At 37.1% G+C, this 72,089-nt stretch overlaps 2 protein-coding genes and 1 pseudogene across 3 annotated transcripts; 2 read left to right on the top strand and 1 right to left on the bottom strand.

Moving 5' to 3' along the window:
- The first annotated feature begins 36,136 nt into the window (after positions 1–36,136).
- LOC132635949 (F-box protein At3g07870-like) lies at positions 36,137–37,730 on the top strand (annotated as a pseudogene).
- Positions 37,731–53,969: 16,239 nt separating this feature from the next.
- LOC132635947 ((S)-coclaurine N-methyltransferase-like) lies at positions 53,970–61,845 on the top strand. The gene is made up of 8 exons (XM_060352566.1): positions 53,970–54,262; positions 59,549–59,657; positions 59,776–60,000; positions 60,149–60,248; positions 60,342–60,452; positions 60,562–60,645; positions 61,214–61,272; positions 61,367–61,845. The coding sequence occupies exons 1-8, from the start codon at positions 54,076–54,078 to the stop codon at positions 61,557–61,559; spliced, it is 1,068 nt and encodes a 355-aa protein (XP_060208549.1). The 5' UTR covers positions 53,970–54,075; the 3' UTR covers positions 61,560–61,845.
- Positions 61,846–64,196: 2,351 nt separating this feature from the next.
- LOC132635948 (uncharacterized protein At4g33100) lies at positions 64,197–68,547 on the bottom strand. 2 transcript variants are annotated; one of them, XM_060352568.1, is made up of 3 exons: positions 68,274–68,547; positions 67,522–67,606; positions 64,197–64,637 (listed from the first exon to the last, which is right to left on the bottom strand). In XM_060352568.1, exons 1-3 carry the CDS (start codon positions 68,366–68,368, stop codon positions 64,581–64,583), a joined length of 237 nt encoding a protein of 78 aa, XP_060208551.1. In that variant the 5' UTR covers positions 68,369–68,547; the 3' UTR covers positions 64,197–64,580. The 2 variants fall into 2 exon arrangements, with proteins under 2 accessions (XP_060208551.1, XP_060208550.1); XM_060352567.1 differs by lacking the exon at positions 64,197–64,637 and adding an exon at positions 67,031–67,437 and having other exon boundaries at positions 68,274–68,531.
- Positions 68,548–72,089: the final 3,542 nt, after the last annotated feature.

Here is a 72,089-nt window from a genome sequence, read left to right as displayed (position 1 = left end):
GATTTAATGATAATTCCTGCAAAGTTCAGGGTAAAGGCGTTAAAGTTGGTAAAGTGAATGATAAAGTAGAGAGTAAGGTCATAGTGTAGCCGTTCAGCTTATGCATGTGAGTCCGTATAGCCGAGTGATGCCCCCGGTTGTCTTCGGAGACTTGATGATAATCCCTGCAAAGTTCAGGATAAATTCATTAAAGTTGGTAAACTAAAAGATAAAGTAATTGGTAGAGTATAGTGATAGTGTAGCCGTCTGGCTTATGATGTTGAGGCCGTATAGCCGAGTGATGCCCCCGGTTGTCTTCGGAGACTTGATGATAATCCCTCCAGTTGTCTTCGGAGATGCCTCCAGTTGTCTTCAGAGACTTAACATTGATTCCTGTAAAGTTCAGAGTAAAGTGGTTAAAGTTGGTAAAGTATATGATAAAGTAATTGATAAAGTATGGAGTAAAGTGATAGAATAGCCGTTTGGCTTATGATGTTGATAGTATCGTGACAGGCCGAACTAATGACATGTGATCCTGATTTAATTCGCCTTCAATTTCGTCAACCTACAAAAACAGGTATATAAAGTCATAAAGTTATTGTGATAGAAATAAAATAAAATTAAAGATAAAGTTGGAAATAAAGCCGTTTCGCTTTTAAGGCGAGGCCATAATGGCCAAGCGATGCTTTTAGCCGTGATCGATAGACTTGACTGTTGGTCTCGCGGCCTTTTGAATCCTGCACTCAAAGAAAAATTCTTAGTTTGGGAGGGGGCAAGTTGATTCGTGTTGACTCGAAGCTTGACATTGTTGGTGCTCCATTCGTCTTATTTGTTTGAATCTAGTGATCTCCGTTCAAGCCTCGGTAGATGACAGTAGTGAAACAATTGAAAGAAAGTGTTTCATTTGAAAGGTAGGTATGTAAGTATATGTATAAGGAAATGTAACTATATGTATATAAGTTGTGAAATATGTATATGTAAATGTAGATATATATGTAAATATATGTATGTAAGTTGTAAAATATTTCTGCTAACTTCCGATTGTGACATTTCTGAAAACCTTGAAAGGTCATTTGTCTATACTATTTCTTGTCTGGTAGCCTTAATATTATCGATGTCCAACTTTTCTCTTGTCTAAATCATTCAAAATATGCCCCAGTTTTAATTAAGAAGGGTGTACTAAACCTATGTTATGGTGTGACCGAACCTTATATAGGTTGCCTACGTATCTCTCCAAGGGAATCAGGTCAGAACGTAGTTCGTAAGTATATAAAATGGTCTGAAGTTTTCCAATAAAGGGACCGAACCCGATGTGGACTGCCTACGTATCCCACCAAGGGAATCAGGTCAGCGTAGTTCCATTATATAAATGGTAAAAGATTTGTAGGATTTTTATCTAAGTGTGACTGAACCGTATGTTGATATTCTACGAATCCCACCGAGGGAATCAGGCCATGTGTAATTTTATATAAGGATTTTGGATTTTCTGTTATCATGCAACCGAACCCTATGTGGGCTGCCTACGTATCCCCCCACGGGAATCAGGTCAGCGTAGTTCGTACGCATGCAAATGGGAAAAATTCTAACCTAGTATGACCGAGTCCCTATGTGGGCTGCCTACGTATCCACCGAGGAATCAGGTCAAGCGTAGTTCGTACGGTATTAAAGGAAAGGTTGCAAACTAGGTTGTCTAACCTAATGTCGTACTTTGATTTCTTCTTCAATTGCTAACTTTGAGGTTTATGCCATCACCTATCGGCTATTTCGTTTTCTTTCAAATGGAATCTTGTTTTATCCTCTAAATTCTTTGTTATTCTCTCGAGACGTATGTTATTCATTCGTTCATTTTATGTCACAATCGTAGAGTTGGCAGATTTGATAAGTAAAGTAGAAAATAACAATAATAGATGATTAAGGAAAATCAGAAATGCATTCATAGTTTTGCAATTTAGAAAATAACAATAATAGATGATTAAGGAAAATCAGAAATGCATTCATAGTTTTGCAATTTAAGCTTCAAAGCGATGAGGCAAAGCAACAAAAGTTTTAAGGCATGATTTAAGCTTCAATTTTAAAATCGTGCTATCACAAAAAGTTCACTACATGTCAATCTACCAGGACTCCCGGCGACTCAGGGACGGAGTACAAGTCCAATGCTTCAGAGTTTCTCCTGGTTCGGCACCCTGGATGGTCGGTGTCTCGGTGTTGTGAGTAGTTGTAGCAGCAATCTTCACTGGTACTTGTTTTGGATTGTCCCCACGGGCGCAACAAAAAGTTGATGACATGCCCCTCTCCATCTTTCCAATTGGGGCAATGGCCTCCTTCAGATTCTTAACTTCTTCGATAGTTATCATGTTCACGTTGGCGTTTTCGTGAGTAGGCAAAGGGATTGTTGTTGACACCCAATTTTGTCCCGCCTGTCCCCTCGAAATACCCATTTTTTTCGCTTCCAATATTTTGACGACTGCCAAAAAAATAATAATTATCTGCATATTTTTTTTTTACTATGATTATTAGCTTTTATTAATACCGGCATATCATTATCCTGTCTTTACCTTTGCTGACGTCACTACTACCGTTATTACCATTATTATTAATTATTATCATTATTATTAATATTAATTTATTATTATTATTAATATTATTATTAATTATTATTAAATATTATTATTCTTATTATTACCATTATCATCATTGTTATTATTTATCATTATTATTAGTAGTACTATTATTATTATTAGCATTATTATTACCGCTATTCGTTACTTTTATTTATTATTAGTATTATTATTTTACGTTTCAGCATTTTTACCAACTGTTGCATACGCATCGCCTTTATTTTTGCACAATTAAAGGATGGCGTTATTCGTTGTTTAAAATATTATTGCACGGCTATTACAATATCATATAATTTTATTACCTGAGCCCTAATAATTACATATTTTGTATTTTTGGTAATATTTTGTCGCACTCAATATATTGTTAATTAAAATGGGTCTTTTATTCAAATTTAGAAGCCAAACTATTTCTTTCGCTCAGTCCGTATTTTGATTTATCGGAACCCAAATCAGAGTCCAATCAACTCATAAATATTTTTTGACCAACCCATATTTTGATTCCAATTTTTAGGCCAGTCCATGTTCTAATTCACTAGCCCATTCTTTTAATACCCGGTCCAAAATTTGACCCAGTCCACAAAGGACCGGGTCCGACCCATCTTCGTTCAAAATAAGGGAAACCCTAGGGTTTCCCTTCATTTCTCTTTTCCCCCACTTCACGTTGTCCCCCCGCTCCTCTCTCTCCTCACACCCTTTCTCTTTAGCAAACCCTAGTCGTTCCTATAAATACTCGTTTCAAGTTTCACTGAAGGAGAGGAGAAAAAATAGAGGAATCATCGGGGAGGAACAAGCAGAAAAACCTAAAATTTCCTTCACACACACACAAAAAAAAAACGGATCTTGAACCCAAAATCCCCCCTAAAAAAAAGAAGTTTCTTTTAGCCATAGAATTTCTGTCGAGTCCGATCCTTTTGTGGATCTTCATTCTTTGTTTTGTTTTCGTTCGGTTTGAGTAAGTTTGTAGCCTTAGAAACGAAGATTCGACTTCATTATAGACGAATACCACATTAAAAGGGGATCCCAATACCTTGCGAATTCGAGCGTAGATCGGAAATTCAAAATCTCAGTTCGCTGCACCCGAAAAAAGGTCAGTAATTCTCCTCTTCTTGGTAGTTCATTTTCATTCTCCATTTAATGTTTATATGATTTATTTTCTGTAGTTAGTTAAGCTTAGTTTAATTTTGTTCAGTGTAGCTCTATGCTTGTTTAGTGCATTAATCATGTTATTTTGTGGTAGTTAGTTGAGATTGGGCATCAAACCTCCTTATATGATTGATTAAATATCCATACTTAGTGTTTATCTATATCCATATGCTTAGTTCGGTGATTAGCATGCTTTGCTGTTTAAAGTTTTGATTCAAATATGTTTGATTATGCACATCATATATTAACTAGTAATGATAGTCTTAAAATCATGTTACTAGCCTACATGTGATCTACATATGTGCTAAGAAGATTCTTAAATTCCTTATATGACAGCATGATTAGTATACATAACTCCCTTTTTGAATCATAATAGCATGTAAACTGATATGATATTTGAGACTTGTCTATATCCTATTAAAATGTTTAAGGTCACTTAGTGCCCCCTACCTTGAGATAACAGAGTATGTTCTCTCTGTAATTGTTTGCTTGAGTTCAATGTTGTATTCACAATATTCTGTTGATGATAAAAGGGAACCTCTATGTTATTAGATTTGAAAAAGATTGCATATTTAAAACTAAAAATGGCATTTGCCTGATTTGAAAAGTGAGTAAACCTTGCGTATGTTCTTTCATGACCTTATTTTCAAACTGAGCTTAGGTTTGTGACACACTATCTTGGATTGATAATTGACCATGACCTTCGTATGTCCCCCTAATTATTCTGTTTTAAAGTCTCTGCTATGACTAATTTAGTGTACTAAATCTCAGAGTGTGTAAAAGGATTTAAAGGACTTTTAATGTAACTTGTAGCCTGTGTGAACCCATTAAGTACCTTGGGAAGCTTGTGATATATGTTTGAGGTCCTATTTTGGTCAAAACATGATGGATGCATATTGTATGATCCTTAGCTGAACCTGTCTGCTCCCTCTTACCCAAAAAATATGTTATGAATCATATTAAGAGTATGACCTATGTGATGCATAACTATATTTGTAGCAGCTAGGGTACAATTAAGTCTTAATTGGACTAAGAGTAACCTTGAGGTCTCCTGTTTGTTTGTTTATGTTATCATCTATGACTCTTTGCATCTGGCTCTTTCTATTTATGTTTGTTTATCCAGAACTAATTGTAAAATGGGATCCCAGTATGGTGTATATTTAGCAGTCACCCTTTGTTTAGTTCCTGTGGTCATTGTTTGGCTAGTTTTAGTTATGTTTGTCTGCTGCTCCCTGTACAAAGCAATTGGGCTATAATGTTTCAATGATAGTTTGTTGGTTAACTGCAACTAATTTAAGGGATTAAGGGAATGTTCATTTTGAATATATAACATTATAGGATGAAACCTTATAAAAAAGTCCATGCCTTCCTTTTCTAGAACCTGCCTTAGCATGGAACATGAGTATTCCCTCTGGTTTTAGCATGAAGCATCAATCGGTGATTTGTGTCAGGCTAAAAGATGTCAATACATTGCTTTAGTTCAGTAGAATTACAAGCTACTGAATGCTCAGTAGTATTTTGTTTTGTTAACATGAAATAATGTTGAACTGAAAATGTACCTGATGTGTTTTTATACTGAAATCCTCTTGTGAAACCATCCTGTCGAAACTAACATAGTAAAGGGAAGATTGCCTGCAAATATTTGTCAGTGCTATTTGTGCAAAGCTAAGAATCGAAACTATCTCCAGAAACCTTCAAGGCATTCCAAGGATTTCTACCTGCTTCTTCTCTTTATGTTTAAACATGTCTGTCCCTGAATTGAATGTTGGTTTTGAATTCATCTAACTAACCATGTATGTTTGATAGTAGCTAAGCAATAATATCATCTTAATTAACTCAGTTTGGTTCCTTTCATTCTTTGTATGATCTGGCAGTTTGGTTAAGGGTTGAAAGTACTGAGTCCTGCTCTAGTTATTGGTGTTAGTTAGATGATATTTTTTGGGAATAAAAATCTAAAACTTGAGTGCTAATCTGAGAGATGTGACAAAGAAGTGCTAATTGAATTCTTGCTCGAACCTTTCTCTCATGATGTTTGTTGATACAATCATTTGAATGTTTTCATAGTGCCTTCAAGATTTATTTCTCTCCTGTATGCCTCCTATCTAAATCTTTGAGTTTGTCATATGTTAATTCTATACTAATCCTTTTCCTCTCATTTTTGCATGATCGCCGCATATGAGTCCGAGAGACTCATTCTTCTTCCATATTCGGTGTTGGGCTAAAAGCCCAACGAAATCTTCTCTGTCCAGCCCTCTGTCTACAGCAAAAAATGGAAACATAAATTTTGGGCCAAAGCCCAATAGGCATGACAACAGCAGCAATGTATAAGGGTGTTACTGGGTCGAAGCCCAATGGAAACCGGACCCGCAGCAGTGCATAAATCTTTGCTGGGCTGAGGCCCAACAGCATCCCAGATCCATAGCAATACAAAAAGAGCTGTTGGGCCGAAGCCCAACAGCGAATAGGCCCAACAGTCCCAAAACGGGCTGGGCCCATTTGATTTACTCTTTTTTATTTCATTTTCATTTGATCTGTATTATGTGACTAACATTTTACTCTGTTCTTCCTGATTTAGATGAACTTAGATGAACCTTAGCAAAATTAGTGGGTTTAGTTTAGTAATGGGTGGTTAATCCAAGGAAACTAACAATTAATTCCATAAGTTTTATTCTCTTCTTTTCATGTTAAAACTATTTATAATGTCTAATATTTATTTTATGCGGAATAATTGATTTACAAAATCGCATGACCATATATTTTGAGTTAAGGGAATCCTATTTCATACTTACTATCTTAAAACTTTCAAAACGTCACTAATATGCAAGTATAAATTCAAGTATATTTTATAAATAACTCATTCAAGTTGAAACAACATGCATATTTTTAGCTAAGCATAATTAATATAACATATTTGGAATCCTATTTATAAGTCTAGATTTTTCTATATTGCTACATTCATGTAACATAACTTATTCAAAGTTCAAAATTGCTAAATCTTTTCTCAAAAGCTGTTATTTATGGGCAAAATATCATAATTTCATGCAAGTCTTATCTTGAATAGCATTTATTATATTTTTCATATAAAGTCTTAGTAATATTTAAGCTTTATTTTAAATAGCATTTAAAATCCTCTTTTACGCAAGCTATTATATTTTCTACAAGTATTATTTTAAATAGTATTATTGTTGCTTCCATTTAAAAATCCAAGCAGCATTTATAAGTCTTATTTTAAAATAGCGTTTAAAGTCCTCTCTTGTGAAAAAATTATTTTATTTTTTTCATAAATCTTAACTAACATTACTTTTCCTTTAAAATCTAAGCAATATTTGTAAGTCATTTTTTTTTAAATTTAAACATTATATTGAGCCCTAATTAATTAACCTAAGTTTGGCCGGATAACCGTAAGTTAACGGATTATAAAGGATGCCTAACCCCTTCCCTTTAGGATAATATGGAACCCTTACCTAGAATCACATTGATTAAGCAGACTATTAACGGAGGTTCAGTTAAGCTTTACCTTAGTTAATAAATTAGGTGTCCTAATTCACCGTTAAATTAATTAGGTGGCGACTCCTTAAAACAAAGCAATTTATGAATCTCCAATATGTTGTACTCCACTTCAACCCGGTTAAAATGGGGTATAACAGCTTGGCGACTCCGCTGGGGATTATAGGTTCTAACCATAACAAACTTAGGTTAATAATTAATTTGTTGTATGTTTGGTTGTTTTTCATTATTTTTGCCTTTATTGTTGCTTTATTTGTTTCTCTTATGTTCTTTTAAGTAATTGTTTTATTATGTGAAATTTTCTATGTAATAATATGTTACTGCTTTCTTAAACTGGCATTCCGTTCATATTTCCTCCATTCCTGGAAAATTCACACAAATTCACACACTTAAAGCGGTTTCGCGGTTCGCGGCCGTGCACTACTAAATTACCCTTTAGTTGGATCGATCTTGTGGATTTAGTCGATCAGCGGTGCAGTCGACGGCCACGGACTTTCCACCCCCAAGTTGTCCGCTTGGGTGGAACCTTGTGTCATAGGAAGCCAACTCCTAGTCAGCCTAAGATAGAGCTAAACCAAAACCCTTTTAAGGACATGCACGAGCCTAGGAGGCTTAATACCCAAGGTGTATTAAGTCCATTAGTCAGCCTTGTCCAAATGTCCGAGTGGGTCTATGACCCCCAGCGACGGTCATCATGTTATGTGTATTGATTTGAAGGATAAACATGTGTGTTATATGGACCGTGTGCTATTTAGGTAGAACTAACCATCTGTGAACGCAGGTAGCCATGAGTCAACACAACATTTACCCGAGGTTTAGCATGGTTTTGAGCGTTCCTCCTCAACTAAAAGCATGGTGGATCGAATTAGGTGACTACGGACAGCGGGTAGTACGTGGAGCGTTGGGGAATTTACCGTCTTTGATGGATATCCCACCGTGTAGAGACATCATCGAGGCAGCAACTGTGTTTTGGGACGAGAAAAGGGTCGTGTTTCGGTTTGGCAATAACGAAATGGCTCCATTGTTAGAAGAAATAGGGGGCTATGTAGAAAATGCTGCTTTGTTACGTAAGAAGAAAAAATGGCAAAATTGTGGCATGATTATTCCAAAAGAGCCTTCACCAAAAGAATTGGTTGACAATTTCGGATTTAGGAAGGGTAAAGGCGTAGAATGCTTACAAGGGTGTGCAATACCCTTTGATTACTTGTATCATAGATTTGGCCATCAACGGAGTTTCACCCATCATCAAGATGAATTCTTCTCGCATGACTCTTGGGAACAAAAACGATGCTTTGCCTTCGCAGTATGTTTTTTGGGCACTATGGTATTCCCTAAAGGGACAACAAGAGATATTCACACCCGACTCATTACCGTAACTGAAGATCTATTTAGTGGCGTTGAAGGGAAGTACTACACAGTGGTCCCCATGGTCGTGGCAGATATCTACCAAACATTAGGACGTTGCAAGCACGGCTACAAGCATTTTGAGGGATGCAACTTGCTTTTACAGATTTGGTTGATGGAACATCTTCAAAAGGTTGACAGAAGTCTAGCACTTCGAAAGCCGACGGGTGAAAATCACATTCTGGGACATGTTCCAGGCGCAATTGTGACTAATAGGACATTCGAAAAGCCAAATTGTGTAGAAGGGTGGGTAAGATTTCTCAGCCATTTGAACGATGATTCAATTCAATGGATGTTCAGTTGGGTTCCATCTGAGGGTTTGGTATTTCGTGTGAAGATCGTGCCGTTTTTAGTTTTGATAGGACTTCGGGGCTTGCAACCTTACACCCCACTGAGAATTTTAAGGCAATCTGGAAGAAAGCAAAACATACCTTTAGTGGCAGACATGGATCGTTATCGAGCCGACTACAAGGAAGGAAAAATTCCTTTTGCAAAAGAGGTTATCAGCATGTGGAAATCAAGGGCAACTATGAAAGTAGATTCAATCGAGCCAAACAGATACCAAGCTGGATGCGAGGATAACTACCTGGAGTGGCTCAAGAGCAACGAAGGGCCTTCCTCATTTTAATTAGCTTATGAAAGTCAAGTAATAATTGTAATAATTTCTTTACATTGAGATTTCAAATTCTGTATGTTTTGGGGCCTTCAATTAATAGCACATTGGGATGACATATAATTGCATATTTTATCCTTCAAATCCGCGTTAGGCCCACCTCTGGCACAAAAGAGGTCCTTTGCATAATAGGTCGCCCTGTATCTTCTTTTATTATGTGATTTGTTTGCTATGCAGTATGTGTGTTTGTTTGCTATGCAATATGTGCTTCTTTCAACGTTGTTCGCTAAATATTCACGTTATTTTAAGCAGCAATCATTCGCACCATACTAACACAGTTTTATTCATTCTTTGAAGGTTTTTATTTTACTTTTATTATTCTCCCAAGGTTGATTCGTGTTGACTGCGAACTGGCAGACCACCCATACTTCACAAGATCAAAAGCACGAGCATCCGGCGATATGAATGATTCAGGGGCATCTGAACAAACTGGCTTAGGACTCGTCACCCTTCCAAGAGACAAACCTGAGGCTTCAGGAGGGGGAAATGATGAACTCATTGCCCAATTGTTGCAGCAAATGGACAATATGCAAACCAAAATTGAGCGACTGCGAAATCTCACCAACCTGTCCATCACCCTGAACGCTCCTCACCCGGAACACAGAACAAACACAACAATTCCACCGTCCTTTTCGCCCGTCGATTAACCCGCTCCTCAGCCCTCTCCCTCAAACCTTCCACTTTACACAGTCCATCCAAATACTACCAACCCCCAACCAACTAACCAGCAACAATCCACCTCGCAACAATCGAACCCACAACAAGCCATTCCACCTCAAATCCACTCGCAACCAACCATCCCGCAACAAACCATCCAGCAGCAAACCACCCCGCAGCAAACCAACATACAACAAACTATCTCACAGCCAAACGACCCGCAACAAGCCAATCTCCAGCAAACTAATTTCCAACAAACCAATTCACAACCTTTCACTACTCCTTACATTCCTCAACCTGCAGTTACCCAAAATAACCCACATACCCAAAATTACCAAGCAGCTCAACATACACCACTGGCGCATATTGCTAGCCATCACACGTAGTACGTACCAGAAGCTCAGCCTTTCACTACCCCGATACAGGCCTTGCAGCATCCAGAGGTTGACCCTTATGAAGAGTTGGAAAGGGAAGCCAGGGCGAGAGCGAACGAGGATGTGGCAAAAGAGCTTCGCAGTCTAAGGGAAGCAGTCAGAAATATCCAAACCAATAGGGGATGTGAAGGACTTGAATATGAGGATCTGTGCATTCATCCTGACATCGAGTTACCTGCTGGATATAAAGTACCGAAGTTTGACATGTTCGACGGGAAGGGAAACCCTCGAGCTCATTTGAGATCATATTGCGATAAGCTTGTCGGAGTGGGTAAAGATCAAGCTATCAGAATGAAACTATTTATAAGAAGTTTAACGGGAGAGGCACTCGATTGGTACACATACCAAGACCCGCAGAGATGGCACAGTTGGGGAGAGATGGCCCAGGAATTCATGGACAGATTCAGGTTCAACACCGAGGCTATTCCGGATCGGTTTTATTTGATGAAGCTGGAGAGAAAATCAACAGAAACTTTCCGGGAATACGCTATGCGCTGGAGAGCAGAAGCCGCAAAAGTCCAGCCCCCGATGGCAGAGAGTGAAATGACAATGCTCTTTGTACAATCTCTAAAAGACCCCACATACTATGAGAGAATGTTAAGCGTCATTGGACAGAAGTTTTCTGAAGTCATCAGGATGGGGGACTTCATTGAAGAAGGGATTAAAACAGGGAGGGTCACAAATCTGGCAGCTTTGCAGGCCACGAGTAAGGCTATTCAGGCGGATCCTTCTAAGAAGAAGAGAGACGGAGTAGCCCCGGTCATGGCCATCCAAGACCGAAGACCAACCCAAAAATCAACCCACCAATATCCTTCACCCCAGCCTTCGCACTACAACCAGTACACCCAAACACCTCAGCCTCATTACCAACCCCCATCTACCCCCCTTCCTGTTTACCATACTCAACCAGCATACTACTCACCTCGAACCCCTTCCTATCAAAACCCATCACAACACCGGCCAAATTACTCACCACAACCCCAGTACCAGTCACCAAACTTTCCACAAAACACACCCAGACCGCGCCCAAATATCGAAAGAAAACCGACCAAGACTTACACACCGTTAGCCGAACCCTTAGCCCAACTGTACGAGAGGTTGAAAGTGGCAGGGATACTCCCACCGATTCAGGGAAGAATTCCTAATCCCCTCCCTGGGTGGTATGACGGGACCAAACATTGTGCGTATCATTCGGGAGTTGCTGGGCATGATACCGGAAATTGCTTTGCTCTCAAGGACAGAGTTGAAGCATTGATCAAGGAAGGGGTCATACAGCTTAAGGAAGCTCCCCCGAACATAAACAACAATCCGCTGCCGAATCACGGCGACGCAAATGTGCACATGATCACCATCGACGAAGATTGCAATCTGGAGGGAACTATCGCGCCAGTTAAGAAAAGGGAGAAGATTGAATCGTCAGCTTGTGTTGCTCCAATAATCACAGTTCAAATGAGGGCCCCATTCGAAGTGCTCACTCCAAGGCCCAGGATCACAACCTTAGTTGCTCCAGCACCTTCTCATAACACCAAAGCAGTCCCTTGGAATTATCAGTCCGATGAAAGGGGCGAAGAGAAAGGAAGAGTGGTAGTGGAAACTGTTGCCGCCGGAATGACTAGGTCTGGACGGTGCTATGCCCCCGAAGAGGTAGCACGAGGGGCACCAAGCAAGGAAAATGGCTCGAAGAAGACTGTTACCGAGGCTGAAGTCGAAGAATTCTGGAGAAAAATGCCAACCAAGGAATACTCTGTTGTAGAACAATTGAAGAAAACGCCAGCTCAGATTTCCTTATTTGCATTGTTGATGAGTTCTGAGGCTCATAGGAGTGCTCTAGCGAAAATACTGAATGAAGCCTATGTTCCGCCCGAGACGTCCAACGAGAAACTATCAGCTATGGTGGGAGAAATCCTTGAAACCCATCGAGTTTCTTTTCATGATGACGAGTTGCCACCTGAAGGTCTGGAGCATAACAAAGCATTGAACATCACCATCAGATGCAGGGATAAGTTCATCTCCAAAGTATTGATTGACGGAGGTTCAACTGTGAATATATGTCCTGTCACTACTCTACGAGCCTTAGGGATTGATGTCGGGAAGCTTCGCGGCAGTTAGGTGAGAGTCAAAGGTTTTAACGGAGCCCAAAGAGGTGTCGTTGGAGAGATCGATTTAGCTTTGGAAGTTGGGCCTGTAGAGTTCGTGGTGGAGTTCCAGGTAATGGATATATCTACTAGTTACAACCTGCTGATAGGGAGACCATGGATCCACATGGCTGGCGCGGTTCCCTCCACTTTGCATCAGAGTCTAAAGTTTGTTTGGAATCATCAAGAAGTAGTGATCCATGGAGAAGGCAACAATTCCCTCTACCCGGAAAGCTCAGTTCCTCTTATTGAAAGGGTAGAAAAGCTAGACGGATCTGTTTTCCATATCAAGGAGAATGTGTGCGCTGCTCAAGCGGAAAAAAGGTGGAATTGCCACAGGTACTTATGATGGTGGCGTGGGAGATGCTGAAGAATGGCTTCCGACCCGGTCAAGGCCTCGGTTTGAACTCGAATGGAATTGTGGAACCAATTCAACTGCCCGGGCACAAATATACTTTCGGTCTCGGATATGAGCCCACTCCCGAAGAGATTGCATTGGCTAGTCTCAAAAGAAGAAGTGATGTTCCCTTGCCAAAGCCAGTTCCTCTCCTGAATCAGTCATTTCTCAAGGCATCCGCTGCCCCAGCATCAGAGGAAATACTTGAAGACAACCTCCTGGAAAGTTTTAAGAACTTATTCATCACCGAGGAAGAAGTTGAATGCAACATGGTTTCGAATGGGTGTTCTGAAGACCCGACTATCCGGGATGCAGAGCCAGGATGCCGTTTGAACAATTGGACTTGTACCCCGCCCCCGTTTCTCCGGGAGTCTTGGTAGACGAATTGTATTCAGTATTTAATGAAACAGACACGATTCGAAATTGAGGCCTGAATCGTGCCTATGCTTTTGTTATTTTGCCTCCAAAACTTTGAAGCTCAAATGCAAATTTCAAGCCATGCTTTTATTTATATTTTCCGTCTTTGTTTAATTAATTTTTCTTTTATTTTTCAGCAATCAAATTAATAAATCTGCTGATACTGTGAATGTGACACATAATGAAACAAGCAACCTGAAGGATTAACTAAGGATTTTGAATATTTTGAAAATAAGCCAAAACCAAATTTGGATGAAACGGAAATTATAAATTTGGGTAATTCAAAAATCATGATGGAAGTGAGAATCAATGTCCACTTGACCCCGTCGCAGAGGGAAGAATTGATCAACCTGTTGAAAGAATATATAGATATGTTCGCTTGGTCTTACGATGATATGCCCAGATTAAGCACTGACATTGTTTCGCATAAGTTGTCTCTTGATCCATCCTGTCCTCCGGTAAAGCAAAATAAGAGAAACATTAAATCGGATTTGAGCTTAAAAATCAAGGAAGAGATCTCCAAACAATTTGATGCAAAGGTTATTCGAACTACAATGTACCCCACCTGGTTATCCAATGTCGTGCCCGTGCCAAAGAAGGATGGAAAAGTTAGAGTATGTGTAGATTATCGGGATCTCAACAAGGCTAGTCCAAAAGATGACTTCCCCCTCCCGAATATCCACATGCTTATTGATAATTGTGCGAAGCATGAGATGCAGTCTTTCGTGGATTGCTACGCGGGATATCACCAAATCCTAATGGACGAGGAAGATGCAGAGAAAACGACATTCATCACACCTTGGGGAGTGTACTATTATCGGGTGATGCCTTTTGGGCTCAAGAACGTAGGTCCTACCTACATGAGGGCCATGACCACTATTCTCCATGATATGATCCATAAAGAGATTGAAGTCTATGTGGATGATATCATCATAAAGTCACGAAAGAGCTCAGATCATCTGGCGGATTTGAGAAAATTCATCGACAGGTTGAGACGATACAATCTGAAGTTAAACCCTGCAAAATGCGCATTTGGTGTTCCTGCAGGGAAGCTGTTAGGTTTTATCGTGAGCAGGAGAGGTATAGAGTTGGATCCCTCGAAGATAAAGGCTATCCAAGAATTGTCTGCCCCAAAGAGTCGAAAGGATGTGATGAGTTTCCTCGGTCGACTCAACTATATTAGTCGATTCATAGCACAATCGACGGTGATATGCGAGCCAATAATTAAGCTATTGAGGAAGGATGCTCCTACCAAATGGACTGAGGATTGCCAAAAAGCTCTCGATAGAATCAAGGAGTATTTGTCCAATCCACCTGTTTTGGTACCTCCAGAAGCTGGAAGACCTTTGTTGTTGTATTTGTCTATATCGGCGAACGCATTTGGATGTGTGTTGGGACAACATGATGAGACGGGGAAGAAAGAGCAAGCAATATATTATCTAAGCAAGAAGTTCACACCTTACGAGGCGAGATATACTCTATTGGAATGCACTTGTTGTGCCTTGACTTGGGTAGCGCAGAAGTTGAGACATTATTTGGCTGCGTACACCACTTACCTCATTTCAAGGATGGATCCACTCAAGTATATCTTCCAGAAGCCTATGCCTACTGGGAAGCTAGCCAAATGGAAAATTTTGCTAAGTGAGTTCGATATTATATATGTTACTCAAAAGGCTGTCAAGGGGTAGGCGATAGCAGATCATCTTGCTGAAAACCCCGTGGATGAAGAATATATGCCCCTCAAAACTTATTTCCCAGACGAAGAGGTGTTGTTTGTCGGGGAAGATATTGCTGAAGAATACCCAGGTTGGAGAATGTTCTTTGATGGGGCGGCCAACTCCAAGGGAGTAGGTGTTGGAGCAGTTTTGATTTCAGAGTCAGGCCAGCATTATCCCGTTTCGGCAAAGCTCAGGTTTCCGTGCACCAACAATATGGCAGAGTATGAAGCTTGCATTCTTGGCCTCAGAATGGCCGTTGATATGAATATACAAGAACTTCTGGTTATAGGCGATTCAGACTTACTGGTTCATCAAGTGCGAGGCGAATGGACCATGAAGAATGTGAAGATACTTTCATACCTGTATTGCGTAAAAGCTCTATGTAAGAGATTCATCAGGGTGGAATTCAAACACGTTCCAAGGACACAGAACGAGTTCGCGGACGCTTTGGCCACCTTGTCTTCTATGATTCAGCACCCGGACAAGAATCACATAGATCCTATCAAGGTGAATGTGCACGATCAACATGCTTATTGTTTCTACGTGGATGAAGAACCTGACGGAGAACCGTGGTACTACGATATTAAGAAATATCTTAAGACAGGAGACTATCCGGAAGGCATAACTAGTGTTCAGAAGAAAACACTTCGGAGATTAGCAAACCATTTTTTCCTAAGCGGAGAAATCCTGTACAGGAGGACTCCAGATTTAGGGCTACTAAGATGTGTTGATGCTAAAGAAGCGGCCCAGTTGATTGAAGAAGTGCATGGCGGTACATGTAGGCCTCATATGAATGGTTTTACTCTGGCCAACAAAATCCTTCGCGCAGGCTATTTCTGGATGACTATGGAATCAGATTGTATCCGTTTTGTGCAAAAATGTCACCGATGTCAGATTCATGGTGATTTGATTCGAGTTCCCCCAAATGAATTAAATGTGACGAGTTCTCCGTGGCCTTTCGCAGCTTGGGTTATGGATGTCATTGGTCCTATCGAGCCAGCCGCGTCGAATGGACACAGGTTCATTTTGGTAGCCATTGATTATTTCACAAAGTGGGTGGAAGCATCTTCGCACAAGTCGGTAACAAAGAAAGTGGTAGCAGATTTTGTTCGAAGCAACATTATTTGCCGATTCGGAATCCCGGAATCAATTATAACAGATAATGGAGCTAATCTCAACAGTGATCTAATGCGGGAGATTTGCGAGACATTTAAGATCACTCATCGCAATTCCACTCCTTATCTCCCTCAGATGAATGGAGCAGTTGAAGCAGCCAACAAAAACATCAAGAGAATATTGAGGAAGATGATTGATAATTACAGGCATTGGCACGAAAAACTGCCGTTAGCTCTTCTCGGTTATCGCACTACTGTGAGGACTTCAACAGGAGCAACGCCTTATCTTTTGGTCTATGCGACAGAGGCGGTGTTACCTGCTGAGGTAGAGATACCATCTTTGAGAATTATCCAAGAAGCTGAGTTAAGTGATGCTAAGTGGATACAGAATCGATACGAACAATTGATGCTCATTGATGGAAAGAGAATGAATGCAGTTTGTCATGGACAACTTTATCAGAACAGAATGGCCAAAGCTTTCAACAAGAAGGTAAGACCAAGGCAATTCAAACCGGGGCAATTGGTACTGAAACGCATATTCCCGTGCCAAGATGAAGCTAAAGGAAAATTTGCACCTAACTGGCAAGGACCTTATATGGTTCATCGAGTATTAACAGGAGGAGTGTTAGTCCTAGCAGAAATGGATGGCGAAATTTGGCCGAAAGCTATCAACGCAGATGCCGTCAAGAAGTATTATATTTGGGAGCCTTCTTTTATTTGTATGTAATATTCCGCGATACTTTTTCATGTAATAGCACTACTCTCCCGTGGCGGGATGCATAACAAACCTATATCGGGTTGGGTCTTTTAAGATAAGATTTCCATATTTTCTGCTTGTAATTTGAACTACGCCTGACCTGATTCCCGTGGTGGGATACGTAGGCGGCCCGCATAGGCCTCGGTCACATCACTTCAAAATCTCAATTTTATTTCTGCTTGTAATTTGAACTACGCCTGACCTGATTCCCATGGTGGGATACGTAGGCGGCCCCCGCATAGGCCTCGGTCACATCACTTATAAATCTCAATTTTATTTCTGCTTGTAATTTGAACTACGCTTGACATGATTCCCATGGGGGATACGTAGGCAGCCTATATAGGCTCGGTCTCGTCATTGTTAGAGTCCCACATCGTCCTATGCTAGACACTGGGACAATGTTTTTAGGGCATCATCGCAGGCGACATCGGGAAATGTGAAGAGTTGTGGTCAGCAAACAGAGGAAAACTTCGGAAAAGGGGCATTCGCTTTGTTTCACAATGTGTCACAGTTCCGAGTTCGGCAGAAATCATTTATCACTATACACATATTTTACTATGTCTATTTTTACTTTGAAATAATATGATTGTAATCAGACTGTTTACTAGTCGGCCAAGACTTAAAATGAGCGGAGGTTACAGTTCAGACGAAGTTGGAGGCGTGAAGCGCCAAGAGCCAGATCTTCAAAGTCAACGTGAATCAACCCCCTCCCGAAACTTACAAAATTTTCTTTGGATGCAGATTTCCAAGTTACAGAAGCTAAAACATCTACAGCCTTGTAAGGATGGCGCGTCGAACGGTTTGAGCGTTCTTCTATCAATTATGCCTTCAAGTATCAATAACTTCCGACGATCAATAAGCCAATCTTGCAAATTACTTTTTCAAATGTATCAACGCACAAATATTTTCTATTGCTTGCGAATGCATTGCTTTATTTATTTTTCAAATGCCCCTGCGTACGCTCGCGGCCGCATTGCACTGCATCTGCATAAGGCTGAGCCCCGCCTTCATATGTTGCATGGGCTATACACCGCCCTTTCATATCTCTGCATAAAGGCTGCGCACCGCCTTCAATGCTGCATGGGCTGTGCACCGCCCTTTTAAAATTTCTGCATAAGGCTGAGCATCGCCTTTCATATATTGCATGGGCTGTGCACCGCCCTTTGTAATTTCTGCATAAGGCTGAGCACCGCCTTTCATATATTGCATGGGCTGCGCACCGCCCTTTGTAATTTCTGCATAAGGCTGAGCACCGCCTTTCATATGTTGCATGGGCTGCGCACCGCTCTTTTGAAATTTCTGCATAAGGCTGAGCACCGCCTTTCATATGTTGCATGGGCTGCGCACCGCCCTTTGTAATTTCTGCATAAGGCTGAGCACCGCCTTTCATATATTGCACGGGCTGTGCACCGCCCTTTGTAATTTCTGCATAAGGCTGAGCACCGCCTTTCATATATTGCATGGGCTGCGCACCGCCCTTTGTAATTTCTGCATAAGGCTGAGTACCGCCTTTCATATATTGCATGGGCTGTGCACCGCCCTTTGTAATTTCTGCATAAGGCTGAGCACCGCCTTTCATATATTGCATGGGCTGTGCACCGCCTTTTGTAATTTCTGCATAAGGCTGAGCACCGCCTTTCATATGTTGCATGGGCTGCGCACCACCCTTTTGAAAATTTCTGCATAAGGCTGAGCACCGCCTTTCATATGTTGCATGGGCTATGCACCGCCCTTTTGAAAATTTCTGCATAAGGCTGAGCACCGCCTTTCATATGTTGCATGGGCTGCGCACCGCCCTTTGTAATTTCTACATAAGGCTGAGCACCGCCTTTCATATGTTGCATGGGCTGTGCACCGCCCTTTGAAATCTCTGCATAAGGCTGCGCACCGCCTTTCATATGTTGCATGGGCTGCGCACCGCCCTTTGTAATTTCTGCATAAGGCTGAGCACCGCCTTTCATATGTTGCATGGGCTGCGCACCGCCCTTTTGAAAATTTCTGTATAAGGCTGAGCACCGCCTTTCATATGTTGCATGGGCCATGCACCGCCCTTTGAAATTTCTACATAAGGCTGAGCACCGCCTTTCATATGTTGCATGGGCTGCGCACCGCCCCCTTGAAAATTTCTGCATAAGGCATCGCACCGCACCTGCCTTGCTTTATTATTTTCAAATGCTCTGTGTATGCTCGCAGATGCATTGCACCGCGCCCGCATTGCTTTATTATTTTCAAATGCTCTGCGTATGCTCGCAGACGTATTGCACCGCACCTGCACTACTATTGTTTTCAATTACTCTGCGTATCCTCGCAAACGCATCGCATGTACATTGCACTATTACTTTCAACTGCCCTGCAAACGCATCGCATCATGCCGGCTTAGAAAGCCTCATCTCTCATAAATCATTCGGCTTAAATAGCCCATCCGATTTAAGGCCTCATTAACCATCACCCAAAAGGCCATCATTCTCTTGAATCATCGGCCTAGAACCTCATTTACATTAGCCTCAGCAAAGGCTATCGTTTATTTTAATCATTGCAGTTTTTATGGGTTTATTTTACACCGATTTATTTCGATATTTATTTTTACTAACTATTTTTATCTAGTTTAAAGTCTCGCAGGAGCTTTAGCGCAACGTGAAACTATTTCTTCGGCAGTGAACTGGGGCAATACGTCGTGAAGGATAAGCAGACTTCCCGACAAGGGTCCAAGATCTACCTCGAACACTCGGCTCCAATTCCAAATATCCCGTTCGCGTTCCAGCACACTCAATTTTCAGAATTCTATCGCAATAACCAGTGTCATCATAATTCGATACTGGGACAATATTTTGCAAAGATTCGCACCAATCATAATTATCCAGTCATAAGTGTCGTAGACATTCCAGAACTACACGCGGCCTGATTCTCGTGCAGCCCGAGATATGTAGGCGATTCAGAGACCAGAGTTCGGCCGTAATTTTCTTTACCCTTAGACCTCCATAATCCTTTAGCCGGGACAAAATAGGCTACTAAGTCAACGTCTTTGCCCGACAACTTCTTACATCATTACCGGGCAAAGAGGGACAAGTTGTTGACACCCAATTTTGTCCCGCCTGTCACCTCGAAATACCCATTTTTTTCGCTTCCAATATTTTGACGACTGCCAAAAAAATAATAATTATCTGCATATTTTTTTTTTACTATAATTATTAGCTTTTATTAATACCGGCATTTCATTATCCTGTCTTTATCTTTGCTGACGTCACTACTACCGTTATTACCATTATTATTAATTATTATCATTATTATTATTATTATTATTATTAATTTATTATTATTATTATTATTATTATTATTATTATTAATTATTATTCTTATTATTACCATTATCATCATTGTTATTATTTATCATTATTATTATTAGTACTATTATTATTATTAGCATTATTATTACCGCTATTCGTTACTTTTATTTATTATTAGTATTATTATTTTACGTTTCAGCATTTTTACCAACTGTTGCATACGCATCGCCTTTATTTTTGCACAATTAAAGGATGGCGTTATTCGTTGTTTAAAATATTATTGCACGGCTATTACAATATCATATAATTTTATTACCTGAGCCCTAATAATTACATATTTTGTATTTTTGGTAATATTTTGTCGCACTCAATATATTGTTAATTAAAATGGGTCTTTTATTCAAATTTAGAAGCCAAACTATTTCTTGCGCTCAGTCCGTATTTTGATTTATCGGAACCCAAATCAGAGTCCAATCAACTCATAAATATTTTTTGACCAACCCATATTTTGATTCCAATTTTTAGGCCAGTCCATGTTCTAATTCACTAGCCCATTCTTTTAATACCCGGTCCAAAATTTGACCCAGTCCACCCGGGTCCGACCCATCTTCGTTCAAAATAAGGGAAACCCTAGGGTTTCCCTTCGTTTCTCTTTTCCCCCACTTAACGTTGTCCCCCCGCTCCTCTCTCTCCTCACACCCTTTCTCTTTAGCAAACCCTAGTCGTTCCTATAAATACTCGTTTCAAGTTTCACTGAAGGAGAGGAGAAAAAACAGAGGAATCATCGGGGAGGAACAAGCAGAAAAACCTAAAATTTCCTTCACACACACACAAAAAAAAAACGGATCTTGAACCCAAAATCCCCCCTAAAAAAAGAAGTTTCTTTTAGCCATAGAATTTCTGTCGAGTCCGATCCTTTTGTGGATCTTCATTCTTTGTTTTGTTTTCGTTCGGTTTGAGTAAGTTTGTAGCCTTAGAAACGAAGATTCGACTTCATTATAGACGAATACCACATTAAAAGGGGATCCCAATACCTTGCGAATTCGAGCGTAGATCGGAAATTCAAAATCTCAGTTCGCTGCACCCGAAAAAAGGTCAGTAATTCTCCTCTTCTTGGTAGTTCATTTTCATTCTCCATTTAATGTTTATATGATTTATTTTCTGTAGTTAGTTAAGCTTAGTTTAATTTTGTTCAGTGTAGCTCTATGCTTGTTTAGTGCATTAATCATGTTATTTTGTGGTAGTTAGTTTAGATTGGGCATCAAACCTCCTTATATGATTGATTAAATATCCATACTTAGTGTTTATCTATATCCATATGCTTAGTTCGGTGATTAGCATGCTTTGCTGTTTAAAGTTTTGATTCAAATATGTTTGATTATGCACATCATATATTAACTAGTAATGATAGTCTTAAAATCATGTTACTAGCCTACATGTGATCTACATATGTGCTAAGAAGATTCTTAAATTCCTTATATGACAGCATGATTAGTATACATAACTCCCTTTTTGAATCATAATAGCATGTAAACTGATATGATATTTGAGACTTGTCTATATCCTATTAAAATGTTTAAGGTCACTTAGTGCCCCCTACCTTGAGATAACAGAGTATGTTCTCTCTGTAATTGTTTGCTTGAGTTCAATGTTGTATTCACAATATTCTGTTGATGATAAAAGGGAACCTCTATGTTATTAGATTTGAAAAAGATTGCATATTTAAAACTAAAAATGGCATTTGCCTGATTTGAAAAGTGAGTAAACCTTGCGTATGTTCTTTCATGACCTTATTTTCAAACTGAGCTTAGGTTTGTGACACACTATCTTGGATTGATAATTGACCATGACCTTCGTATGTCCCCCTAATTATTCTGTTTTAAAGTCTCTGCTATGACTAATTTAGTGTACTAAATCTCAGAGTGTGTAAAAGGATTTAAAGGACTTTTAATGTAACTTGTAGCCTGTGTGAACCCATTAAGTACCTTGGGAAGCTTGTGATATATGTTTGAGGTCCTATTTTGGTCAAAACATGATGGATGCATATTGTATGATCCTTAGCTGAACCTGTCTGCTCCCTCTTACCCAAAAAATATGTTATGAATCATATTAAGAGTATGACCTATGTGATGCATAACTATATTTGTAGCAGCTAGGGTACAATTAAGTCTTAATTGGATTAAGAGTAACCTTGAGGTCTCCTGTTTGTTTGTTTATGTTATCATCTATGACTCTTTGCATCTGGCTCTTTCTATTTATGTTTGTTTATCCAGAACTAATTGTAAAATGGGATCCCAGTATGGTGTATATTTAGCAGTCACCCTTTGTTTAGTTCCTGTGGTCATTGTTTGGCTAGTTTTAGTTATGTTTGTCTGCTGCTCCCTGTACAAAGCAATTGGGCTATAATGTTTCAATGATAGTTTGTTGGTTAACTGCAACTAATTTAAGGGATTAAGGGAATGTTCATTTTGAATATATAACATTATAGGATGAAACCTTATAAAAAAGTCCATGCCTTCCTTTTCTAGAACCTGCCTTAGCATGGAACATGAGTATTCCCTCTGGTTTTAGCATGAAGCATCAATCAGTGATTTGTGTCAGGCTAAAAGATGTCAATACATTGCTTTAGTTCAGTAGAATTACAAGCTACTGAATGCTCAGTAGTATTTTGTTTTGTTAACATGAAATAATGTTGAACTGAAAATGTACCTGATGTGTTTTTATACTGAAATCCTCTTGTGAAACCATCCTGTCGAAACTAACATAGTAAAGGGAAGATTGCCTGCAAATATTTGTCAGTGCTATTTGTGCAAAGCTAAGAATCGAAACTATCTCCAGAAACCTTCAAGGCATTCCAAGGATTTCTACCTGCTTCTTCTCTTTATGTTTAAACATGTCTGTCCCTGAATTGAATGTTGGTTTTGAATTCATCTAACTAACCATGTATGTTTGATAGTAGCTAAGCAATAATATCATCTTAATTAACTCAGTTTGGTTCCTTTCATTCTTTGTATGATCTGGCAGTTTGGTTAAGGGTTGAAAGTACTGAGTCCTGCTCTAGTTATTGGTGTTAGTTAGATGATATTTTTTGGGAATAAAAATCTAAAACTTGAGTGCTAATCTGAGAGATGTGACAAAGAAGTGCTAATTGAATTCTTGCTCGAACCTTTCTCTTATGATGTTTGTTGATACAATCATTTGAATGTTTTCATAGTGCCTTCAAGATTTATTTCTCTCCTGTATGCCTCTTATCTAAATCTTTGAGTTTGTCATATGTTAATTCTATACTAATCCTTTTCCTCTCATTTTTGCATGATCGCCGCATATGAGTCCGAGAGACTCATTCTTCTTCCATATTCGGTGTTGGGCTAAAAGCCCAACGAAATCTTCTCTGTCCAGCCCTCTGTCTACAGCAAAAAATGGAAACATAAATTTTGGGCCAAAGCCCAATAGGCATGACAACAGCAGCAATGTATAAGGGTGTTACTGGGTCGAAGCCCAATGGAAACCGGACCCGCAGCAGTGCATAAATCTTTGCTGGGCTGAGGCCCAACAGCATCCCAGATCCATAGCAATACAAAAAGAGCTGTTGGGCCGAAGCCCAACAGCGAATAGGCCCAACAGTCCCAAAACGGGCTGGGCCCATTTGATTTACTCTTTTTTATTTCATTTTCATTTGATCTGTATTATGTGACTAACATTTTACTCTGTTCTTCCTGATTTAGATGAACTTAGATGAACCTTAGCAAAATTAGTGGGTTTAGTTTAGTAATGGGTGGTTAATCCAAGGAAACTAACAATTAATTCCATAAGTTTTATTCTCTTCTTTTCATGTTAAAACTATTTATAATGTCTAATATTTATTTTATGCGGAATAATTGATTTACAAAATCGCATGACCATATATTTTGAGTTAAGGGAATCCTATTTCATACTTACTATCTTAAAACTTTCAAAACGTCACTAATATGCAAGTATAAATTCAAGTATATTTTATAAATAACTCATTCAAGTTGAAACAACATGCATATTTTTAGCTAAGCATAATTAATATAACATATTTGGAATCCTATTTATAAGTCTAGATTTTTCTATATTGCTACATTCATGTAACATAACTTATTCAAAGTTCAAAATTGCTAAATCTTTTCTCAAAAGCTATTATTTATGGGCAAAATATCATAATTTCATGCAAGTCTTATCTTGAATAGCATTTATTATATTTTTCATATAAAGTCTTAGTAATATTTAAGCTTTATTTTAAATAGCATTTAAAATCCTCTTTTACGCAAGCTATTATATTTTCTACAAGTATTATTTTAAATAGTATTATTGTTGCTTCCATTTAAAAATCCAAGCAGCATTTATAAGTCTTATTTTAAAATAGCGTTTAAAGTCCTCTCTTGTGAAAAAAATATTTTATTTTTTTCATAAATCTTAACTAACATTACTTTTCCTTTAAAATCTAAGCAATATTTGTAAGTCATTTTTTTTTAAATTTAAACATTATATTGAGCCCTAATTAATTAACCTAAGTTTGGTCGGATAACCGTAAGTTAACGGATTCTAAAGGATGCCTAACTCCTTCCCTTTAGGATAATATAGAACCCTTACCTAGAATCACATTGATTAAGTAGACTATTAACGGAGGTTCAGTTAAGCTTTACCTTAGTTAATAAATTAGGTGTCCTAATTCACCGTTTAATTAATTAGGTGGCGACTCCTTAAAACAAAGCAATTTAGGAATCTCCAATATGTTGTACTCCGCTTCAACCCGGTTAAAATGGGGTATAACAATTGTGATCCATGTTGGGCCGAGCTCCAGTGAGCTGGATTGCTCCTTCCTTAATCAAGGCTTCGATTTTGTTTTTGAGGCCATAGCAATCCTCAGTGGCGTGCCCAGCAACTCCAAAATGAAATGCACAATGCTTGGAGTCATCAAACCATTTTGGAATAGGGTCGGGAATTTTCCCTTCAATAGATTGTACCATGCCTGCGGCTTTCAGTCTTTCGAACAATTGAGCCAAAGGTTCAGCGAACCGAGTGTAATTACGGGTGTTTTTTATGACAGGGTTTGGACGGGCTTTATGTGTGATATGTGGTCGATTTTGGTAAGTGGGAGCTTGAACAGATTGGTATGGACGTGGGTTTTGATAGTGAGGTGCTCGAGGTTGGTGGTAATTTGCTTGGGTGTTGTCGACAGGGTAAGGGAATAGCGGAGCTTGGTAGGGTTCAGCGTAGTGGTAAGGGTAGAAAGGCTGTTGTGGATGGTCAAAGTATGTAATGGCTTGGTTTGGTGGGTTTAGAGGAGTAGTTGTAGGTGGTGGATTAGTGTTGGTGGGTAAAGAAATGTAAGGAGTATGACCTAATGATTGATTTGGTGGGTTGACGGGTGGTGGATTAGGAGTAGCATAGGTAGTATAGGTGGGTGGTTGATTTTGTGGAGGAGTATGGTTAGTGTAAGTGGGTGGCTGACTTTGTGGAGGAGTATAGACAGATGATGGATTTGGTGGATTTGTGGGGGTGATTGGAGGTAAGTTGTTGTTGGTAAGTGCATTGTTTTGTGGAGGAAAATGTTCAGGAACTGAAGGTTCAAGTGATGGAAAATGAGGTGGGTTTGGTACGACGTTCCTAGGTTCAGGAGGTGGACTTTGGAGTGTAACGGATAAGTTGGTCATGTTTCTAACCCGATTTAATTCTCCGCGTAGATCCTCGATCTCTTGAGTCAAGCGGGCGATATGTTCATCATGCTGAATGGTAGTGCTATGTTCAGAAGTCTCAGGGGGATCACTAGAGACCACGATGTTTCCCGAACCAGTTGAAATAGATGCGGCTGGATCAGACATAATAATTGCCTTTCGTTGAACAGCCCAGCTGCGTAGAGGTAACGATGATGTCTTTGATCTTGTGAGGTAAGGATGGTCGGCCATCGAGAGTCAACACGAATCAACTCTTTTGTTGGGAATAAAAATAAAATGAAACACAATAGTGTAAATGGTGTCAGTCTCACAACATATCTAGGTAAAGTCATGATCACATAGAGTCAAGTAAGTCATGTAGCAAATAATTCATCAAACAAAGTCAAACAAGTTGTCAAACAAATGTAAATAACGCATCCTAGTATGCATGTGACCTCTTTGTGCCAGAGGTAGGCCTAACGTTTGTTTGAAAGGTAAAGTGTGCCATAATATGTCATCCCATTGCTTTTGTTTAATTACACAAATTCTACTTCCCAAAATAAAGTACAAAAGTAGTGTAATATTTATTACATGTCAAATGAATACAACATAAAGTGTTTCCTAATCTAAGTAAAGTAAATATAATTTCCTATGTCTAAATTTCAGCTCCGTTTTGTGGTGTCATTGATCTTCTTCATTCATTGTACTCCAATGCAAATCGATACCTGTCATAGAAATGTTAGTCATTCCCTCCCTCCTAAAGTTTAATTAATTAGAGCAAATAGTCAATATTTAGGCACAATTATCCTTCAAACATGCACATAAAGTATGATTAGTGTCACTTGGGGTCGTGAACCCGGTTGGACGTTTGGGTAAAGTTGTCTAATGGGTTTAATACACCAAGGGTATTAAACCTCCTAGGTCATGAAATGTATGCTCTTAATAAAGGGTGTTGGTTTAGCTCTATCCTAGGTTGACTAAGAGTGGGTTTACTAGACGCAAGATTCCCGAGCGGACTACTCGAGTGAGAAGGCTACGCGGTCTCCGTTATTCGGACACCCCGCGCATACGCCAACTCTCCTAAAATTTGGGATTTTGAAAGAAATTTGCGAGTGCGCAAAACACACCTCGCGTGTACGTGTGATAGTGTGAATTTCCAGAAGTGGAAGAAATATGAACGGAATGACAATTTATCAAAGCAGTAACACTTAGACAGTTTATATCAAACAACAATTAATCACGCAAACAATTTATAGCATGTAAAACAGTTTAGGCAAAATAGAGTAACTAAGTTAGCACACAAAGCTTAATTAAATCTAAGTCCGTTATGGTTAGAACCTAGGTAGAGTCCCCAGCGGAGTCGCCAAGCTGTTATACCCCTTTTTAATCGAGTTAAATTAGAAGTATAACATATTGGTGATTCCTATTTATGTTTATGTTAAGGAGTCGCCACCTAATTATTTACGGTGAATTAGGGCACCTAAGGTAATTAAAGTAATCATCTAAAGTTGATTTTATTTTAAAGTCTATGAAACCAAATGATCCTAGGTACGGGTTCAACTAATCTAGAGGGAAGGTATTAGGCATCCTCTAAATTCCATTAATAATGGTTAATCCGACCGGACTTATGATTAGTTAGGCTAAGTGTAAATATAGTGTTGTAGGAAAGAACGTAGCTTTGTAAATATGGCTAAAATTATAGATCAACATGTAAGAATGTTATTTAAAATAGGACTTGTAGAAAAATAATAATTTGAATAAAAGAGTACTTCTAATGCTATTTTGAAAATACGACTTATAAATGTTGTTAAGGCTTTTAACGAAAGTATACTTGTAGAGGAGATTCAAACAAATGTGAATTTTAAGTAAAGATTATATTGTATGAATGTTGCGATGTAGAAAAATCTAGACTTGTTTTTGTAAATAGGATGTAAAAAGGAAGTGAATTTCTTTCTCTTTTTATTAACTTTTACTTAACCATATTCAACTAAAAAAATGTGTACAATTGGATGAAACTAAAGAGAATGTTTATATTATATACTTAAATTTATATTTACGTGTTAGTGACATTTTGATTTTTTTTTTTTAAGATAGTAAGCGTAAATCATGATTACCTTAACTCAATATATAGTCGTGCTATTTTTGAAAATCAATTATTCTAATAATAGAAAGAATAACATTATAGATACCATAAGTAGTTTTAACATAAAAGAAAAACGAAACCTATGGAACTAATTCTTGTTGTCTCCTTAAATTAACTACCCATTACTAATACTAAACTCCACTAATTTTACTAGGCGTCTAAATTAACTAACAAAGTGTCAATCATACAATAAGAGTTAAATGCATAAGAAAAAAAAAATGGAGGAGTAAAGTGATTTAAATGGGCTCAGCCCATTTAGGAATGCTACTGTCCGCTACTGTTGGTCTTCGGCCCAGCAAATTTTCTTCATATATTGATGCGGGCTATTTCTGTCTGTTGGGCTTTGGCCCAGATTTTTTTTTGTTTGGCTACTGATTGGGCTGACACAGGAGGAGTTACGTTGGGCTTTAGCCCAACGCCAAGTGCGGAGGAAGAACGAGTCTCTCGGACTCGTATGCGATGGTCATGCAAAAAAAAAAAAACGAAAGCAAAGGATTAGTATATGATCAATGGATAACGTTAAACATGTAAGATATAAACTCAAACAAATCAACAGAGCGTATATATTCTATGTAGATTTGAAGTATACCTTATGTATGCATAGTATACAGCCTCACTACCTTAATAAAATTGAAGCAATTGTAGGTGTATTGAAAATATTCCGACCAGCTGATTATGCCAAACACGGAAAACTCAATTATAGACATTTCGAAACAGTAACAGCTAGTTTTAACACTACATTCTCATCAAATGAAAGCATTTGTTTCCTTTTAAACCAGTGATTCACTTAGTATAGTATTGACATCAAATTGTAGCAGCCAAATGCAACAAGTTTCATCAAGGCATCAGTAGGCAATTAAATCTTAAAGTGCAGCATTTTGTTAATGCTATCATGTGGGATCAAAATGTGACAGGATTCAGCCCAAGCAGTTGCACCTATTCTCACCAAAATGCCTCATTTTGATGCAGCAACTATTTGCCTCAAAGTGCTGGATAGTGCGATCAGATCCACTAATCTAAATGAGCCTCATACTACTCAACATATAAGGACCAAGACACAGACAAGAGGAAGCATTAGAATGACCAGCAGGAGTCGAATTTTACAAGATCAGACCATCATTTATGCATTTTTAAAAAACTGTTTGAGTCGACTAGAACCTTTATCGTCACGAAGAATGCAATATTCTGAGCAGCAAAGGCAGAGAAGTACAAGGATAGACTAACACAAAACTACACTGTTCAGAACTCAGATCAACAAAATTAACAGCCCAGTTACTAAACAAAGACATAACATATTTGCTCAAAATTAATGCTTTTATCGGTTAATGAACTAGAATGGCTAAAAGGATAAAAGTTCATACTTCAAAGCAACTAATGAGAAACTGACTGTTAAACTTCTCGAAACTATTCATGCTACATTAATAACCAACCTTTAGAAAACAAAAGTAGACATGATAGGAACTTCAATGTCATGCTAATAATGAAAACAGTATTAAAGAAGTAGGAGCACAGGGGAAATGATTTGTTTATTCAAAGCAATTCCAGACAGCAGCCATTTACTCATTATTAATCCAATGTATATATATTGTGGAGACTGTCAAATATTCAGTTATACTCAGAAGAACATCTCAGCAATCATTAAGACCTAGGCAACACCTAATCATCTAGACACAATTTAGTCAGATTTTAATTCAGGCTAACAAAGTGATTCTGGAAACATACAATGGTAGACAAATACAAAGCTACACCAATAATAGTTTATTCCTTTTTTACTTAAACTATCATGGAGTTGTCTCCATTTTCTTTAGCTACACAAAAACCAACCTATGGGAGTTATCAATCATGTGTGTACTTAGAATTAAACCCCAAACATGCAGAAACGATCAAACATGCAGAAACAATCATTAATAGTGGATTAAGACACACATGGAGTCCAACAGGGAATGTATTACTGCTAACACCATATTCTCAATCATAATAGAGATTGGATCATTGAGCACCTAATAGAGAGGCAAAGCTAAACATGATTTGAGCTATGAACATGCTAAACAGAAACTGAAATAGGCATAATCTCGATCGAACAGATCACTCAAACTACTGAATTTTGGCTAAACAGGACCCCAGTTACCAAATAAGCAGGAATTAAATACTTTTAAGCATGATTAAACTTAGAAAATAAGAAGAACACAACTACACATAACCAACCTTAACATATGTAATCCTAGCTTAAACTACAGAATAACATAATTATACTAACAAAACTTCAACATGCCAAATCAAAAAACCTGACGATACTCAAACTCCTTAACTAATGTCGCAACCGAAACAATTACATGTCAACATAGAAGGCTAACTCATACAAACATCACACGAAAAAAAAAATGGATTTCAAAGAAGAGGGGAGATTGTCGACTGCATTTAAATCTTTGCTATGAGTATTATACTAATTGACTTGTTCAACTAAATGACATAAAGAACATGCATAATCACTACTTAATTTCCTACGAAACCCCTTCGATTACATTAGCATAGTATACTACCTAAATTAACGAAATCACTGCTAAATCAATTCACACGAAGCTCATGAACAAACTAAACCATTAGAATGAAAATAGACTAAGACGAGGAGGAAATTACCTTTTTGTGGCACAGTGAACGGGTATGAATCTCGGATTCGTACTCGAACTCGAAGAACCCGATAAAAGTAACAAAAGTTTCCAACCAAAAATAGAGTAATTGTTGGCTGATCTTTTTCAAGTGAGGCTATCTTTGATGGTTAAAACTTGTATTTGTAGGGGATTTTTGGTTCCAGATCCTTCCGTCCTTTGGTCTGTTCGATCTCCCTCTCCCTTTATAGAGCAAGGAGAGGGGAGCGTATGAGAGAGCTGTTGGGCGTGGGAGACAGAGAGAAGTGGAATGAGCGTGGGTGAGTGGAAAGGCGTGGGGAACAGGCGTGGAGATGGCAGGGAAGATGGCAGAGGCGAAGTGGGGGGGGGGGGGGGGAACGTGAGGAGAGAGGAGTTGAGCGAGAGATGAGAGAGGAAAGAGTGAGGGGCGGCGGGTGAAGGTGAAAGAGAGGAGAAAGAGAAAGGGAGGTAGGGTTAGGGTAAAAAATAAGGATATTGGGCCGGGTCGGGTAAATGGACTGGACCGGGTAGGGATAATGGGTAATGTGTTGGGCTGGTCTGAAATGGGGAGTTAATTGGGCTCAAATTAATCCGAAAATATGGGTTGTTCTTTCTTTATTTAAATTATTTTTGGGCTTATAATTTAACAACTATTACAATATATATTATGTGAAGACAAATAATAATCAGTATGTAGAAAATAAAGGATTTAATAAAGTAAAATTAATTTAACGAGTACTCCTGAAATGAAACGGTGACGAACCATTTAAAATTTGTGATAAAGTAATACTCGTAATGTTGAAAATAAAAGTAGCGATATTAATAGTAGTAGCAATAAGAAATAAAATAATGAAAAATAAAGTATTTAGCTTGTCAATAAATTTAGAAGCCCGAATGAATAAAATTAAATAAATGATGGACAAAATTGGGTGTCAACATCGAGCATCTTCAGAACTTCGGTGGATGAACCGGCTCCTGATCCGTTACTCTCGACTATCCGCATTTCATCCCTTCTTGGTTCGGTGACACCTTTTGTCCTTTCCGGAGCTGCCTTATCATTTTTGCCTTGAAGCTGGCTATTGCGATTCCCTGTTCGGCTATGGCAGTTCCCTGTTCTTGCAACATTTCAAAAATTAAACGTAAGTTAATCTCATCCGGAGTGTCCGGTGCTTTCCGGCCTTGGGTCCGAGATAAAGTAATTGAGTTATGAGTATTCAAGGGGTCAGTGGCCGACAAGGTGGCATTCTTCTGGTTCACGGTGTTCTGCCGGTTGAGGCCTTCTCTCGAATCAACAGAATTTGGGTCGATTGGAACTGTTGGCAGGTCCCGTAACCCACTGTTCTCGTTTTCGGCCACAATCTCGTTGTTATTGACATGACCAGATTGTCCACTGCTTGCCATTTGGTCCGTTTTCACAGAGATTAGCAAAAGATTTCTTAATCTAACGGGTAGGAGGTAGAAGCCAAGATTAAAAAACCACCATTATCCTAGCCCCACGGTGGGCACCAAACTGTTTACCCCGAATTTAGGTAACAATTGAATTTATAAGTGAGGTATAGGATATGTGGATAAACTTTAATCTATTTTGAGTTGATAGGGAATACGTATGGATTTGTATGCTATAATATGTATGTGTGGGAATATGTGTTAATGCCTTTAAATAATATGTTGATATTGGAGATTAAGTTAACTGTGTTGAATGGATAAACAAAGCCAAAAACACCACTGATTCGGACTAAAACGAGAGAGAGAGAGAGAGAGAGAGAGAGAGAGAGAGAGAGAGAGAGAGAGAGCTTCAATATATATAATTTCTATTACAATGTTCTAAATCTCAAAAAACCAACCCCTAAAAGTAGGGAAATGTTCTCTATTTATAGTTTTGCCTCATGGGCCTTACATACAATACAAGGCCTTTTAGAACAAAGAAACCCTAAAAGGATAAGATAGAACCGTATGGTCTGACACCCGTACGGTTGTCAGTACAAAATGACAGAACGGTCTCGACCCATGGCAGTCCCGCAATTGGTTAACCGGACCAACGACCACGTTCAGTTCGGACATGAAGAAACCGGACTAACGGCCACGAGAACTTGACTTGGAGAAACCGGACTAACGGCAACGCTGAGTTTGATCCGGAGACACCGGACCAACAAATTTACTTCTCTTTTCTCGGATCAGCCACATCTGGTGCAATCCCCCTGGTCTGAAGAAAAGACCGATCATACTCGTGCTCATTTGGTCCTACCCTCGGTCTTCGGTCTCACCGGTCTTGCATATATCCGGTTTTTACCTTATACAATATTAAGTACATAGATTGTTAGGTGTATATTGTTAGAAATTGTTATATTGTTAGAAATTGTGTCAAATCTATTTGTAGGTTTCTCAATTTAGTTTATTGATAGCATTAGAGTGAGCTGTCTGTGAGCTTTTTTTGCACACTCAATTTAATAATAATACATTCGCTAAAATCATTACTCTAATTAACATTATCAAATTATTCTCCTCAAATAAGGTATACTAAAATTGAAAAAAACACGAAGCCTCAAATCAAAATGTTTAAAAATGTATTCTATGTTATATAAAGTTTAATTTATATTTTCTTTTAATTTATCCTCAAATTATTACGAACGTCTCTACACAATTTCAGTTCTTCTTAAAAAGATGTTTTTCTTTTTAATCACATTAGAGATTGTCAGGAGTGTTTTCTTTGAATACAATTGGGTTCCTCCTTGAGAAGCAGTTTGGATCAATTAGATTTGGAGTTGAATCTGGAGATTTGACTGATTAGGATTGCAGTTGAATGATTTCCTAGCGATAACAAATAATAATTTTTCTGAATATTAATGAGGTTAAGAAATTATAAGTTTTAGATATAAAATCTTATAATAATTTACATGGTAAACGTCAGCAGAACAACAGCAAAAAAACAAAAGTAATGCCATGGACGACATGAATGACTGTGTGATTTCTTATCTTCATTTTCTCCTTTATTAGTGAATTAGTTTGAATTATATTTTATTCTTCGTTTTTGGTTTTGAGGAACTGATTGTTGAACTTCATACATATTCAGTAACAAGTAATTTTAGAATATTTATGCAATTGAAAGTTTATCACTTTCTGAATGCGTTTTGTAATATTTAGCATGTGATATTTCGTGCATTGCACGAACATAGAGACTAGTTATATTAAAAGCACGAAGAGTCTTAGAAAATATTGATTGAACTTTTTGTCCTTCATTAAAAGGTTCTACATAGACCAAATGGGCATTTAATAATTTTTCTAATATTTATAACTTTAAAATCAACTAAAATTATGGTTATTAAGTGCATGTTTGGAAAGCCACCCCATAATTGAATATGGGTTTAATTACACTGTTTTGACATATTTGTCTGACTAGATAATTACTTGGTCAACATGTAATTGGGTGTAATTGAGGGGTATCCAATTCTTGGGGGTGGGGGGGTGGGGGTGAGGGAGGGGGGCTGATAATTGCCGATTTTTTATTTTTCATTTATATGTTTTAATCTTTTTAAATTATTATATTTTCAAATATTATTCTGTTTACATTATTTATCTTTTATTTCTTTATTTCTCATTTCTCAACCTTTACTTGTGCTTCTAAATATTTCTCATATTTTGCTTCTTTCTTGTTTATTTTTTTTCATTTCACTTAGCTATTTTATCTTTCTTATTTGTTTTTCTTTATTTTTTTCATTTCAATTAGCTATGTTATTTTTCTAACTTTTTCAAAGAAAATTATGCCTCCTAATCTTAGAAAGAATAAGTCATCCACAAACTTGACTTACAATGAGTGATGTCATTAAGTTGAATTTCATTGTTGGATGAGGTTATATGCAAACTTAGCTTATGCTGAATTATGTTAAAATTGATAGATTGCTTTTTAACATTTAATAATATTACGAAATTATTATTCTAAATATTATTTTTTTTGTCAAACATGTTGTCATTGATGTTATTGCAAAATGTGTGCTTATTTAGAAGTTCCTATTAATTGATTCAATTAAAGTATTATTTATTTGTATATATCGATTTTCTTACATTATCAGTTACTAACTAATAATTATTTAGTTCTACAGTTTTGAGCTAATATCTATCTTGAATACACAGTGATATAAAATTAAGTAATATTTCTTATATAAACATATATTTGTCAAATATTAATGTTTAGTTTTTTATAATTAGCTTTTAGTTTTAAAATTTGAAATATTTAACTTTGTAATTACATTTGTGTAACCAAACAGTACGCTTATAATTACATTATGACAAAAAACAGGTCGTCGTAATTATTATATACTATGTAATTAAGGTTGTCTTATTACCACCCAAGTAATCACACCAATTCCAATTACTAGGTTGCATTCCAAACAAACCCTGGAAGCTTGGCCAAATGGATTATTAAGTTTTGTGTCAAATCTAAGAATTTGACATGAAGTAGAATGGGCAAAATACTACCTCCTGTATTTCAAAATAAGTGAAGTTTTCTATTTTTTCATTTTGTTTTAAAATAAGTGATGTTTCATCTAATCAAGAAGGCATGATGTTCTTTCAATTTTACTTTATTTAAATAAAGAGGGTTTTACATAACCAAGAAACTATTAAAGAGTTGTTCCCTCTGGTTCGAAATAAGTGACCACTTAGCCCTCTTTTATGTTCAAAATAAGTGTCACTTACAAAATAAAAAATGAATTAACTTTATTTTTCTAGATTTGCCTCTATTTACTCAAGACAATAAATAAGTAAGAGTCTTATTAATTTATGTAGTTTAGTTAAAATACAAGTTAGTATTTTCTTAAGCGGTGTGAAATTGACTAAGTGGATACTTATTTTGAATCGGAGGGAGTAGTATATCTTTTTCAAAATTTTATTAAAGTTATGTTAATAAAAATACATCTTACTTTCTAAAAATGGATAGTTTTTTTTAAGAGGCGTGTCTAAACAAAAAACACCATTTATTTTGAAATGGAGGGAGTGTTCCTCATAAGAGAGAAATGAATTTTTGGCCCTTTACAAACTTTTTTTAGTTTTATGATCTTTTTACAACAGTTCTTCATTTTCTACACATAAGAGATCTAAAAAAAAACACATAAGAGATTTGAAAAAGATAATTTCTTCTACTTAAATTATAAGAGGCCAAGTGATCTTATTTCCTCAAAATTTAGTGAGTTATATTCCCTGATGGTGTAATAGTTATTTACACAAACCTTAAGTTAAAAAATATTTACACAATCAAGTAAATTTAAAAAGATATTCACATAATTCTACTTAATATTAGCATTACTAATAACCTAAAATAAATTGTACAGTGCTAACTAACTTACTAAACAGATTAGATTACACGTATAACTTAAGATTTCACTAAAATGTATGTACTGAAAATTTTCCCGCCATTTCGTAGGCATTTTCCGCGGCAAAATTTACCCTTAAAATTGTGGATTTGTTCACTGAAAAGAAGCAAGAGAGAAACCAATGGAGGCGAAGCTTTTTGATGTCCCTATTACTGTCTCAAACCGAATGCTAAATTTCAAGAATCAAAAACAAAAGATCAAATATGTATATGTGAAGTGCGATTGCAAACGGAGAAAGACTTATGAAGTCACTATAATGGATCTTCCAAGAGTGATAATGGTGGAAATTCTTTCAAGATTGCCAATCAAGCCCATTTTCCGTTGTAAGAGTGTTTGTAAACGCTGGTATAATCTTTTCTCTGACCCTTTATTTGTTAAGATGTATCACACAAGATCGCCTTTTCCCTGCATTTTTCTTTCTGTTGATCACCCTATCGCTTCACTTCTTGAACTCAAAGCAGATTATGATTATGTTTCTCGCCCCCGAAATAGGCCCATTATGTTGAGCACTAAATTTCACCTCCCTAGAGATAGCAACTTGCCTTGGGATGATGATGACCTATTTGGTGTCAGTTTTGGTAACGAAAACTTGAGATTAATTGGTTCATGTAATGGGTTCATCTGTTTGTTGAATGGTTCGAGGTATGATGAAAACCATTCGGTTTACATTAATAATCCTCTTTTGGGTGAGTATTTCAAGGTTAAATTGCCCGAATGGGAGAAAAGAGTTCGTGGTGTTGCTTATGCATTTTGTTTTAGTGAAGGCTCTGGACAGTATAAAGTATTGAGATCAGTGATTAGAAAGTTCCGGGGTCGTCCAGAAGTATCAGAATTGGAGGTTTATACTCTCGGAGTTGATGAGAAATGGAGAAACGTGGGTGAGGCTCCGTACCTGTTATGTGGATCATTTGGTAATGCTAATGTCAATGGTGTTCTTCATTGGCTGAAGGATGATGAAAATACTAAAATAAGTGCCAGCATTTACTCCTTTAATATCGGGACAGAAGAGGTGAAGCCCCTACCAACTCCACTTGGTTTGAAAACTCCATCCTTGGGGTTGATGCTAGCAGAGTTTGGGAATTCTCTGTGTTTGTCTGATAAAGGTGATCTATGGTGGATGAAAGAGTATGGAATCGCTGAATCTTGGACTAAAGATTGCATTTTGACGGATTCTATTCTACTTGATAACGTTTTATACCAATCATGACTTGGAAAGATGGAGAAATCTTGATGCAGGGCAAACGTGGCACACAACTAGTTGCTTACAACCCAAAAGAGAAGAAGTTTAGAGAGGTCAATGTTTATGGTAGTGGGACTGCAGCGACTAGATACATTCCAAGTTTTTACTCACTCAAAACTGTCATGGGGGAAAGTTTTCAAGTCTCAAATGCATATCCGAAGACTGAGATAGTTTAGATATTTAATTTGTCTTACTTCCTCCAGGATATTATGTTTTTGGTATAATTTAGCTTAAGACCTGACAACTTTTTCTGTTTTATGGTTGCTTTTGAGTTCTGGAAGTACAACTCTGCCTGTATAAGCATACCTTGTCCATTTTAGTAATCCTAGGTTGTTTGCATTGTAAATTCTCCAAAGCTGCATTTCTTTTGTTCATTCATTCTGTACCTGTCTGAAAAGAACAAGCTACGGAGGAATAAAAAGTTGGCCTATCTGTCAAGCGCTCCTTGTTTGGGGTAAACGGTTCATGAACCTTTGGGTGAAGTTAATTGGGTGCTTCAATTGGGAGTGATGATTCGATTATGGCCTGATTTTAAAGGTAGCTCTTTCCTTAGTTGGTGCTTTTCTTGAGCAACAGGCTTATAGTCAGGCGATCCATTTTCATACTACCTAGCAACCTTCGAATGAGCAAGTAATTTATTTCCGTATTGAAAATTTATTTGGCAATAATCCCCTTGGTTCAGCTTGAAGCTATGTCCTATTCTAATCGTGCCTTGCTTTTGCATCAAACTTCAATTTCCACGACTGTCCTTACTCCCTTTAATTTTATGTACCCACTTGCTTTCATGATCAATTTGACAGCTTAACTCTTTTGATCTCGTTCAAGATGCAAGAACTTGAATTCATTTCACCTCTCACCTTATCTCCATATAAGCAGGATGGGAGGTGACTTTGTGTAATCTTTACAGGTTTCTTCAATTTCTGAACGTTTTTGTTGCCATTGTCTTATCATGCTCTCTTTAACAATGTTCTTACTCTCTTGAAGTATCAGTATCTGCTGGCTCTATCTACAATCAGTTAAAATTATATGCAAGTTTCAGCAATCTTGCATGGTACGTTTTTCTTTTATTTCATATTTTCTCTTTTAGGCAGTGGTACAATCTCTTATAACTTCATTCTTTGGACTGTGAAATCAACTATATGAGCTTTCTTAATGTAGAACAATTCATAAACTCAACAGTTGTTTTCTTGAAACTTCAATATCTCTTCCTCTAGGTTGGTGTATGTTCATTCAGTCTCTTTTATTGTATTCAGATATATGTGTGAAAGGTAAGGAAACTTTGGTCATCCTCATTTCAGTGTGATTGGGGACAGCTTTCAGGTCTCTGGTGTCCATAGTTCAGTGTTGAATACAACCTAGTAATCTTCCAATTAGCAAGTAATTTGTTTTCTTATAAATATGTTATACTAGTGAATTTGACTGCGCTTTGCGCGGTATAATAATAAATTTAGAATGAACTTTTTATAAATTAAGTGGGGATAAAATGATAATTTTTTTTTCTTAGCCCCGAGACATTTTTTACCAACAATAGAGTTAATTTAAAAAAAAAAAAAAAAAAAGGAGTTCTCACAATAACTTAAGACCCTAGAAATTGATCAAAAGGAAAAATAATTAGCGTTTTAGATCGAGGAACCAATGTAACTCAAATATAGGTATTACCATCAATTTACACAAATGTCATTCATTCATGAAAGAAAGTTATTATTATATAAAAACTGGAGATTGAATAAACAATATGAAAGTATTTTTAGATGTTGATTAAATTACATACACATTTAAAGAACATGCGAATAATCTAGCTCCAATGCCCTTGTTATTATTATTATATATAAACATTTCAAAGTCAATAACTAAAACTCATGGAGGAAGATCCTAATTTTTCAAGAACGTCCACAATAATTCTTGAATAAATTAAATTTTAATAATCTCAAATGGCTATAATTTTCGTCAAGGAAAATAAAATGCTAGATTTGAAGGATAATCCGTTTAGACAAATATACATCGTTTTTCAAAGAATGAAACATTAATGGAGCATAAATAATATATTTTATATCAAATAACATAATCAGCAACTAAACCTATTTACTTGCCTAAAATTTTCAACTAATAAATACAAAAGAAATGTTGAATAAGTTTTAGTGTCATGCTAATGCACACTAATCGTTAAAGTAACAAACATGTAGTTTTACTTTTGCTATAAGAAGAAGATAGAACCATCAAAGAATGTGGTGCAGCAGATGGGGTTGCTTCTTCCTTAACCAAACGTTTCAGGTTCGAGCCCTGTGTATATATAGAAAAATCCTTGATAGGGAGACCGGATACAATCGGACCACCGGTTAGAAAACCAAAAAAAAAAAAGGATAGGAAGTTATTTGCGAAAAAAACTATAAAAGTCCTCTCGGTTAATTTTTTTTAGTATTATCCACCTGCAAGTAAATTTTTCCAGCACATGCACATCGTTATTAAAGAAGTAAACGTTATTATCTCAAATTCCCTGAATTCATAAATATAGAGCTCAATATTATTATAGAAATGTTAAAGTGTCTAGCCGCACAAGAAATAAATATTTCAAGGCTTCCAACAAAAACATACTTTCAAAATCAAAAGTACCAAATTATAATAAAACTTAAAAAAAAAAAACAATCTTTAATGATACTATCTATAAATCTCTCACATATAGTTCTTGAATACAGGGGAACATCAAGAGTTTAATGAGTGAAAAGAAACGATTATAAGAAAATTAAATCATGGTTAATTATCAATTTTATTTTTCTATTAATATTCTATTGTTTTGCACAAGCTACAACAATTGACCATAATTCACAATAAAATCATTCAATGGTTCTCTTCTTTCAAACAATGCATCATCTAAATTATTATTTTATACACAAAAGCTCTACTGCTTGAAAATTCTAGAAGAAATAAAGGCTAGTCCGGTACACCAAGCTCCCGCTATGCGCGGGGTCTGGGGCAGCGCCGGACCACAAGGGTCTATTGTACGCAGCCTTACCTTGCATTTCTGCAAGAGGTTGTTTCTACGGCTCGAACCCGTGACCTCCTGGTCACATGGCAACAACTTTACCAGTTACGTCAAGGTCGCCCTTCCTAAATTCAGGAAGAAATAAGAAAGGAAAAATAAAAACAAAAACCGAGGAGAAATAAGAAACAAATTGCTCTTCTCAAAAAGTTATGGTTGATGCATCAATTATCACCAAGCTGCAAAAAGTAGGAAGTCATTCTGCAAAAAAAAAAAAAAAAAAAAACTAAAGTCAATAACACGTGAAAATTGTTATAAACAAAAAAGGGTAAAAGAATTATCACAAACTAACAGAAAGCCTAACAAAGATCCAAAGCACAATTGATATTACAATTATAAACATTTGTAGTCGAAAGAGAGGAGGAGCATTATCCAAAAAAAAAAAAAAAAAGGACAGGAGGAGCAAGTAGACTACTCTGGCACCAAAATACCTTTTGTTTACGGGGAATGAATATTTAATTGTTGAATGGAATTGGAAAGGTCATAACTCATAAGTTATGACTCATAACCATAAGACAAACAAATAAATGATACAGTTTTTTTTTCAATGCAAATAAATGGGGAAAACCCAAAAATCCATAGGACATGAAGAGAAGATGAAAAACATAGTCATTAATATTACATATTAATTTTTCAGTTTTAAAAAATATTTATGGAGGAAAGAAACTTTTAATTTTTATAGTATTTAATATAAGCTAAACTTATAAGATGGAAGAGGAAAAAAATCCAAAAAGGGAGGAAAAAGATAAATGCCAATGGAGGTCATAGAGAGATGCCACATAGGATTGTCTATGCCCAGCTTTATATTATATATAGATTAGCACAAACGAGCTTGGTTTAGCTCGGAGCTATATCTATTTAAATTCTTGGCTTGCTATTGAATCAAACTTCAATATCCATGGCAGTCCTTACTGTCTTTTAGTTTTTATTAGCTATTTGTTTTCATGATCAAATTGACAGCTTAACTCTTTCTCCCGATTTTCCATATCCAAGGCTTTGATCTACAATGAAGAAGCAATATGAGAGGTGTTTCCTTAACCTTTACAAGGTGATCATATTACTCAAGTTTCTCTTTTCTTTCTGTGATGATATGCTTACTTTTCTTGTGAAGCTTTCCACTGATAGCACTTTTCTTGTCCCTTGAAGTATCGGTATATGTTTGTTTTTAGGGAAAAGGGCCTGATTTACCCCTCTACTTTGGGAAAAGATTCATATTTACCCCCGTTATACTATCAACCCATTTATACCCCTACTGTTACAATAGTTGAAACATTTGCCCCTATTTTAACCCCTGTCCACCATGGCCAATGGCTTTTTAGATAAAGAGAAAAGGGTCTGATTTACCCCTCTACTTTGAGAAAAGGTTCATATTTACCCCTCGTTATACTATCAGCCCATTTATACCCCTACCGTTAATGAATTACCAAAGAACAAAAATAGTGTAAATAAATCTACATCTACCAAATCAGAGTAACATCCAAAGTATCAATGTTCTAGGTTAAACAATTATAAAAACACAAAGAACAGAAAAAGAAATCCAAAAGAACTAAGAAAACTGAATGGGATTCTTGGGTGCCATATGCTTTTTAACTATAATAATGATATGACCATTATAATGAAACAAGTTTCAGTTTGCAAGCCTTGTTGAGCTATCTATGATTTTCTTTTCTTTTGAATTGAACTTTTAGGCAATGCCGCAATCTCTCTTCATACCGGTGTACGTTTGTTATTCAGCCTCTTTCACCAATTTTAAAATATGCATTTGAAACTTTAGACAATTCTAGTAATTCTGAAATATGAATCTGCTGCCTCCTTCCTTGATCTCAGGTCTCATTATGATCATTGTTGCATCCAACCGCAGAAATGGATTCTTTTGTTTAATTGGCAATCCTCTATGTCGAATCCCACTGTAAAATCAGTACTAGTTTTGGGTTATTGTTATAAAATCTTCGGTGCATACATATTTGTCAGCAATGAAGAGCCAAAATCGGGAGCGGAGCTAGCTCCTCCGGCGTGAGTTCGGCTGAACCCAGTAGCTTTGGTCCGAATCATATATTTGTATTAAACTTTTTATCAAATATGTACAAATTATCAATTTAGAACCTAGTAACTTTAAAGAATTAAAACTCCGAACTCACAAGTTTCAAATTCTGGCTCCGCCTCTGGGGCCCAAAATAGTATTGAATGGAAGAAACATCCAAATTCCTCCACTTCTCATCATCTCCTAAGAGTAAAGATCTAAGCTTTTGCTACAGCTTCACAACCATGATCGAAATCATAAATTCCTCCACTTCTCATCATGTCATAAAAAAGATTAAATATGATCGAAATCATAAACTGTGTAAAATATTTGACGGAAAGAATTTGTTAAATATATTGTAGGTTAAATAACATCAAGAGAGTGAGAAAATTAGTAATTAGACAGAGAGGAAAAGTCGATGATTTCTCTTAATCCCTATAAGACTCTTGGATTTGTTAGGTTTCATCACATCTCAATTACAAAATGCTGCAAAACCAGTCCATTATTGTAGGAAATCAATCCGTGATCTGTATTGATGTATGAAAGTCATTTTATACAAAGTAGGTATCTCACTAGGAGCATAATACTAGGCAGGACTCAGAGACGACATTAGCGACGCCACGATATTCGGCCTCGACACTGGACTTAGACATAGTAGGTTGCCGTTTCGATGACCATGAGAGGAGATTATCGCCAAGGAAAACACAGTAACCGGATGTGGATTGGCGAGTGTCCGGACAACCACCCCAATCTGCATCTGTATAAGAAACCAGAGAGGCAATGGAGGATTTGTACAGATGGAGACCAAACTCAATAGTACCTTGAATGTATCGGATTATGCGTTTAAGAGCATGTATATGCGCAACCTTTGGATCATGCATGTGAAGGCATACTTGCTGAACCGCATAGGAGATATTTGGTCTTGTGAATGTAAGGTACTGCAATGCGCCGGCCAACTTGCGATATTGTGTGGGATCATCACAAGAAGGTCCGGTCGTGGCACCAAGTTTGGCTTTGGTGTCGACCGGTGTCTGACTCGGCTTACAGGCAGTCATGCCCGCACGCTCTATAATATCTGCTGCATAATTTTTCTGAGAGAGAAACATGTCGTGTGAAGTCCGGGTAACAGCAATACCTAGAAAATAGCTTAAAGGACCCAAATCATTCATAGCAAATTCGGCACTAAGCAGAGACATGATGGATTTTCTGAGGGCATCTGAAGAAGCTGTGAGAATAATATCATCAACATATAGCAGAATGTAAGCAGTGTCAGAACCTCGACAATAAATAAAGAGAGAGTGATCAGATCGGCTATGTGAAAAACCAATAGTAGAGACATAGTCTGCAAAGCGTTGGAACCATGCACGGGGAGCTTGCTTAAGTCCGTACAGCGATTTCTTCAAAAGACAGACATGAAGGGGATGCTTTGGATCCTTAAACCCAATAGGCTGATGCATATAAACAGTCTCATTAAGATTACCATGTAAGAAGGCATTCTTGACGTCCAACTGATGAATGGGCCAAAAGTGTGCGAGTGCAATGCTCAAGACAGCGCGAATAGTAGCCGGTTTGACAACCGGACTGAAAGTCTCGTTGCAGTCAACTCCAACCTGTTGACGTGGAACCAACTCCCACGTCTTATTCTTAATTAGAACATTATATTCATCAACCATGACAGCTTTCCAATTGTGGTCATTTGAAGCACTTATAGGATTTCGTGGGATAGGCGAGATGGTGGCAGTGCTTAAGTTAAAAGGTTGTTTGGGCTTGAAAATCCCATGTTGGCTTCTAGTGACCATGCGGGTGGGCTGCTGAGCAGGCACGGGTGGGGCAGTGGGGAGAGGCTGCTGGGCAGTGGCCGTGCGGGTGGACTGCTAGGCAGTGGGGGGCGGGCTGCTGAGCAGTCACGGGTGGAGCAGGAGGGGGGAGGAGCTGTTGGGCAGTGGGGGGGTCGGGTTGTACCGAGGGAACGACGGGTGGAGTAGGCTGCGACAGAAAATGCAGGGTGTATGGAGAAATCCTATGGTCTAAAAAATCATAAGAAGTTTGGGTTGGGGAGTGCAACTTTGAGAAGGGAAATTGAATTTCCTCAAAGATGACATGCCTTGATATGATGATTTTGTTGGTGGATAAATCATAACATTTATATCCTCTATGATTCAACGGATAGCCCAAAAATACACACGGGGTGGATCTTGCTTGCAACTTATGAATAGTTGTAGATGGGAAAAGTGGATAGCATAGACACCCAAAAACCCGGAGATGAGAATAGGATGGGGTTCGTTGATAGAGAACTTGCGTTGGTGATTTATACCCAAGGACTTTGGTGGGAAGGACATTAAGGAGGTATGTGGCCATTTGGAGAGCATGATGCCAAAAGGAGGGGGGCATGGAGGAGTGGACAAGAAGAGTGCGCACTATGTTGTTAATGGATTTAATTTTTCTTTTCGCTTTGCCGTTTTGAGGAGAGGTATGGGGGCAATAAAATCGGAAATTTAAACCATTGGAGGCGAAAAAGATTGAAAATGCCCATTGGCAAACTCCCGCCCATTGTCACATTGAATGTTTTTAATGTCTCTTTCGAATTGAGTCCGTATTAATGCCTTAAAATATAGAAAAGTGGAATAGACTTGGGACTTGTTAGAAATTGGAAAAGTCCAAAGAAAATTACTATAATCATCAAGAAAGAAAACATAATAGCGGTGCCCATTAGAACTTAAAACAGGAGATGTCCATAAATCACTATGAATGATATCAAATGGCATAGTAGTAGATGACAATGAATCATAAAATGGCAATTTAACATGTTTCCCCAAAGGACAAGAGGTACAAAAAGAAGTTCGGGCCCTATTACATTCAATTAAGGCATTACTACGAAGAGAACTAAGGATAGCATTTCCCGGATGGCCGAGTCGGGAATGCCACAAACTAGGTGATGCGGCAATGAAGGTGGATGGTGGAGTGGTCCGTTTTGTGGCAGTGATAGGATACAATTCCCCGGTGCTCTCACATCTCATTAGGCGGCTCCCCGTCGGTAAATCCTTCACAGAAAACCCAAGAGGATCAAACTCAACAGAAACATTATTGTCCTTAGTGAATTTACGTACGGAAATAAGGGTTTTAATGAGTTTTGGAGCATGCAAGACATATTGGAGACGTAATTGGGGATTAGGTGGGGGTAGAGATGTATGACCATAGCCACGAATTGGAATAGTGCTACCATTACCAACAATGATTCCAGAATTATTGCTCAAATTAAAATAAGACGTGAGAGTACCTGAGTTGGCAGTCATGTAGGAAGTCGCTCCGGTGTCCATGTACCAATTATCATCCGGTTGATGCATGGACAGAGTGTGCATGGCTGCCTCCACATCTGTTGGAGTGTACCCAGAATACGTCGGACCATGCATGGAATAGGCCTGCTGAGGCCGTGGACTCGCACCGAGAATGTCGCTGCCGGGCCGCGGTGTGGTGGGACGCTGCTGCCACGGTCTGGTCGGATACGGGCAGGGGGGCAGTGGCCACTACTGGGGCGTCCAGGCTGGCCAATAGTAGCCCCCTGCCGGTGGCTGTCCCGTCGGCCACTGACCATGACTGGTCTGTTCGCCGCCGTCGGATTTCCCGCGGTTGGTGTTGTTGTTGTTCCCCTTTCCCTTGTTCCTGTTGGAATTCCTGCCACGATTATTATCACGACGGTTAGTTGAATTTGTTTGCCGCCAGGTGGAGGGGAGGGAGTATCATTATCAACAAGTAGAGCCGCGGGACTCGAATCGCGAGCACGTTCCTTGGCTGCGGCGTCTTCGAGCTTGAGTCTGGAGCACACTTCAGAGAAAGAGGGCAGCACATCCTTCTGCTGGATGGTGGTGACAAAGTGTGCATATGTCTCCGGTAAGCCTGCAAGAAGGCGCAAGACCAGATGTTGGTCGGACACCGGCGACCCCACGTTGGCAAGTTGATCCGCGAAAGACTTGAGCCTATTATAATAGGCCATAACTGAGCCGAAGTCGGCCATTTTTGTGGTGGTGAACTCGGTTTCAAGGTACGCTGCCCTTGAGTGCTTGTTGTCTAACTCGATTCCAAGCCTTCTCCGCAACATCATCCTCCACGAGAATAGAGGTAAGAATATCATGGGATACGGTGGCGTATATTCATTGAAGGACCACCGCATCTAGCCGTTTCCAGAGCGGAAGATTAGCTGCCTTCGTTGCGTTGTACGCGATGAGTTCAGTGGTGTCAGTTGGTGGTATGATGTGCTCAAGTACGGAGTGGACACGGGCTAGAACTTTGAATAGTGTCGCCCATTCGTGATAATGGCCGGTTTCCATGTCTAGAGTGATTGGGATTAAAGATTTCACATTCGTGACGGTTAAAGCAGAATGGAAATTTTTGTTGTCAGTCATTGAAGAGAGAAGAGGGAGGAGAAAGGGGGGGGGGGGGGCTACGGCTAGGGTTAGGAGAGAGGGAGGTGGACGGCTAGGGTTTTGGATGCTAGGGTTTTTAGGAGAAACCTAGTCTGATACCATGTAGGAAATCAATCCGTGATCCGTATTAATGTATGAAAGTCATTATATGCAAAGTAGGTATCTCACTAGGAGCATAATACTAGGCTAAATTGTAGGACCTAATTACTATACATAAGGAAGAGAATATTTACAATATTTACGTAGACTTATTACATAGTCTATCAATTATGAAGTTTTAGGATGAGCAAGAAGACATGCTATGACTCTTCATTTTCTTCGTTTACTATAATTTGTTATTACATTTATAACGTCTCTGATTGCCCTTATCTATAACAACAATATCATATTTACTGTACGTTGAAGTCAAAAAGATGACTCTTAAAATAATTGTTGGACAATTGATGAATTAATAAACATTCATCGTATGTATGGAAAAGAAGCAAAAGATTTACAATAATATTTGGAAGCCCGTATAATCTATTAAAGACTATAGTAACATAGAGAATTCAAGATATTATGTGTGTAGATTTTGTGTTATTTAAGCCTATAATGAAGGATTTTTAACTGAAATCTCATTAAATTTTTATATTTAGACATTTCTATTTAGCGGAAGAAGGGAGAGAAAGGCCAAAAAAATGAGGGAAAAAAAGATAATTGTGCCTCTTGGCGAAAGAGAGGTGGTTCATCACCTTCCTCATTCCCAAATTTCTTTATATATAATATATATATATATATATGTGCTATCTTGTTATAATCTTTCCTTAAAATGCTCCCAGAAAGCAAAGTCATGATCATGTACCTACTAAATTATGAACAAGTACATTTAACTAAAATATCGAACGAAGCTAATAATTTACAGCTAATAAATTTAACTATACTAACCTCCTTCGTGATTTACGATATTATGCTTACCTCTTTTATGTTAATTTTTTTATAATAATTATTTCAACCTACTTATATTTTATTATTAATATGAATGAATTACAATTTGACTAATTTGTTCTTTCTAATATTAAACTCTTCTAATTAATTAATTTTCCTAATTAAGAACGAAGAACCTAACCCATTGAAACTATTTTACTACGAACATCTAATTAATCACCATCCCGCCATAATCAAAATCATTATGTATGCAAGGCACTACAATGAGCATAGTGCTACTACAAATTTATATAGTGACGAAATGAACCCGGGATTAATTTTTGTTCTTGTCCTTATAGAATTAGTATGACTTTAGAATTAAAAAAAAAGAAGAGAAACTTCAAAGGTTATTCATTAAATTAGTTAGTTCTTTCATATGAATATTAGCAGGAACTAAAGACATGTAAGTAGAAGTGTACAAAATAAAGAATGGTGAAAGTCTTTATAGTTGAGAATTAGGGTCAAAGTAAAATTTGGAAAGTAGGACTTTGAAAATAAAAGTTAAGGGGATGGGGGGCATTTTTAGAGTCCGGAACCAAAATGGTCCAATAAAAGACACATTGAACCAAAATACTCTAGAAAAAAAAAATAGGCACAAAAGTACCTTTAACGCAGTATTTTACTGCGCTAAAAGATATTCCCTCTCCCTTTTAGTGCAGTAAAATACTGCGCTAAAGGACTTATTTATTTTGGTCAAACTCTCTTTCTTTTACATTTTTACACTTTTTTACACTTTAGCCATATATTACTCATGCTCCGAGACTCCGGAACTTCAATATTTTAGATAGAACCCTACTTCTTTTTGTGCGATTTACACGTATCTTGTTTTGCTTTTTTTTTTTTTTTTTTCCTAGAAATTTTCTTGGGTAGATTCTTTGATGCATGTGGTTATTTTTGTTTAGACACTTTAATAAAAATTTCTTCCCAACTGCCCAACACTAAGTACATCGAATTCCATTTGGACAAAAAAATCTAAATAAGGAAGAATATTGGTGCACTAAGGTGTTCGACGATACGCATGAAATAATTGAATATTTTTTATTCCATTTGATTTCCCATAACATAGGCATCTATCCTTTTTCAAACTGAATCTCAGTTCCAAACACCTTACTGGTAGTAATTTACTATTGCAGTTTTTTCTTATTGCTACCTTCTTCCTTGTTTTTGCTGATGTGGTTTACTACAGAATGATCTGCTATCCAGTTTTTATTGTTGTCCTAAATTTGTTGAGCTATGTGAAGCTAAAGTTTTTTTTTTCCATACTGCATTCAGGGTACTGGAATTGAATAGCCTAATATATGCTTCTTCTGTCTAACTTTTCAGGTTCACGAATTTTTCTATGTATTAGTTGAAGAACATAAAAAGGCTTATTTCCCACTTGGAAGATATGTTTACGCGCTCCAGAGCCTTTCTTGGATGGTTGTGGTATGATGTTCTTACATTACTCTCATAATGGTATTTTATTCCTGCTCCGTTGAAAAGTAATCTAAACTGTGCTCTTTTAAGAAATCAATCTATTTTCTTGATAAAAAAGAAGGCATCAATCTATTAATAAATTGCTGCCCACAAACCAAAACTCAGAGAGAGAACTGATTAATTTATCATGATATTGGAGATGAATGAGTACAATATATAGATTTATAGTGACAATTCCATCTTTAAATTTCGTTTTAAGAGCATCATAGTAAATTTCAGTTCTTATGTTATGCATAGTTGTACCAACAAGTCAAACATCTGCTGGCATCCGGTAGTCACCGCTATTTATGTGTCCATAGAATAGGTACCGACTGCATCACCTATGTGAGCTTTTCATCTTCGTCCAAAATTTTCTTCAGCTTTATCCCCTCTTCCAGATTTTTCGTTTCAATCATCAAAGATTGCTTTTAGCCTATGTTCTTGTTCTTATTTTCTCCTCCTGCGTTTACTTCTTGGCATTACTTAAGTTTTGTAATTGCAGGTTCTAATATTTTTGTTGTATACTGCAACAAAAGAAGGCTTGGAATGATGGACTTTCAAAAGGAATGCATTTTTTTTTGGCCACTTTGTAAATATGTGGGAAGCAGCCTAAGAATGTACATATGTTGCAACATAGTATTTCTTAATCTTTTGGATATGTTGTAAAATTTTGTTCCTCAATAGGTGAATATATAGTGGGGCATTAATATGTTGTAGACATTTAATCCTGATAAATGATAGTAACAAGTATAAATTACTTCTTCGGCGTTGAACCTTTTGGCAATGTCATAAGACAATGTCGGGCATATTGCCCATGCTTTGCACGGGCAAGGGCTATCTAGTACTATTAATAAGTGAAGCTTTGGTGAACGACGAATGACACTTTAGTAATTAATATGTTTTTCATGGGCATTACGTTAACTGATCCAACTCACTTTAGGTTCCCAATTGTATGCAAACCCATGTGGTGCTTTGGCCAACTATCTCTTTCACCTTTTCCACGTGTCCATTCTAGGAAGACAAAAGGTGATATTTGGCTTCACTCTTGTAATTCTGTAAGCAATTTATCTAATTTTAATTTTTTCTTTTTTATTCGTTGTTCTTCTTTCTATGTTTCATCTTCTCAGGTGAGCTTGGTGAGTTAATACTTCTTTGGAATTCCTTTATTTTTTGTGATAAATCTTTACTTCATTTCTACTGAGTTTTTCTTTCCAATTTTTGGGCTCTCTTCTTTGTCTTTTCTTCTTAATTTTACATCCTCCATTGATGATCTTTGTTGCATCGCCGCAGACTTTCAAGAAGGAACTGGATTCTTCAATTGCTATTCTAGGATTTCCTATGGCTTTGATTAATTTTCTTAAAATTGATTATGCACATGCATATACTCTATTGACTTTTTTGTGTCAAATTGTGCAAACATCAGTGGGTATCCAGAAGAACTCATTCGAAGTGCCTAAAGCCTCTGAAATAAAATCTGCAAAAAGATTAGTATTCAATTTTCTTAAATTGTCTTTCACAACTTACTTTTGTTCTGCATAAGAGTTGGAAAAGTGAGTTACTTTGGACTTTCTTAAACAGTAGAAGCAAGATAGTTTATTATGCTTTTGAAGGTTTAACTGGGTCACCTGAAAATAATCCATTTGAGGATGATGTGAATGATTGTAAATATGGCACTGGTTAAATTTAGCAAAGCTAAATTAACCAGTTCAATTGAATTGATTTTTCCTGGATTTTAGTTGATATGGTCTCTTGAAGAGACTAATTGGTAAAACTTATGCTCTCTTGGTAAAATGTTAGACTGGCGTTTAATATCAGACATAGGTGGACACAAAAGTTCTGAATCTGAGACTACAACATGTACATGAGATAGAATATTCAGTCAAGAATTGTTGATGGAGAGGTATGAATAATTAAAACCTAGCAAGAAATGCCTGACATGAGTGACATACTTTGAATTTAAATTCTTGCACTCTGGCCTTCGACGTTGGGTCTTTACTACTTCTGAATCGGAGTACTTTACCAGTCCCAATGTTTAAGTATTCTAGAGGATGTTTATCCATATAGCTTACATGATGGCTTGCCGGAGACACACGTCCGCTCCAATTCCCCTCGCCCCAATGAGACCCATCCCGGTCAGCTACCAACCACCACCGCCGTCTCCCGAGCAGCCTCATTATCCATTAATGTCTTCTCATGATCTCTCCCTAGAAACAGGTAATGGTATAGAACCACATCAGTTTAAGGATGATCAGTTGAACACCGAAAATTATATTTTGTTATATATATATAAATCTTGAATATCCTAAGTGAAATTTTCGACATTACACAGGTAGTATTACATCAGCTAGTGGTGAGGAACACCAACTACCTGTATATCACCACCATTATGGCTTTGGTGGCTTCAGCAGAAACTAATTATAAGAAAAATGACTTCGGTCAAATGGCCATGCTTATGAATGTAGCATTTTATTTGGTTTTATGAACGTTTACTTCTCGTCGCTACCTAAATACTGCTTTAAATTAGTTGATGCAAACTATGTCTATGAAAACTATTTATGATTTATGATTGGTAATTAAGTTGCATGAGTTCAAGTTTTATGCAATAAGAGTTTAATAATTAGTATTAATTTTTTGGTAATTAGTTGCATTCTTCAACTTAAACAGTATAAGTTTAATATTGCACTGCCGGAGTAAGTTTTGTGCACTAATGGTGCAGGTTTGTGCACAGTCTTCAATCTCTATAATGAATGTTAAGACTTCTGAATTGTAATGGACTTTAAATTGGCATTGACATTTAAGTTGTTCCACTCATGGGCTAGCTAGTATATTATATATAGAAATCTATTGTCGTTCTTGAAACAAAATTAAAAACGGCAGTGTTGTGATGCACAATGGAACAAAGGGGGGTTGGGTGTTTAAATTTAGGGAAAAGGGCCTGATTTACCCCTCCACTTTGGAAAAAAATTCATATTTACCTCCGTTATATTATCAGCCCATTTATACCCCTACCGTTACAATAGTTGAAACATTTGCCCCTATTTTTAACCCCCTGTCCACCGTGGCCAATGGCTTTTTAAATAAAGGGAAAAGGGCCTGATTTACCCCTTTACTTTGGGAAAAGGTTCATATTTACCCCCCGTTATACTATCAGCCCATTTATACCCCTACCGTTAATGAATTACCAAAGAACAAAAATAGTGTAAATAAATCTACATCTACCAAATCAGAGTAACATCCAAAGTATCAATGTTCTAGGTCAAACAATTATAAAAACACAAAGAACAGAAAAAGAAATCCAAAGGAACTAAGAAAACTGTTTGAATGGGATTCTTGGGTGCCATATGCTTTTTAACTATAATAATGATATCCCTTTCAAACAGTTTTCTTAGTTCCTTTGGATTTCTTTTTCTGTTCTTTGTGTTTTTATAATTGTTTGACCTAGAACATTGATACTTTGGATGTTACTCTGATTTGGTAGATGTAGATTTATTTACACTATTTTTGTTCTTTGGTAATTCATTAACGGTAGGGATATAAATGGGCTGATAGTATAACGGGGGGTAAATATGAACCTTTTCCCAAAGTAAAGGGGTAAATCAGGCCCTTTTCCCTTTATTTAAAAAGCCATTGGCCACGGTGGACAGGGGGTTAAAAATAGGGGCAAATGTTTCAACTATTGTAATGATAGGGGTATAAATGGGCTGATAGTATAACGGGGGGTAAATATGAACCTTTTCCCAAAGTAGAGGGGTAAATCAGGCCCTTTTCCCTTAAATGTAACAAACAGGACATCTTGCTCTTTTATGAAAAATAAAACGGAAGTTTTAACAAATATCAAAGCCGTTTCTATTGACCAACCTAAGAATATTTTTTGTGCGGATTGCCCTTCAAAAGCACTGGTCTTTAATTTTTGCCCCTCAAATCCGCGCAAAAAAAGAAAAAAGAAAAGGAACAATCTCATTTCATATGTAAAACCTCCCTTAAACTTAGGGGTCGTTTGGTAGCTGGTTAGGATTATGCAGGTATTAGTAATGCAAATATTAATAATATAGGTATTAGTTATGCATAAATTATATTTCTTTGGATGTTGATTTGTTATATTAAAAGATAATAAATAGTATATACTTCTTAAAATTAAAATATTATGTATTTAAAACAATATAAAGTAAAAAATTATATAAAATATGGTTTAGAAAAGGAAAGTATTTAAGTACAGAATGGTAATATTGTCATTTCAACATTTTATTCATGTATTAGTTATTCGATCTTCTACCCCACGTAGAATAACACATAGATTTCCTCATAACTTGTACCTGTATTAACTATGCGGGTATCTAATTTGCAAACCAAACGTCGTACTAATTTATACGTGAATAAGTTACTTCCTAACTAGCTACTGAACGTGGTATAAGTATGCAAAAATTAATACATGAATAAAGTCTTTCTTTAATAGCTACTAAACATGATATAAGTTAATGTAACTTGTCTCTTGTCCAGCTACCAAACGACCCCTTACTGCTTTAGTTAATAAATGGAATATAAGGCATTTCAATATATCATTTGAGTATATTGATCTTGTGCTCTAATGAATATGTATAGCATGCCATGTTATCTATATCTAAATTTGGTGATCATTACATGAATTTGACTCTCCTCTCTGCCATTTTAAACCAAAACAAAGCTAATAAAACATACTATATCTAATTTTACAGTGTTGGGCCCGTGCTGGCACGGGACAGCACTACCTGGTCTATGGACAAACGCGTACTTAAAATGTTGAAGAGATTCCCCCTTAAAGGCGAGCCAGTACTACTGACCATAACCTGTAGATAAGCCCCTAAGAAAGAGTGAAGATAAAGAAAAAATCCACACCATTCTTCCTTGAAGATGGATGCGATAGTGAAGGTACCTTATGATGCTACGGTGAGGTTGATGCTGACTTCGCTAGAGCGTAACCTCTTGCCGGACGCCGTTATAAGGCGGTTGACACGACTGCTTTTAGCTGGCAGACTTCGCTCCGGTTACAAGCCTTCCGCTGAGCTTCAACTCTCTGATCTTCTCCACTTTGTGCATTGTACGCATTACTTCTTTCTAACTTTTCACTGTTTATTACTATCTGCTGCTTCATTTTATCTGTTTCCTATTTTTTGTTGTCTTATTTTCTTGCAACCCTGCTTCCATTTCTTCTTTTCTTGTGAGCTGAAGCTCTATCGGAAAATAGTCTTTCTACCCTATAAAGATAGGTATAAGATCTGCGTACATTCTACTCTCTCATACCCCATCTTGTGTATTACATTGGTTATGTTGTTGTTGTTTGTTTGTATTTCGTAAAATTCAAACTCGATTTTGGTTTTAGCAAATTACTTCTGCTTTTTACTGCTATGGAAGCACAGCGCATTACTTGCTGAACTTTGTTTCCGTGTTCTAGTTATGGTGGGGTTTCACGTTTTCTGGAGCTTGTAAATATTGAAGAATTTAGTAGGCCCTTTCGCCTTAGATTCCAAGTATTTTTCATTTGAAATTTAAAAGTTGAAATTGAAGATTGAATTATGTTTGGTTATATTGTTGCTAAAGAGAATAGAATATTTTTTTTGGAATTTATGTAGATGGAGTTAGAAAAAAAGGTATGAAGCACTTTTTCAAATTCCGAATTCAACACCTCCATGTTGGATTCGAAATTTTATAACTAAATATTGGTTTTGATATAGCATGAAAAGTTATTCCGGAAAAAAATAAAAACTCATTCTCATTGTTATGGCCAAACAACTCCTTAGCGTAAATTTTCAATTTTTAGGAAGATTTGAGACAGATTATGCATATGAAGCAAACATATATGTCGAAAATTCAGGTCCAGATGTGGCAAGAGGAAGGAAAATAAACAAGTTTTTTTTTTTTTTTTTTTTTTTTTTGTGGGGTTTTACGAAAATACTCCTGCTTTTTTGAGTAAGTTGCGTACACATTTTCCTTCTTAAATTTTACTTATGGGATTATACTAAATTTTTTATTATTGTTTTTCTTTCACGAAAATACTCCATCAGTACAAAGAATCTAGTCCCATGCCCCATAATTGCTAATTACATATGGTGCTTGCAACTTTATCCCTTTCTTCATTTTTTTCCACCAAAAAATCCTCCCTAGTACAAAAAGTCGGTTGTCATTGCTACTTGATTTCTCTAGACATGATCCTTATCTTTTACATTTAATGTGATGTGATAGGTACTTAGAAGCAATTAGATGTCTTCCATTTCGCAATTTTTTACTTAACTTAGAGCCTGTTTGGATTGACTTTTAAGTTCATCAAACTAGCTTATAAGCCATTTTTAATTTATTTGTGTATTTGGTAAAATAGAAAACAACTTAAATTAAATTATAAAGTGCTTAAAATAAGCCAAAACCAATAAGTTGCTCAACCCCAACTTAACTTTTTTTTTTTTTTGGCTTAAAAGTCATTTTGGTTTGATCAACAACTTTGCCCTTTTATCCCTTATATTTTCTGTTAATTCCAATACTACCTTTACTTTTAAAAACCTTTTAAGTATTTTTATCTAAACACGTAATTGCTTATTTATAAAATAGCTTTCAGCACTTAAAAAGTACTCTAAGCACTTGTACGTAAAAGTTACTTTTTATCAGCTAATCCGGAGGGGCTCTTACTAAAAACAAATTGAGATCATTAGTCAATTTCATTAGTGGGGATATCATCTCCATGATAATGTTATTATTCTATTTATATTTATATGACCACAAAAAAGTTATTATTCTTTTTCCCTTTCCTTAAAGCACTGGTTGCAAGACGTAAAATATTCTCATATTAATTCGAAACTACTACATATTTGTCACGATCCATTTTCACTAAGTCGTGCGGGCATCTATCTTTTCTACTTCGGTAGGTGAATCCGTAGCTCAACATTCACAATAATAGAAGATAGCGGAAGAAAGTAAAATAACGTAAGTCTCACAATATAATATAATGTTAACAAGTGCGGAAGTAAATGAAATCCACTCCAGTATTTGGTCTGGTCATACAAGAGCATCTAAATCCGAATACTAAAGTCTGAATAATAATAATACATAAGTAGTCTCAAATCATGTCTCTGAATGGAAAACAAGACATAAGTAATAGAAGAGTCTTCGAGGTCAGCGGACGCCATGCTCACCCTGGAAAACTCAAGTGAAAGCTGAAGAGTCGATCAACCACGAGTCAGAAAAGTAGATCAGATCCGACCTGATACTCTCCATTCATAAAAGAATGCAGCAAGTGCAGGTCAGTACAAACAACAGTACTGGTAGGCATCATCAGCCGACTAAGCATAGATAACACAATTCAGAAAATAAGTAGATAGTAAGGAATCCAACAAGTATATGATAGTAAGATCACAACCAAGTGTTCGTCATCGCCTACGTAAAGCCTCTAAATCCAAGTACACCAAGTCCGAAATATATATATCCAATCCAATCCAATCCAATCATCACAATCAATCACCATAAATCGAAATCAAGCCAATGCAATGCAATGCAATGCAATGCAATAATGGAATGGATGAGATGTAATGCCATGCAAATGAGGTGTACACATGTACTCCCGACGGAAATATCGACGTCTCGGTAGCACAACCCAGTGTGACTCGCGAAGTTTAAGTGCCACCCGTCTCGGATCTTTGCCCAACAGACAGACGGGACCCTAGCTAATTGCTCACAGGGGGAGTCTCACCGGCACCACTCTGGGGGACCTACGGAGCCCATGCACTAACAACGATTCCGGAATAACATCGGAATCAGCCATGCAACAACGATGCCGGAATAGATCATCGGTCATCGACCTTCTCACAATCACTCAAGTAAAAGAGTCGCTCAATCAACGATACCGGATAATTACTAGCTCTAGATCCTTCCATCAAACTCAGGGCTGATGAAGGTGTTTTGTTGTCTGATCCTGTTTATTACAGGAAACTCATTGGGAAGCTCAATTTTCTGACTGGCACAAGGTTGGACATTGCTTACAGTGTCCAGCACCTCAGCCAATACATGCAACATCCAAGAGATACTCACCTCAAAGCTGCTTTTCATGTTCTGAGGTACTTAAATGGTGATCCTTGTCTGGGTGTCTTCATGTCAAACAAGAAGGGTTACTCAATCAGTGCTTATTGTGACTCTGATTGGGCTGCTTGCCCCGAGTCTAGGAAGTCAGTTAGTGGGTATATTGTTCTCCTTGGTGACACTCCCATTAGCTGGAAGTCAAAGAAACAAACAACCATATCTTTGTCCTCTGCTGAGGCAGAGTACAGGTCAGTTAGAAAGGTTGTTGGAGAGCTTGTTTGGCTTACTCGACTGCTTGAAGAACTGACAGTGCCCTTTGCACCACCTGTCCCTGTGTATTGTGATAGCCAAGTCGCTCTCCACATTGCTAAGAATCTTGTGTTTCATGAGCGTACCAAACACATCAAAGTTGTTTGTCATTTCGTCCGGGACAAGCTTCAGGAAGGGTTAATCTCTTTGCATCACATCAACTCCATGCACAATTGGCAGACATCTTCACCAAATCCTTGTCTGGGGTCAAGCATTCTCTTGTTCTTGGCAAGCTGCCAGTGAGTCCCTCACCTCCACCTTGAAGAGAGAGGGGGGGGGGGGGGGGGGGTATTAAGACTTGTATTTAATGTAACACATTTTACTTATCTAGCCGCTCTTAGCTCAGCGTAGCCTTAGATATTTTAGTTGACTAGGTCGGTTAGTTTAGTGCCAGCTGTAGGATTAGTTAGTTAGTTCTTGTTCCTCTCTTCTTTATTTTATATAAGAACACAGTACTTGTAATATCCTCATTCAATTCAATCGATTCTCTCCAGTCACAACTGGGAGCTTGCTTCTCATTTTCTCCATTGTTGCTCCTTGAGAGCTTCTTGTTGAATTCTCTATTTTGTCAACACTATTTAGTATACCAGTATACTTTTGAATTTTGTTTTATATGGGTATATTATGTAGTATACCATGAACACTATGATTATTGGTATGTTAAATGATATTCACCATATAGAAACGATATATTGGTAAGTACACCCATGAATACTGTTGAATCATGGGTTTACTGTGATTTGTATGTGAAATCATATTCGCAATACACCAATGGATATTGTTAGATACAGTATACCATGATCATTCTCAAATCATGGCAGTATCCCATGATTACTTTTGAATCATGGTATAATGTATATTCATATGTTAAATGACACTTACAATACACAAAATATATTTTGTCGTATAACATAATTATTGTTGAACAATTGTCTCCTTTTTTTTCCAGTATATATTATATCTATACAACAATAACAACATATCCAGTGTAATCCCACAAGTGGGGTCTGGGGAGGGTAGAGTGCACGCAAACCTTACTCCTACCTCATGTAGGTAGAGAGGCTGGGTCCGGAAGACCCTCAACTCGAATGCAGCAAAGCAAAGAAGTTATGAAAGAGGAACTATTGCAATAATGAAAACATGACAACTAATAAGGAAAGTTGCAGAGCATTCAGAAAGGAATAGTAACAACAACAAAATAGTGTGATAATCCAAACGCAGTACACAATAGATGTTAATAGCTATCAAAAAGCAAGAAAGTACATGAAAAGGCTAATATTACGACCGACACGGTGCTCCAGACTATCACCAAGCCTAATCTTGTTGAAAAGTGAGACACGCTCGACTACCGACTAACCTTCTACCCTAATCCGTGATCTCCAAACCGTACTACTTGAGGTTATGTTCTCTGTTAGCTGAAGCTGCACCATGTCCTGTCTAATCACCTCTCCCCAATACTTCTTCGACATTCCTCTACGTCTCCTCATACCCCTCATATCTAACCTCTCACACCTCCTTACTAGGGTATCAGCTCATCTCCTACTCACATGCTCAAACCATCTCAGTGTTGCTTCTCTCATCTTGTCCACTACAGAGGCCACTTCCACCTTGTCCCGGATATCTGATTCTTTATCCTATCTCTCCTAATATGCCCACACATCCATCTCAGCATCCTCATTTTCACAACTTGCATCTTCTGAACATGAGAGTTCTTGACTGGCCAGCACTCTGTCGCATACAATAAAGTCATTCTAACCACCACTCTGTAGGACTATATAGTATATCTATATATTTAATAATATACATGATATATTACTGATATATTTAATGCTGTAGCTTTTTACAATTATGTTTTGCCAAGATAATGAAATGCTAGTATATTCATAGGTTTATCTGTTATTCTGTACTCTGTAGTCTACTTAATTAAGTGTCAGACTCATGTGGATTGAGACTCTAAAATTAAGAAACAACGGCAGCTTAAAGAATTTTGACTGACTGGGTGCTTCTTTTACAGGTTTAAGAGAGATGCCTATAGCTGTGATGACTGAGAAACCAAAGTCCCAACATTACGAGCTTCCTACCTCTTTCTTCAAGATTGTTCTTGGAAAACACCTCAAATACAGGCAACTATATATCTCCAATCTACCTACATTTTCTATTCATACATATACTCTATTCCCATTAATTGTGGTGCGTCATTCCTGTATATTCTGTTTTGTTATATATGTATGAATAGTGCAGCTGCTGTTACTTCCAAGACAAGTCAAGCACTTTAGAGGATGCTGAAAAAGCAATGATGGAATTATACTGTGAAAGGTCACAGTTGAAAGATGGACACACTGTACTTGATGTTGGATGCGGCTGGGGCTCTCTTTCTATATACATAGCACAAAAATTCAGTGGCTGCAAAGTCACCGGGATTTGCAATTCAGTGACCCAAAAAGCACATATCGAAGAGCAGTGCCGGTACTTCTTTTGATATGCTTTTGATGAGCTTAAGCATATTGTCATCATCTAGATAACTTCCTCTGAGAGTCTTAGATCAGTCACGTGTTTGTGTAATTTCTTTGCTGAAATAAGGAAAGATCGAAATATCTTATTCTCCTGTGGTTAGGGAGCTTCAGCTGGGGAATGTGGAGATTATAGTTGCAGATATTAGCACATTTGAGATGGAAGGATCCTATGATCGAATATTGTCTATTGAAATGTTTGAGGTATTGAGTTCAAGCTGAGTACTGTTTGTTATTAGGTTAAAACTTCCTGTTAATATACTACTGCTAAGAAACTTTATATCACTTAATTTATAGCATATGAAGAACTATGGAGATCTCTTGAAGAAGATCTCAGGATGGATGATGCCAGATAGTCTTCTTTTTGTTCATCATTTTTGCCACAAGGCATTTGCTTACCACTTTGAGGTACATACATTGATCTGCCGATGCATGTTTACTTAGTTATTCACTGGAAATATTTCATTATGAAGCCTCCCTTGCTTCAATTACAGATCTAGTGGCTAATGTTCTGCAGGATGTGAACGATGATGATTGGATCACTAGGTACTTCTTCAGTGGAGGTACTATGCCTTCTGCAGATCTCCTCCTTTATTTTCAGGTGAGCTTCTAATATCGAATATGTTGCTTTGGCTTCCTCTTCACCTTATATATTATATAGCTTGAATATGTAGTTTGTATCTGCTTTCATTCCTCTTTTCATCCATTTTTAAGACATTATTTCGATGCTTACATCTGGTACATTTGATCACAGAATCCATAGATAGTTGCATAAATGACTAAGCAACTACAAAAAATTACAAGAAACAGGCGTTTTCGCTGTTGAAAGAAAATGCCTTTAGGCTTTATGGCCTTGAGGTGGATTTCGGCAAACCAGGAAACTAAGGAGGATTTTGGTATTCTTGCAGCATAATCTTCTAATTTGACTGTTGTATTGAGGCCGTTTTAGATTCCTCAAGAATGCTTGAAAGTCTTAAGAGAGTTACAAAGAATCCAATCTCTGATGAAAAAAAGAAAGACATGCACTACGGATTGTCATGTAGCTGTATGGCGAAGAAAAGGCTGTCAATAATTAATCTTTTTTATAAATGAAACATTTATATGCTACAATTTTTTCTTGATAAATAAAAAAATCAATGAATGATAATTATTGTGATGCTTGCTTGCAGGATGACGTTTCTGTGGTTAATCATTGGCTTGTTAACGGAAAACATTATGCACAGACAAGGTGAGCTTGTCTTATTTGCCAATTTGAATAATTTTAGAAGAGACATGTAGTGGTGATGTTTAATCGGTTTTAGCTTTGTACCTCTATTTTGCAGCGAAGAATGGCTTAAGAAAATGGATCAGAACAAAAATTCCATAAAGCCAATAATGGAGTCCACTTATGGTAAGGATTCAGCTGTTAAGTGGACTGTCTACTGGAGAACATTTTTCCTATCAGTTGCTGAACTGTTTGGGTACAACAATGGAGAAGAATGGATGGTTGCACATTTCCTCTTCAAGAAGAAATGAATTTGGCAGTTGCCTAAATGCATTTTACCCAAAAGCTTCAATAAGAGGACACTCAGTACGTCACAAGTTTGAAGAGTTGTGACCTTGTAATGATCTCCTTAGTTAGAGAGTACTAGGAGAGAAAACGTGCCGATTGCTGTTGTTTTTGCCTATTAGTTTCAGAGCATTAGGAGTGAAAATTATAGTACTAGATGGCATTACGAAGACAATGCAGTTACAAATGTGATCACTTAGTTGACTTGTTGCTGAAATCCAATTGGGCAATTTGATCCTCTCTTTTGGTTTGTGTTTTGTTGTTTTTCTTGGCAAAACTGTTCCATTCATCTTCCCCCTCCCCACCGTCTCTCTGGAGATGGTAGGTTGCCCACAATATTGAGCATGAAGTCAGAGCCATCCTTTTGTTTAAAGTTTTACGGGCACTTGAACAGCAACACAAAAACTGTGATAGTAGCAATAGTGTTGCCAATCTAACAACAAATGGGCACGTGAGCCGAGGAACGCGTTACTTTTCCAATTCATTTTCCTACAGGTTCTCGCATTCATGTGGAGAACTTCAGCAAGACAGACCACCCTCAATTTCAACAACTTAAGTTAGTTTTCTGGTTATTCCCAATATTTTCAGTGGAAGCTCACTAACAAAACTCTGCATCAACATTTAGGACTACTTGACTCTGCATATTCACAATATTTTCAGTAGAGAGTCGTTTTTAATTTTCTAGAGGACTATTCATTGTTATGATAAGTAGTGTATTTGGAGAACGCCACAAGATCAAATGAGAACACTTTACACATCACAATATAGAGAAACCGACACGAAAGTACTATAACTTGCCTTTTCCCATATAAAAAAGTACAAATAATATAGTTAAATTTTTAGCCAAAATCACTTTGTTTGATTCAGGAAATATACAATCATTTTGACGTTGAAAGAGCATTGTTTTTAACCAATACAAAGAAATGTGCCTTCAACTCATCAGAACCAAATAAAAACAAGAAAAACAAGATGAAAGAATCAACTTGCAAAGGAAAAAAGAGGACGAGAAAAACCTCAAAAGCAAAAACCAGAACCCATCCTACAGAATTGCAATTGAAACATATACTCAATTTTAGATCCAATTACACCAAATAAAATTGGAAAGTGTGAAATCTAAAGGTTAGACTCAGGTCACTCAACAATAGTAGAACTCAATTTGTTTCTTTTCCTCAGAAAATCAAGAAACAAAACAATAATGCTATCCAATCCCACTTCAAAATTGAAGAAAGAAACCTCATTCTAAACCTTTTGCATAAATAGACTATTTGCTAGCAAAACTAACTTGAGCAAGATTTGAAAAGATTCAGCAAGGAACTAACATAAGATAACGAAGATCCCAGAAGAGAAAAGGCAGAGAAGAAGAGAAAAAGTCATTTTGGGAGGCAAGTTGGTGCCTTGGAGGGAGAGGAACAAGAGAGTTTTTAAAGGGATGGAATATGACTTCTTACATATTAGGAATATTAGATTTCTAGTTTTTGGTTTACATGGTTTTGCCCCCCACCATATCTTATTACTTTCATAAAAAATATTTTATGAAAACTGATAGGGTAGGTACAATCTCCCTAGTGTTGCCTTTGATACCAAAAGACATCAGAATCTCATTAACTCTCCTGGAGTCTACAATGCAACCTACCTTATCGTAATTAACTAGGTTTTCCCACAATATGCAGCATAAAGTCAAACCATCAGTCCAGTTTTTCAAAAGTTTTACTGGACTTGAACAGCAAAAGAAATGAGAAAACAGTGACAGTAGCTATTACTCCCAATCTAACATCAAATGGAAATGTGAGCCAAGGAGAGTGTTGCTTTTCAAATTCATTTTCCTACAGGTTCTGGCATTCATGAAGCAGAACTTCAGCAAGATAGATCACCTCAATTTCAGCAACTTAAGTTAGTTGCCTGGCCGTTCAGTCTAACTATATTTTCAGTGCAAGCTGATTGACAGAAAAACAGCATCGATTCAGTACTACGTTGAGCTAGTACTAAACTCAAGAACCTTGCTTGCTTAACTTAAAAAAATTACTAAACTCAAGATATTAAACTGAATGTGCAGAAAAAACTGGGTAAATATTTAGCATTCTACACAAGGACCGCTGATATGACCATTGCTGAAGGGAGAATATCAGACTAAAACCAGTACCCATTGCAAAGACCCATACAACATGGACACTGCTATTGTAATCACAAAATTTCAGCTAAATTTCACCCCTAGCTATAGGCTTGACGTATCCAATACAGTTCATCATCAAAACTTGTGTCCCACAATCAATGGCAATCCATGAAAATATAGGAACAGGTTTCTGACTAACGAATGTTATCCACATTAAACCTTAACATAAACTGGAATCAGGAAGGAAGGGAGGCCCTCCACCCCACCATTAATCACCAAGGAGATAGAGCGGCGAACGAAGGTTGCCCCTGGGAGGAAGGATTTGGGCATGGGTTAAAAGGAAAATCCATAAGGAATCAGGAATTACTCCACCCAAATAATCTGTATCTTTGACTATCAACAGTATCATAAAATCTAGAAGCATGTCGTGATATGTCACTTTATATCTAAGAAAGTAGAGAGCCAAATGTGGATGAACAACAGGTAACAAACATCATTTTCAAGCCTCTATTTTCAATTTCCAACGAGACAAAACTTAACCAAGTAACAAAAAGTGCAAGCTCTTCACTCTCCTTTAAGGATCACCAAGAAATACTAAAGCTAAGGCTATGGTGGAGGAAATGACTGTTCTTCATAATAGTGGAACTTGGGAGATAGTTCCTTTACCACCAAGCAAAACAACAATTGGATGTCGCTGGTTATTTACTATCAAGGTGTGGGTATTGATGGAAAGGTTGATCTTCTCAAAGCTAGACTAGTAGCCAAGGGATATACTTAGATTTATGATCTTGATTATGGTGATACCTTTTCTCCAGTAGCGAAGATTGCATCTGTTTGCCTCCTTATTTCCATGGCAGTTGTCACAGGTGCAGTTCTCCTATGTCCAAAGTTCGCCCGACCGTGCAGTAGCCAAGATCCAACACTTGACATCACCCTTCCAACAATTAGAATATTTTAGAGGTTTGGGACTTTCTTCAAATTTTAAGCAGCACGTAAATAAAAAAGGCACACACAATTAAAAGAATTTATTCCCACCTTGTATTGATAATGTGACTACAAGAACACAACACAAGCCTAACCTTTAGACTCGAACCACAATATACAGATCACCTCGATCAATGCCCATTTCCTCCTTCCTAACCTTAGGAATTACTTGGGAATTTCGACCTGCCTGACTTAGGGAGTTTTCAGCACTTAAATAATGTGCAAACGCCCTTTACACTTGTCAGCCTTATCCATATCCCACATTTTCAGTTGACATCCCCAACTGATAGCCATTTAAAAAATTCAAACACTTAGTTAATAAAACTGCCACACCTGGAAAGGGCAGAAGCAACCGCCGAACTACTTTGCCATGTGCTTGCATGCTTGTCAACCGCTTCATGTGCACTGCACGCTTGTGCCTCGCTCCCAGCTGTGTGCCTCAAGCTACTGTGGGCACCAAGTCTTGCCAGCTTTTCCATGCCAATACCACTCAAGCCCCACACACATGCAAACGGCACCAGCACAATGCAATACCAAGTCCAGCACATGACCATTCTAATTCCTCCTTGTCCTTGCCAGAGTCGTGCCACAACATTGCCTTGCCATGATGTCCTATCCTGTGCTAAGTCGTTTGCCCAACCTTTGCTTAGGGGCCAGCCCGCTCACCTAAACCAAGACATCACTAAATGGCCCTTGTCACTGCCTTGGTACCAAGTCACCTTGCCTTAACGCCTAGGTCTTTCCCACTTTCGTGTCGCTTTGCCCACATGTGTTGGCCCATGGCAAGGAGATACACGCCAAATCCTTGCCACTGTACTGAGGGTCTAACAGCAGCCATGTTTCATTAACCCTTTTATCGTTGGATATCAAGAATTCCTTCCTTCATGGAGAACTTGCTGACGAGGTCTACATGGAACAACCACCAGGATTTGTCGCTCAGGGAGAGTCTGAATTAGTATGTCGATTGTGCAGATCGTTTTATGGTCTTAACAAACACCGACGGCATGGTTGGGCTGTTTTAGTACTGTTGTCCATCAGTTTGGCATGCTTTGAAGTGAAGATGACCACTCAGTGTTTTATAAACATTCTAATAATGGCAAACACATATTCTTGGTTCTTTATGTGGATGACATTGGTATAACAGGTAATGATCATGAAAGCATTATTCGCAGTCACTTTCAGACAAGAGTAAACTAAAATACTTCCTAGGCATTGAGGTGGCGTAATCTAATCGTGGAATTTTCATTTTACATAGAAAATATGCTTTGGACAACATATTGGAAGACACTGGCATGTTAATTGCAAACCTATTAATACTCCTATGGAGCCAAAGATTAAGATTGTTCATGAACAGGGAGAGCCTTTGAAAGATCCAGGTCATTATCGAAGATTGATTGGCAGCTCAATTATCTAATAAGCACATGACTAGATATTTCATCTGTTGTCAGCGTGGTTAGCCAAATTTTCTAGACTCGTGACAGTCATTGGAATGCATTGATTCATATAATAAGCTATACCAAAGGTTCAACCGGACAAGGTCTATTGTATGAGAATAGAGGAGACACACATATTATTGAATATTCTGATGCAGATTGCACAGGATCTCCTTCAAACAAAAAATCCACTTCAAGGTACTGTGTTCTAGTTGGAGGAAATCGAATAGCTTAGAAAAGCAAAAAGCAAAATGTAAAAGCTAGATCAAGTGCAGAGCCAGAATACTGTGCAATGACTTTAGCTTCAAGTGAGAGCTTATATCACTAAAATAACTTCTCCAAGAGTTGAGGTATGGTGGAGATGCACACATGAAATTGATATGTGACAATCAAGATGCAATAAGTATTGCTTTGAATCATGTGTTTCATGAGAGAATAGAACATACAAAAGTAGATTGAAATTTCATTTGACAAAAGATTGAATCGGGGTGCATTTTGACAGGTTTCATTGACTCGAATGATCAGTTAGCAAATAGTCTTACTAAATCACTTTGTGGCGAGGAGAAGTATTAAGAATTAGGAAATCGCAAGAGCTCTTTCTCAAAAAAAAAAAAAAAAAAAATCGCAAGAGCTCTTTCTCAGAAAGAAAAAAAAGAGAAAACGCAAGAGCTCAGAATCCCTACAATTGTGTAAATAGGAACAGGAGCTAGTGTTGAGGGAATAACCAACAAATTCATTCCTAGCATCTCATTATTTACATATCCAAACTATCTTCATTTAAAATTATCCGGTTTCTTCTTAAATTAGACAAGAATTTTGATGGAATCATATGCAACTGGTTTAATGGGCAGAACAAGTTCAAATGAGAACACTTTACACATCACAAAACACAAGCAATTTAACCAAGATCAGAGTCTAACAATCCTTAGCTTAAAATTATATCAAGTGTCAAAATTTCCAGTTGGAGCATTGCTATTGCAAGACAATCTTTCAGTGCTATGCAGCACGCTTGCCTAGTTCTACTCAAACATTTACATGCAATACTCCAAAAGAGGAAAGCCTTTCAATCAGAGGAAGATTCAAGTACTTTTTCCTCTATTGATTACATGTCACCTCACTTCACATCAAATACAATTACAAAAACAATCTAATTATACTTTACTTTAAATCATCTTTCATTTCCATGGTACTTCAAGATGAACACTTGTGTTTTTACTTGGGAGCACCAGTGTTGCTCTTAGAATCATATTGATTAGCACCACCCACAATTCCATCGGCTTCCAAGAATCTACTTAAATGCTTATCATCCAAATGTTGCTGAAATTTTTTATTTAAAAAGTAAGTTCAAAAGTAAACACATAATCAACATAAATTGAGCTTAGAATTCAAAGAATTGCTCACAGATAGACAATCTCTGTATTTCTTCCACTCTATAACACACTCCTCTTTATTCCACTCACCCTTCAAGAATTTGTCAGAATACCACCTACATAAAAAAAACCATCATCAATCTCAGGGTTCAGGGTTTTAGGTAAACAGTTAGTTTTTTCCTTATACCAACATGTTGAGAATATAATTCAATATTAAAAGTGTGTTCTCTCTAACAGCTTAAGCTTTTAGATGAGATGGTCACACACTTTAACATGGTATCGTAGTAGGTCAAAGGACTACAAAGGTCCTGGGATCAAATCACCGCCACCCTTTATCAAAGAGAATTTACACGTGCTTGGTTCATGAACAAAATCAGGCCCGCACGTGAGGGAGCGTGTTGAGAATATAATTAAATATTAGAAGTGTGCTCTCTCTAACAGCTTAAGCTTTTAGATGAGATGATCAAATACTTCAACGCAACAAATTCAATAATCTAAAGAAAACTTTTTTTTTTTTGTTTTTGACCCACAACAAATATTAGCTAAGATGGGTAAAGAATATATCACAAAGTTTGAATTTTGAGTATTTTCTTTATACCAATATATTCAATAATCTAAAGAAAACTATTTTTTTCTCTTGAACACAACAAAAATTAGCTAAAAGGGGTAAAGAATATATCATAAAGTTTGAACTTTGAGTATTTTTCCTTACACCAATAATCTAAAGAGAACTATCCCACAACAAAGGGGTGAAGAATATATGATAAAGATTGGAATTTAGACCTGTTGAAGCAATTATGGTAAGCTTCTCTGAGTTGAGAACACGGTGAGGTAGCTGATGGAGATGCATTTTTCTTCTTCTCCTTAAAGATTCCCATGTTAATGTCCCACTACTACAATTCCATGAATCTGCACAGCTGCAGTTGAAAGTTTACTTTTAAAGAAATGTAATTCCAGTAATTTCAATTACACTTGTCTTGCTTCAACGGCAAACCATAGGAGGGAGTTTTGGGCTGTCTTTTAGATCGCGATGATTTTGACAAACAACCTCTTTTAGGGCGCTATTGAAATACGGCTAGTTTTGCAACTTAATTGAAGAAATAGCAACAATTTAAATTCTAACCTTTTTTATCTTGGAGTTTCAGCTTTTACAAGTGAAATACGGTACAGTGTGTGCTAGAGTTGGAAATTTTATGTACGCAACTTTTACAAGTGAAACCATGTAATATAGATATTTTTTGGGGATATACTAGACTTTCTGACCATTTAATGGATATCTCCAATTAGTAAATAAATCGAAAAAGAATAAGTGCACGAATTTCAAGTTGAACAGGCAAATATTAAAAAAAAAAAAAGGCAATTATATATTCAACTACATAAAACAAGCTTAAAATATAATTTGATTATCAGCTAATCTTCTTTAGGAAAAAATCTTGTTCATCATCAATATGTTGATGTCACAGAAGTCTTCTCTGAAAATTATATGTTTCACCCCAAATTGAAGAATGTGATTGACACTCGATGTATTATTTGTGATCTAGTGAACCAACTAGACATCTCTAAATATTCACAAGCTATACATATTTCATGATAAGGGAATCTCATAACTAAAAATCATCAATATTTGGCTATACCTAAGACTATTTACAACATTTATACTCATTACATGAGCAAACATGATGATATTGTGTGACATGAATACATAATCCACATTGTGTACATGGAGCTTCTAACATGACTAAAGGGCACATAAAAGAAATAATCAGACACCAAGACAAACACTGGTACAATAGTTGGCTCACCGTAAAAGTTGGTGGAATCAAATGCCTAGCTCGTATTTTCGTGTGTGAACTCACATGTCCTGAAAAAGAAAAGCATAAATATCACTCACATAAGGCTGAGTACATCAAATATCGTGATCAACAAGTATCACCTACTCTAACTCAAGACTAGGGCAAGAATTTAAATACAACACCATGCTATAGATATACAATTCAAATCAAGAAAGACATTTCATAATTCATGAAACATTTAAAATTTAAAATATTCTTTGCAACTGAACACGTAGCCTTATCCCTTTTTCGTAACATATATCATGATTTTAGATGGTAGCATCTATGGACCCGAACCTCAACATAATCCACTATAAGTACACATGGCGTTCGATATACAAAGGTATCAGCTAGACTTGATAGGTCATCTCATCATAGTGTGTCGTACGAGACACACAAATACTATCTCAAAAGTTCCAATTAAGAGAGACTATCTAATCACCCAAACAAATGGTTACAACCATAGCCCTAAACCGACACGTGTTGTTTTTGTTATTGGACCCTTTTGTCCAACACCCTCACAACTATCTAAGAATTCTGCCAAAATATTATTCATTATCACTTGCCATCTTTGGCCCAAACATAATCTCAAAAAAAAAAAAAAAAAAAAAAAAAAAAAAAAGTTGATCGTGATACCCCAGCAGTTCATTTCCTTTGTGTATCATGTCCTCATAGAACACACCAAATTTTAAATGAAAATCCTAATTTTCTTCAACACATCATTTTTATATGTAAAAGTTACAATTTGAAGTTCAAGAACTTAGTTTAGCTCGGTAGTAAACATAACTATTATCATAAACATGATCTTTGTTCTTGAAAACATATTCATAAATCACTTATAAAACATAACATGAGGTGCTATCTTCATATTTCATATCAAAGTAATGACATATTTAAGTCAATATAAATCATAAATTTCATGGATGACATGAAAAATGATTGCTCGCTCCCACGAGGTCACATTCACATTCTAAACATTTATGCAAACACATGAAGTTCATGACTTTATGAACAAAAACTCAGGAAATGATACATCTTAACTTGCCTTAAATATCTCATTTGCCAAACGTAAGCTCCAATTATCCAAATGGTATCCTACACATCCAACAATATTAATCTACATCATTCTTCATTGAATCCAATCAATTAATGCGTATTCACATAACCCATTTAGGGCTTAAAATTTTTATGAGGTAAAAAAATCATGTTTCCATCTTAAACATTACAATTTTCCTCTTTCGTTGGCGGCCTTTGCACTTTTTCCTTGAATACGAATTTCGAAAATAAATATCGAAATGTTTCGCAAAATTGTTCGTTATCTTTTTGTTTGGTGGAGATCAAACGTAAAGGAGTTCATAAATGTATTAGTCTATGTTTTTCTTAACTTTGAATATTTTGTACTGCATTTAAGAGAAATCATTATCAACAATATTTTTTTTAAAAGTACCCCACACACACACACACACACACACATATATATATATATATATATATATATATATATGTATATATATATATAAATATATAAATTATGTCGTAAGATATGAGCTTTGGTGTGATTAGCTCAATAATATGCAATTTTAGTAAAACAATTGCAGTTTGAATATTTTTAAAAAAGTACAACACACACATCATATCATATTATATCATATTATATTAAAAGTGGAAACACCCCAAGTGTAAAATTGGATTACCATAATGCCCCTAATTGTTAAACATACTTTTTGGCCCTTCATTTAAAACTACTTTTATCACATTTTTTGTACCAAAACGTAAATGTATCTCATAATAAATAATCCTAATATTACTATACTACTGTAGGCAAACTCTCACACTTCTTGCCATTAGTATTACTGTATGAGAAGTAAGTAAAATTGAACAGTCAGACGTGAAGTGCCAATTAATGGCAGGGCTAGAGCAAATGAAGAAACATCGTGGCAATATACTTTAATAATGTAATTTAATGAGGAGAAATTATGAAGAGGAGAATTATTAAAGGAAATCTTGATTACCAGGTAATATTAGGCCGTCGTGAAAGTAAGATTCCTACTTCTTTGTTGTAGCCACATGGTTGGGGTTGGATTAAAAAATTAGGATTTTCTTCCCAAAAAGAAAAAAAAAATTCTATTAAATGAATAAAATTTCAGGTACACTATCATTATTATTGATGCATGTGAGTCTCTCTTCCAATTCTTTACAAGCATAATAGCAGTAACCTTCATGTAACTGAAGCTCGTGGGTCTCTTCCACATCCTACCATTAGTAGACTTTTAAATCCAACATTAGTTACCACAAAAACTTATCAAAAGTTGCCTGAATAAGAATTTATATGTCAAGTTTAAATAGAGGAAATTTTATGCTGACTGAGTGAAGGAAGCATGAACATTATACTTTTACGTATTTTCATTTTTTTTTTTTTTTGCATGCTTTCTTGTCTTTTACCTATTTCATTCATGAATATATGTTATTTTATTCATTAAAAATCTAATCAGTTTTTTCCCTCCAAACAAGGGCATTTTGTTAGAAGAAACGACGTGCTCCTCGCAACACTTCGTCCGGAATAATTCTCCAAGGACTCCAGATGGTTGAATTTCAAGGGATGAGCGACGATTTGTTGTTCGGTAGGCTTGGATCAAGACAGACGGAGAAGATGATGATGCCTGCTCGGGGGATTATTCGAAAATCAACATGTGCGTTACTATTTACTAATCTGTTTCTTTATTTTCACCAGACTTAATTATAGATGTAGTAAAATCCCAACACTTAG

Source organism: Lycium barbarum, chromosome 4, assembly GCF_019175385.1.
Source record: "Lycium barbarum isolate Lr01 chromosome 4, ASM1917538v2, whole genome shotgun sequence".
NCBI classification, from domain to species: Eukaryota; Viridiplantae; Streptophyta; class Magnoliopsida; order Solanales; family Solanaceae; genus Lycium; species Lycium barbarum.
The sequence above is the reverse complement of the archived record's forward strand: the minus strand, read 5'-3'. Positions and strand labels throughout refer to the sequence as shown.

What these genes read in the sequence shown, in the direction of transcription:
- LOC132635948 (XM_060352567.1), bottom strand. Translation starts at nt 68,368, where the DNA reads ATGGGAATCTTTAAGGAGAAGAAGAAAAATGCATCTCCATCAGCTACC. An exon ending in TACCATAATTGCTTCAACAG is followed by an intron (nt 67,607 to 68,273) that starts GTCTAAATTCCA and finishes TTTTTTATGTAG; the next exon opens with GTGGTATTCTGACAAATTCT. An exon ending in AATACAGAGATTGTCTATCT is followed by an intron (nt 67,438 to 67,521) that starts GTGAGCAATTCT and finishes AAAAAATTTCAG; the next exon opens with CAACATTTGGATGATAAGCA.
- LOC132635947 (XM_060352566.1), top strand. Translation starts at nt 54,076, where the DNA reads ATGGATGCGATAGTGAAGGTACCTTATGATGCTACGGTGAGGTTGATG. An exon ending in CATTTGCTTACCACTTTGAG is followed by an intron (nt 60,453 to 60,561) that starts GTACATACATTG and finishes AATGTTCTGCAG; the next exon opens with GATGTGAACGATGATGATTG. An exon ending in AAACATTATGCACAGACAAG is followed by an intron (nt 61,273 to 61,366) that starts GTGAGCTTGTCT and finishes TCTATTTTGCAG; the next exon opens with CGAAGAATGGCTTAAGAAAA.